This window comes from Monodelphis domestica, chromosome 7 (genome assembly GCF_027887165.1).
Source record: "Monodelphis domestica isolate mMonDom1 chromosome 7, mMonDom1.pri, whole genome shotgun sequence".
In the NCBI taxonomy this organism is placed as follows: domain Eukaryota; kingdom Metazoa; phylum Chordata; class Mammalia; order Didelphimorphia; family Didelphidae; genus Monodelphis; species Monodelphis domestica.
The window spans coordinates 191,692,262-191,753,209 of NC_077233.1; the positions used below are offsets into that span (position 1 = coordinate 191,692,262).

Genomic DNA, 60,948 nt, shown 5'->3' on the forward strand with positions numbered 1-60,948 from the left:
CTGTCAGTTGAGGCCCAATAGGTCTTACTCTAACCTTTGATTCTGACCTTGTGAGTATCTACCCGCCTCATGTGTATTTCTTACCCACCTCATATGTGTTTCTTGAAGACAACATATGGTAGGGTTTTGGATTCTAATCCATTCTGCTATTCGTCTACGTTTTATGGGTGAGTTCATCCCATTCATGTTCAATGTTATGATTGTCACTTGTGGATTCCCTGGAATTTTGATATCTTCCCCAAATTCTGACCTTTCTTCTTTTGCTCTTACCTTTTAAACCAGTGGTTTAAAATATCTTTATATATTATTAATCTAGGAGATACAGTTTTTAGATTCAATCCCAATTCCTGATTATTATTCCTTAATGGGGAAGGAGTGTATTAAGCAATTTGTACTGTACTAAAACTTGACTCCTTTTCCATCAGATGACAGTTCCATAAGTAGCAAATATCCACTAAACCACTGTCCAAGTCCTTCTCTTAATTCCTATAAATCAGATAAATGAAGTTCTATTGAAGTTTGCAGTTGGTTTATAAACAGGATGGGAAAAGGCACGTTTGGATAGCTTTCTTCTTATAAGGATGTTTTCTTTAACACAGTAGATACTTAACAAACATTTTTTTCAAATTTGGTTATATTTTATTTAAATTCAGATTAATTATCTTCTTTTTTTATTATTGTATCTTACTATCTTATTTTCCTATTCATTATCATACTAGCCAGGAATTTGTCTTTATCACTGGAGCAGTTTGAACTTCTAATATGTGAAGGAAACACTCCAGAATAGAGATGAAAAAGTTAGAAATACAGGCTATACAGTGTATTTTGGAAGATTCAAGTTCAAATGTATAAAGTGATTTCAGCATGTAGCAAACCACTAATTGTCCATTGTGTATCTGTTTGACCTGCTAATTATACTGGAGGCACTGGGTGGGTGGACATTCTTCAATTTGGGAATAATACTTAATTTTAACTAAAACAGAAATTGGTGCTGTTAAACATTCACTTTCTGAACAGTTCTTAAGACAGGGTTAAAAAGAATTGCAAAAATAACCTGTATCAATGTTGTTCTTGCTTAATTGTTTCTAAACATTGCTTGGGATTTGAACCATATAATACAAAAGAATAAGCTGTATTGAATGGTCATTATTTTGAGAATGAGTAGGGATTTTTAGTGGAAAAAAGGAGGCAAAGAGCAGATTGTTCAGCCATCAGAACTTCAGAGAGTATCAGAAAAAGCGCACATTCTTTGTTCATTTGTTTGATTCTAGTTTGTTAAAATGTACAGCATGATGTTTAGGGTTTGGGGTATGATTTCATTCTTTCACATTCTTATTAATTTATTTCTACTAATGTTTTGCTTATAATTTAAATATTTAAAACATAGCTTTAGGGTTTAATATATTTGTGTATGTAGACATATAGTTGTATGCATAGAGATATGACTGTTTCTGGTTGTTTACATATAACACCATTTGAGTATGTTAGTATCAAGAATCTGAAGACTTGGGCTGCTTGTAAATCAGGGTTCTCTTAGTCTTTATTCAGTGAACTTCTGTTGTCCTAGACAGATTGCCTTTCATGCAAACACTATGAGAAGGAATGCTGGACTTCCCTCATATTCACTTCTGTCTTGTAATGTTTGTTTTTCATTATGTTGTTTACTAAACCTAACCTCACAAGGACAAGCCACATCTTTGTTTCTGGCACTCGGGCTAGTGGCCCTTTCAAGCATTAATGATCTCTACAAGTCTACTAGAAATTAGAAAACGAACAAAGCCTCTCTCCTCCCCTTTTGGACCCACTCACCCCTCCTTCACCACTGTTTGTCCTTTTAAAGGATTTTGGTGAAGGCAATAGTTGTGGTAGACAGCACTGCACCAAAAATTAGGAAGACAAGTTCAAATGCTGCCTCTGACATTCACTAGCTGGGTCTCTGGGCAAGGCATTTTCTCTGGGCCTCAGTTTATTCATCCCCAAAAGAAGATGATAATCTATAGTAATTACCTCACAGGATTCTTGTGGGGTTAAAATGACATAATGTGTGTAAAATGCTTTGAAAATGCCAAATAAATGTCAGTTATTTTTACTCTTTACTGTACTGTTTTCCAAACTTAAATAGCTTTTGTCAAGTTATCTGGCACAGTGAGTGGATAGACTGCCAGGTCTGGAGTCAGGAAGACCTGAGTTCAAATATGACCTCACTTACTAGCTATGTCACCCAGGGCAAGTCACAACCCTATTTGCCTCAGTTTCCTCATCTGTACTTGAGCTAGAGAAGAAAATGACAAATCACTCCAGTATCTTTGCCAAGAAAAGCCCAAATGAGGAAATAAAGAGTTGGATATGAATTCACAATAACAACAAATCTATCAGTGTATCTCCTTTAGCACATTTTTGCATCTATTCATTGTCCCTTTTTGGCCAGTGTGCTTTATTTTCTCTAACAGAAGAATTAATAAAAGAGTTAATTTTCATTTTCTTTTAGAATCAAAGTTTTCCTTGGAGAAGGGTTGGGGGAATTCCTCCCTCAACTAGATATGTCTATTCTTACCTCCCTTTAATATTTTAAAAACCATTTAAATAGCCAGAATTTCTTAAAATTTATACATGTTTTATATACTTTCCTCAGTCACTTGATTGAGAAGTTTATCATTTTAAATTAGGCTAAACAATTGATTCATCAGGATTATCAATTAATATTCTGTTATTATAAATAGAATATAAATTATGTATAGAATAAAGAATTAGAATATTTTAGATATGTGTATATGTATACACATGCACATATATTATATATATAACAATATATAAAAATTGGGGAAATCCAAATAACTTATGGTTTTGTCAATTTTCCCGTCACTTATAAAACCATAAGTAAAACAGAAGTTGGTCCAATTATAAATCTATATATAGCAAACACATTCTGCTAGGGTCAATTAAGAATTATATGCATACTAAACTTATATGAGGCAAACATGGTCCTGATACATAAACCAGGAAAAGATAAATCAGAGAAAGAAGATATAGACAAAATTGACTAGTGAATATTGATGGTACCAAATAAAATATCAGCAAAAAGACTAACAATATATTTAAATTATTCACTTTGACAAGGTTAGATTTCTATGAGAAATAGAAGAATTTTTCAACCTTAGAAAAATAATGAATTATATTAGTAATAAAAGTTACATATATAAAGTGATATAGAAAAAACCTTGACAAAATTTAGCTGTTAGCAAACTAAAATGTATTGGTATAAAAAGGCTTTTTTTCATATTATCAGAAGTATCTATTTAAAAACAAAAGCAACAACAACAACAACAAAAGCTAGCATTATTTGCCATGAGAAAACTTTAAAGATTTTCCTAGGAAGATTAGGAGTAAAGCAAGGTTGCTCATCGTCTCGTCTGTTATTTAGTATAGTACTAGAAATAATAGCCATAGTAATAAGACAATTAAAATTGAGAATTAACAAAGACTAAGAGAAGCCAAATTAAAGAAAATCCTGGAGGTTAAATGAGAAAAAATAAACAATATAATTAGTAGTGTCAATTGTGGGAAGGGAACTTCTCTCCCCATTATGTGCTTTGTTTTTATGTAATCAATCAGTGACCTGGAGGTCCTTTACCATTGAGATGTGCAGGGATAGACAGGCCCTCCGAGAAAGGAAGTTGAAACCAATGAAATGGGAAACTGATCCCACAGGCAGAATCCCTACCCTGGGTGGTGACAGGCAAATTAAGGAACTATGATTGGTTCCTAAGATGTGATGTGGGAGAACTAGAGGGTGGAGAAAACTGCTTATTAGGCGAGACCAAGTCTCTCTCTGGGTCACTCTTGCTCTCTTTTGGCTGGAGATTGGAACCTGAAGGAGCACATGTAGGTAGTGAGCTTCATTCCATTAGAACGGCACATAGGGTAGTAGGCTAGGCAACTCTACTTCTTTCCTACATTTCCCTCTCTTTGCTATCACTACTTTGATTAAATTAAATGGTTAAAGATACTAATAGTCTCATAATTTAATTTTAATTATTATACAATAAGTTGGAATGGGGATATAAAGTAAATACACAAAAATCATCAGTATTAAATATCTTGGACTTACTATACACAGATCTTATGTATATAAGATATATATCTTATATATATATATATATATAAATATAACCATAAAACAGTATTTAGTACAATGGACAATATTAGCATTTACTACCAGACTTAGAAGAACAAATCCCTCATTATTCTTAGTGAACAATCTATTTTTTTATTACCCTCTTCTAGAGAATGTACTCAAATTTAGAGAGAAATAACAGAATTTTGAAATTTTGTTGAATTTTTATTTCCTTAAAACATAAGAAATAAAACTTGAAAATTGAACTAAAAAAGAAAATTATAAATAAAACTCGTTGGGAGTTTTTTAACCTTATTAGTTACTAGTTAAAATAGTGAGTAGAGAAGAGTGTATTTGTCCTATAATAGTTATCTCTAGGGACCTCAGGAAGTTTAAGTATAACCTTATGGTGATAGTCTTTATCTGAGAAGTTAGACAATCTAGTGTGAGAATGAATAAACCAGTCCAGAGAATCAGTAAATGTCCACATTTCCATGTGAGAGGTATGGGACACTGCAGCAGGAGTGGCATCTTTGTCAAATATGATATTTGCACACAGGGCTGCAAATCTTTATGTTAAATAATTAATGTTACTCCTAAAGGACTCTTTGACTTAATACTGTACATTAATCCCAAACCAAAGAGAGGCAACTGAATCTTTTGAAAGCTGTGCACAGACACACACACACACACACACACACACACACACACACACACATACTCACATGCACACCTCTTATATTTTAGAGTTCCAAAAGATAGGGACTGCATTGAACTTGCATGTATAATGTGGTCTAATGGTCACTTTGAAAGATTCCTTCTCAGGGGCAGCCTTAATTAATGCCCAGCTTTCTTAGATCTCACCCTCATCTCCTTTTCTTATTGATCTTCCCCTCTAGCAATATTACTTGCCTGTCTAATCTCTAGGGATCATCTTTATGCAGTAAGCCATCCTAAGATCATCTTGGCTTCCTGACCACATTTTCCTTTAGCTATCATATTGACTTAAATCCAATTCATCAAACATTATTAAGCACTTTGGGCAACTGAATACTGGGCACACTAAAACAAAAGGGAAACAGTCCCTGTCCTTATGGGCCATTCTATTCAGGAACCATGACTCAGTTTCAGTTCTTTGGTTTTCCTGCTTATAAGTATAACTGCATTTTCTACTTCCTGAGTTCCATGATTAACAATTTACCAGTTTTATCATACCTTATAACTAATTTCTCCCCCACCCTTCCTGAGCAATCTAAACATAGGCTACATTCCATGGCTATTACATATTTCAAAAATATGCAGGCTTATCCTGTTGTTTTGTCCATTTGAAAATAATGCCTGGTGGAACATTTTTGGGACCAACAGCTTTGTAAGATGGTAAGTGAGACTGATAGTTCATCTGGGTTGCTTATTTTCTGATTTTGGAGTCAGTTGGTTAGGAGGTGGAAAGTGGAATTAGGATTGAGGTTTCATTAAAGCTCCTAGAGATTTAAATTCTCTCTCTATAGATCATCTAGCAGCTCTTTTGTAACTTATAGTCTCAAAGAGTTGCCTGGGGATAATTAGAAGTTATTTAGGTGACTTGTCCATGACCATACTGCTCATATGTGTCATTATCATGATTTAAACCACAATCAGTGGATAAAGTGCCAGGCCTGGAGGTGGGAGGACCTGGGTTCAAATCTAGCCATAAACACTTCCTAACTGTGTGACCTGGGTGCATCACCTCTTTTCTGACTTGGAACTGATACTTGTATCAATTCTAAGATAGAAGGTAAGAGTTAAAAAAACAACAGTGGGTTTATGGGGAAAAATGAGCAATTTGATACCGTGTTTCTTAAGTTGAACAAATTCAGAAAACTCATTTGCCATATCATGTTGATTTGGTATTATTTAACCTCTTCCCACAGGGAAATAAACCCACGATGACTAGGTTATAGGATGTCATGACTCCTGGATCTGTTCCCCAAAGGCAGCCCAAACTACAGAAACCATAGATCACAGCCGTCTTGTAGTAGTCATTGTTCTGTATCTTTATGTCCATTGTTGTCTAATGTTTTGGCCTCCTTACTTGCTTTCATGTATACATTTTTTAACTTTATTTATTCATTTGTTGTTCATTCATTTGTTCTTTCATTCATTCATTTACTCCCTCACAAAATATACTTACTTTGTACATAACACCAAACAGGGCACAATGGGGTATAAGACACATAGAAGACAGAGTCTGTCTTTGAGTTGAAAATCCATAAGATATGAAATGACTAGCAAGAGATTATAAAGTAATAATGGCTTTAAAATGCTTTATTGATATATTATTTTATACCACAATTACTTTTCTATACTGTCAATACTACAAAAATTATTTTAAAAAATCCACCACCAACAGGTAAGCAAAACAGTCCAAATGCAATAACCTCAGCTATAAATTTATGTAAGATCTCATACCTGTAGTCCACCACCACCTGTATAGCAGCAGGACAGATATATAGTGAGGCCTCCAGAACCAATATTGATTACTTAAGACAAAATATATTGGGACAAATTATGTGTATAAGAGCTCAAGGTATAAAGCATATGGAAGGAAATAACTTCTCACAATGCTTTTGCTTGAATGCATTTGAAAGGCTCAGAGATTGATAGAGAATTTAAAACTTAAGCCTGGGATGCTAATTCATTTGCATTTCATTTTAGTTAACTTTAATGAATGATGATCTCTTAATTAAGTGAATTGTCAGAATATCTAACTATCTTAAAAGTCCAATGGCTTCTTCATTCTGTAAGAATGGGTACCATTGTTGCTTGACCTAAAAAAGGTTATTTGACATTTTCTTTGCTTATATTTCTCTCCCTCTTTGGCCTTCTTTGAAACTGGGGTCCACAAATGTCAAAGAAGGCAAAAGCTTGACTGCAAAGCTTTTCTTTTCACACTGGAAAGAAAACAACTTTAGACCCAGCAAATAAATAGATAAGCTTATAGCTTTGGGGTAAAGTAATAATGAATAATGAGATGGAATCACTTTTCTTATAGCTATACTATTCCTATTCCAATCTAGGGGCTTAGGTGAAGGCAAAGTATGAAGCCACTCATTTGGAGTCTTAGGGGAACTTTATACACACACATATATACATATTTGTAAAAGTTTCTATTTATAAAATTAATTATTTCTGAAATATAAATTATTTCCTTTCTGAATTCCAAAAGTTTCATGGGCAACAATGAATTTTCTTAGCTCTAGGGAGTACATTTGTTTCAGTAGTTGTTTATTCAGGTCAGCCTCTGTTTGGTGTGATGCAATAGAAAAGATAAAACAATAATGGGTTTGGAGTAAAAGAATTCAGTTTGAATGTTGGTTCTGTGATGCTACCTGTGCAACCTCAGATAAGTCACAACTTCTCTGGTTCTGTTTTCTCCTCTGTAAAATAAGGGAGTTGGACTAGATGATCTTTTAGGTCCCTTCCAGCTCTAAATCAATGATCCCAATATGAAAATACACAGGTCTCTTAGAAAAACATTTTAATTGGAAAGAATGTATACTTATGGAGAAAATTAAAGATCATTAGAACAGCAATTAAGCAGCATGATATAGTGGTTGGAGAGTCAACCTCAGAGCCAGGTAAACCTGGGTTTGAATTCCACCTTTGATGAATATTGGTTGTATGACTCTGGGCAAGTAACTTCACGGAATTGCTCTGGAATTCTCTAGAAATATAAATTACAGAGAAGGTACTGACTTGCAATGGCAGAGGAAGTTTCCTCCCCTGGAAGTTCTCAGTCACAATAAAATCACAGAGTTTCAGCCTCTTCCTATAAGACAATAATTAAGGGATCATAGGATTTAGGGTTGGGATAGACCTTAGAAAATATCTCAACCTCATTTTACAGATGAGGAAATTTAAACTCAATATCTTACAAATTATTAGTTTCAGTCAAGATTCAAACCCAGGTGCTCAGATTCTAATCTCATTGTTTCCCCATTGTGCTTACAAGACAATCTATATGGAAGGCCCAGCAAATCGTCACACTTTGAACATTATGAAGGTTTAAGAAATGTTTATTGATAAGAATTTTTATTGAATATCTAAGTGCCAATGAGTAGAAACTACATGGATGTTCAGAGTTTCTGAAGAGAGAGAATACTGGATTAGAGCAGTCAGACTTGAATTCTAAGTCTAGACAGGATTTTAATAGGTGGAGAAGAAGAATAGGCAGATGTTCTGGGTGGGAGAAATATAAGCAAATTCACTTCAACTTTTACTAAGCATTTACTACATGCCAGGACAGTAGAGGCACAAAGAGAAAAATGGAAGAGTTCCTCCCTTTAAGGAGCTTATATTCTAATAATTCTAGAGCTCTTAGCACAGTGCCTATTGCATAGTAAGGCTAAACCAGTGTTAACTATTATTATTATAACTAGCAAGGGAAAGCAACACATACACAGATAAGTGTGTGCATACAAAGTTACAATGAAGGTGAAAATGGGATTCATTTGAAAAGAACAATGGATACACAGATACGTCACCATCCAACATAAATTTCATAAAAGGAATGTTACAGAAGATGAAAGCAAAGCTAAGAATAAATGCATAATCCTGGAAAGGTTGTGTCAGTAATGCTAAAGCTTGGACTGAGCTGAGACTGGTGATCTCGAGGAAACAAAGGGTTCTTGCTTTAGCCATGTTAAGAGAAAAAGAGACAAAATGAAGAGATAGTACTTTTGCTGGGAGTGGATGAAAGAGCATTATCTGAAAAAAGAGAGAAAGCAGAATGGCTAAATTGCTTATTTTGCTTCTTATTTCTCTGCTTTACTGCAGAGAGCACAACTCCAATAGGCTGCCTCATTTCCTAAAAAAACTATTTTATGGAGAACCCAAATAAGGCAAGGGGGACACAGGCGACAGAAGAAACAGTACAAGGACATTCTCAAGGTGTCTCTGAAGAACTTTAGTATCAGTTGTGAGACATGTGAGACGCTGGCATAGGACTGCCCAGCATGGCATGCTTGCATCAAAGAAGCTATGAGCAATGACATGCCTGCATCATCAGATGATATGTGCAGACACAAATGGGCCATTTGAAATAAAAAACGACACACTGCTCTATGTGATGACATACACAAAACATGCAACACCACACATGTCATGTGTGTCAACACACAACAACCCAAGTAATGCTACAACACAAACTTTCCATGGACAACCAGCAACACCCTAGTGCCATATGATAACATGTAAATATGATCATGTGTCATATACCAACATACCCATGTCATGTATTGACAACTCTGTGACAGCAATGCCACACTCACAACACATGACAAAAGTGTCATGAAATAGCATGTGTGTCATACAATAACACACAACACATTTGTATCACACAACAACACACTACACCTATGGATGGGGTGGAGCCTACAGCATACCTGTATCAGGTGATAACATGCTTGCACCATGCAATGACACAACAGCATCACCCAAGAATATTCTGTGACAGGTCTGTGAAATGACATATTGTGATGAGGCCTATCATACACTTGTTTCATACATCACCTGCCTGCATCATGTGAGGACACAATGACAAGTATGTGAATTTAATATAAAATGTAGCCCCTTATTCTGTTCCCAAACCCTTTTACCTGGCATGCCTATTAAATCAGGACACCAGCGAGTCATGTGACTAAAGTACCACGTGGTACTGTCCTGACTGTAGGGGCTGGTGCAAGTATTGGTGTAGGGGGTGACCTGTTTAAACTCAGGACACTTAAGCCTGGCCAATCAGAGATGCAGGAGGAGTGAAGGCATTGGCTTTTTAAGAAAAAGGGAAGACCATTAGCTCCGCCCATTTTTACTCAGGACTTCTTTTTGACTGGACAGGGACTTGCTTCCTTAGTCGGGCTGGGACAGGTTAGACCTATTCTCTAGAAAAATCACCTTGGCAGTTAATTAGTGAGTGGCTAAGAAGAGCCTGGAGTTTGTATTTTCCCTTGGAGGCAATGGGGAACGACTTAAGCTCTTTGAATAAGGGAGGTACATAGACAGATCTATGCTTTCAAAGTGTCAATTTAGCAGCTGTGTAGAGAGTGGGTTGGGGAGAGGAGAAACTTCTGGCTGGGGGACCAATTAGGAATTAACAGCAATAATTTAGGAGAGAGGTGATGAGGTTTTTTTTTTTTTTGTTAAAATGGTGGCCAATTAAGTGGAGAAAAAGGGTTGAGTCTGAGAAATGGTTCTCAGGTGACAAACAGCCTAGCTGAAAAGGAGGATTTACATCCCAAAGAAGGGATGACTCGATTTATAGATGTGCCCAAGACCCATTTATAAATGTTGGTTGTCATTCTGGCAGAACTACCTTAAACTTATTAATACATCCAAAGCATTCATTTGCATTTAGCATACATAATGCCCAGGGACAATTATATTAGGAATAACCCCCATTTCTACAGTTCTTTAAGATTCACAAAGCACTTTCCATTCAACAGTCCTGTAAAGTCAGGAAGGGTGCGAAATCACCTAGAGAAATCCAGACTCTCCTTTTCATTCTAGCCTTCTGCCACTCAGGGAAGGGATCACTCAGGACAGGCGTTCTCCCATCTGTGAGTCCACAAAATTGTTTGTTAAACAAATATGAAATAGAATTGCAAGAGATTCCTTTTTCTTTTTTTAACCTTTATCTTCTGTCTTAGAAACAATATTAAGGACTGCTTCTAAGACTGAAGAGAATTAAGGGCTAGGCAATTAAGGTTAAGTGGCTTGCACAACCAGGAAGTGTCTGAGACCATATTTGAACCCAGGACCTCCAAGCCTAGAGATTCTTTATCCACTGAGTCACCTAGCTGCCCTAAGAACTGTAGGACTTTATGTAAAATTTCTGTTTACTCTAAAATAATGAAAATGAGAATAGAGAAGTCAATTAAATAAGCCTTCATCAAGACAAGCTGATGCTATTAGGGCAATGGGATTAAAAGCCTCAACTGATCTCCATTGAGCAGCAGCTGCTAATACAGAGCTAGTCATCACAAGCTATTTCTAGACTTTTAAATATAAAACAACTTCTTAGCTGCCATTTCAAGTTCTTTTCTCTCAAGTCAAAATGGAAGTTTAAAATAGGATTTTTGAAAAGAGACATTTAACTTCTCTATTCTAGACTTAAAAAAAAAAAATATCCCAAATCCTACTACTTTAGTTTTTCCCTCAGAAGTAATCATATGATTTACATGTGAACAACCCTAATTGGAAATAGACCAGTGAACACAACACTATAGCATGCTGTTAGGGCTACCCAAGTGACCTTATTTTATTTTATTTTATTTATTTATTTATTTATTTGTATCTGAATGGCTATGATATCTACATTCTAAATGTATAAAGGGAGGAATTCCTGATCATGCACACATACATATGTGTGCCTGCAGAAAATTGAATTCTTAGTCAATTAATTCATTGCCTTGGAAAATTTTGCTTACTGCATGCATCTGCTCTTTCACTCTCTACCTCTCCCATTGCTTTAGCTGAGTAGGTCTCAACACATTCTTTCATCAAAGTCATAATTTCTTATCTGATTATTTCTTGTCCCTGGATGGATGCCCTTTGCTGAATGCAAGTGAGGAACAAATCTGATAATGACAAACGTGGGAATGACTTTTGGAAACTGAGCTCTAGGGGCTGGCTTCTGCTCATGAGCGGTGAATTCTTGAGCTCTTAGAGAGCTAATTACATCTTGAAAAAATGTACAGCTACTTCTAGTGCCCAGGAATCGGGAAAGGTTATGAGAAAGGAAAGACTTCACACTCTTGATGACTACAAATTAAGCATAATGGGATAGTCTAAATGATTTCCAGGTGTTTGAGTCTCTCTTCAGATGGAAATCCTCCTTGAGATTTAACTCTTGCCTCTGCAAGCTGTTCTACTTGCCTAATATTACTATTAATTCAGTGCTATTCATGCCATCTAACATCCTAAGTGCTATTTAGGCCAGTAGAATGTCAGCTCCTTGAGGGTAGGACAGCTTATTGTTTTCTCTTTATATTCCCCCAGGGACTAACACAGTGTTTGGCACATAATAAATGCTTGTTTCACCAAATGGAAATAAAAAGGAAATAAGAATATTGAGAATTTTAGAAAATTATTACATGCCCAAATAATTTCTTTTTTCAAGAAACAGCAAGATTCAGGTTTTTTTGCTTTAAAAAGTCTTCAGCTCAGTTTATAAGAAAGAACATGTGAGAAGGAATTAAGAGGTCAGAACTCTCTCATTCATGTGTTATGGATTTGAATACAAATCACTAAAGTCTTAAGTTGTTTTTTATAGAAATAGAATAAAAATGATGAATGTTCTCAAGTTTAGTCTTATTTATAGACTAGCTGCTTCCCTACATAGGATATTTTGAGGGAACCACCCAAGTTACCCAACCAAAAAATGTCTCTCCCCAACCAGCCAGTCCTATTACCGATTTGCCTTTTGTTTATGGGGAAGAAATTTGGATGAATTATATTTGGAAGCTTGTACAGTGTTTTTAATGATTCCATACTGCTTGCTGCTTAAAAAGTCCTTCTCTTTAAAACCAATTTCCTCTCACTGATAGGGTAGTCAAAAGGGTGTTGGAACTGGGTTCAAGAGACCTTAGTTGGAAGCCCACTTCAGGTACCTACCTATAGCTGTATGAATACAGTCAAATCACAGCCAGTGAGAGGCCCATTTTCCTCAGTTGAAAAATGAAGATAATATCTTTATTATTTATTTTGTAAGATTGCTGTGAGGACAGTTTTCTTTTAATGGTAGGTAAATGTAAGTTATTAATACTGTGTGAAAAGGAAAACTCTTTGGCCCTTTGCTCTGAGTAGACCAAATCCAAGGTGAAGAATTAAAAGAAGTATGGTAAAAGTGTGTCAAGGTAGCAGTATGTTGATAACCTGATCACTGGAGATCAGCAAGAGCTTCAAGATGGAGCCAGCTTTTGTCAATAATTTTTGTAATGAGATAAAGACAAATTGGATAGGTCTACATCAGTAGAAGGTGATGGGTCACTGAATCTCTGGACCTCTCCAACTGCCAGTACTATGTGAGAGCACGTGACGTGACAAATAACATATAATACAAAAAAGCTGCAGACTGGGTGATAGTTTCCTCAGTATTGTAATGTGGTTGTGAATCTTGGAAGAATCCAAATTGGAAGACAAAAGAAAGCCACATGGTAGACTGAAGATTGTAGCAAATTAATAATGTTGGCTGGATTGAAAAGGGCTAAAAGATATCATCATCAAGGTGGTATGTGATTAAGAAATATGTGATTAAGAAAAGGGATTTACTATGGTCAGAGTGAGAATGAAAGACAGTATGATGGACATCCCAAGTGATACGTTAGTATTCCTGACATAACAAGAGAACCACAGAGAGGCATCCCTCTCATGTGTTGAATAGAGACTGTCAGGATTTATGGTTTCATGGAGACATTACAATATGCAATTACTCCAATTTTGAGAATGGTTCTTATTTTAAACAGGTTTGAGAAGTTGTGAAAAAGTGTCTAGTTTGCTCTCTTGTTGGTCACATGACTCAGAAGTCCTCTGTAAGGATTTCGGCATGAAAAGAATGATAGAGATCCTATGCCAATGAAATAGTAGATTTATCATGGTAGCCTTAGGGTTAAATCATGGTGGCCATACAGGGTTCCTTTTAAAGGGATAACATTGTGTATGTGTACCACTATCTGCATATTACTATACATGAAGCTGTTTGGACCATTAACTTTTCTGCATGAAATAACCTATCAAGAATGTCCTCAGAGTCAGTGTGGTGTACTGGATAGTGCACTGTATTGTGAGCCATTAAGACTTGTGTTCAATTCCTACTTCAGATATTTACTAGCTGTGTGATCCTAGGTACATCTCAAAGAGACTTAGTTTTCTCATCTCTAAAATGGAAGAGCTCATAACCTCAGCAGCCTCTTTCAACTTTGTGATGCTATGAGCAGAGATAGCTAGAGAGAGGAAGGCAACTGGTATCAGTGGAATTATGATGGGAAGGAAGAGAGGAATAGAGAGGGCAGCATTTGCCCTTCTCTAGTCCTACAGTAATGATAACTGCCTTTGACAAGGCACTTTAAAGATTGCAAAGCTTTCTCTCATCTGAGATAAACCACTCTATGAGGTAGTTACTACAGAAACCCCACTTTACAGATGAGGAAACTGAAATTCAAAAAAAAAATAAAGTAACTAACTTCCCTATGATCACATACTATTTATTGGGAAAGGGCAACACTCTATTGACTTGGCTGTGTTGCACTCCAGGGAGAAACAAATTCATTGGATAATCTACAAACTGTAGGTTTAATCTATCCTACCATTCCCACCACCCCAAAGAAATGGTGACCTGATACTTATATGGAGCTCAGGTCACTTGAACTACTTATAACCACTACAGGCAAAAGAACAGTCAATAAGGCAATGAGGTAATGAGATTGTAATCCTGGCATAGTTTATATATGTGAAGGCAAATAGACTTAAAATATTAAGACTTGGAGATTCTCTAGCCCAGCTTCGTATTTGCTTTTTAAATTATTTAATTTGTTTGTTACATTAAAATTCCTTCCTTCCCTCCCTCCTTCCCTCCCCCCCTTCTTGCACTAGAGAAGGCATCATTTGACAAAAAGATATCTGTATACATTAAACTATGTCTTGATTGTTTTTATCAGTTCTTCTCCAAAAGTGGACAAATCGTTCCTTAAACAATGTTTCTTTTGCTGCATATATGTTCTCTGGGTTCTGCTCATTTTGTTTTTCATAATTTCATGAAGGGCTTTCTATCTTCTTAAAATTTAACCTGCTCTTATTTCTTATGGTGAAGTAGTATTCCAGTACAGCCATAAACTGCAATTTATTGAGTCATTCCCCAAATGATGGGTGTCCCCTCCATTTCCAGTTCTTTGCTGCCACAGAGAGCTGCTAAAAAGATTTTAGAACATATAGATTCTTTTCCTTTTTCTCTGATCACTTCAGGAAACAAAGCTAATAGTGGCATTGCTAGGTCAAAAGGTATATACAGTTTTATAACTCTTTGGGCATAATTGCTGTTTATAAGCTCACATTTCTGTAGTGCTTTAAGATTCACACAGCACTTTATTCATGATGAATTTGAGTTTATTATTATCCCCATTATACAGATGAGGAAAGCAAGGCTCAAAGAGAGAAACTGACTTGCTCACAGTCAGAGGAAGTTCTCTTTATTGCATATCTAGATCTTCCCATTATGCCATACTTACTTCTGCAAATCAGGAAGCTGAGACTCAGGGGGGTTAAATAACTTATTCAGGTCCCCACAACTAGTTAGTAGCAGAACAAAGACTAAAAACCCTTCTGCCAGTCTGCTGCTTGTCCACTGACTGCCCAGTCTTGTGAGGTCCACCTAAGCTTATGATTGACAGTGCCTGCTTAAAGGTTAATCCCCATTAGACTTAATTGTAAGCAACATAAAATGTCGGTACTTGTAAACACACATTCCCTCCCAGCTTCCTTACAGAAAGATTGTCGTGGCTCGTCAGTTTCTCTAACAAGGTTTTCCTTGGTGACAGTGAAACAGATCATTTTAATTAGCATTAGATAATGAATTTAAACTGCATTGAAGTGTTTCCAAAATCTTGCTCAACTGCTCTAAATAACACCATACTGGGGCTGGTCTAGCGGGGATTGATCTCTGAGTTTAGGCTGTGGAAGGACCAAGTTAAAGAAGGGGCCCCTTTCATAGGCTGATTTTCCCTACTTGATTTTGTTTGGGATGAATACTTCTGCTGTTTGACCTCCGAAAGAGGGTACCGAGATAATGATGCTTTGTGCTGGTAGGACTTCGCCCTCCCCCTATTTAGGAGTTGAAAGAACATTTTACAAGTAGCATATCCACATAAATATTTCTGTGAAAGAGTTCACAAGCATTTTTATCTTCATTTCCCCGGAGGAGATGGGAGTAGAGAGGAGAAGAAGGAGGCACAGAAAACTCTACCCTCTTTCTATTCTCTCCAAATGAGCTGGGTATAGAAATCCAAAAGGTTATATCTTTTTTTCCTTCTGCCTCTGGGGCTTTTCACATGATAGCTCTTCCAACATTTGAACCCCAGTCTTCCCCTGCTCTCCCCTAGACATCCACTTCCTCTGCTAAATACTCCTAGGTCCTTCTTTTTTTTTAATTTTTGAAATTTATTTGCTAGTTTGTTACATCAAAGTTCCCAAATATCTCCCTCCCTCCTTCCCCCTCCCTGAACTAGAGAAGGCATCATTTGACCAAAAAAAATGTATATATAAAACTACATTTTGCTTGTTTTTTATTCATCAGTTCTTTCTCTGGAGGTGGAAATATACAAATTAGTCTTCTAATAATATTTCTGTTGCTTTATAGAATGTTCTCTTGGTTCTGCTCATTTCATTCTTCATAATTTCATGTAGATCTTTCCATGTTTTTAAAAAATTAATTGGCTCATCAGTTCTTATAGTACAGTGGTATTACATCACAATCATATGCCACAACTCATCCAGCCCCAAATGATGGGCATCTCCTCATTTTCCAATTCTTTGCCACAACAAAGAGAGCAGCTATAAATATTTTATTTTCCTTTTTCCCTAATAGTGGCATTGTTAGGCCAAAGGGTAAAAATAATTTTATAACTCTTTGGAAATAATTCCAAATTGCTCTCCAAAATGGTTGTACCTTTAAAAAAATTTTTCATTACCAACTTAGGCCATCAGAAAATGGAAATACCTGCATTGGAGCTGCTGTTGAAAAATCAAGATAAAATTAGAGACATATTTGTTCATTTTCAAACATAACATGTATTTGGCAATTGAATGGAGAATATTTACCTCGGAAATAAAGAGAACTGGCTTCTTTTCCAAATTCTGATATAACTGAACTTTGGACACTCTATTGAAGCTTCATTTTCTATATTGATTAAAGGTAGAAAGTTCTTGCTAATCCACTACAAAAATAATAGACCAAAGAGCTTTGAATGACTATGAGACAAATAGGGCCTGGAGTCAGGAAGGCTCATTTTCTTGAGTTCAAATCTGGCCTCACCTACTTACTAGTTATGTGACCCTGGACAATCACTTAGCCTCGTTTGCCTCATTTTCCTCATCTGTAAAATGAGTTAGAAAAGGAAATGGCAAACTATTTTAGGATTTTTGCCAAGAAAATTCCAAAAAAGGTCACGAAGAATTGGACATGACTGAAAAATGACTGAATAACAAAAAAAAAATGAAACAAACACATGATGCTATTATCCTCAATATGGAATAGGTTGCTGGAAGATTAATATAGATTTTGAAGAATATTCTGTATTAAAATGTCAATGAATTTACTGATCTCTTTATCTAGTCTGATTTCTTTGAGGACAGAAATCATGCCTCCTGTTTCCTTTGCCAGTCTTCAGAGAATGGATATATTATAAGCATCAAATGCAAGCAAGCAACATTTTAACCAGATGTAGTAAGGATTCCTAAAGTCACATTTATCCAAGACTAATAAATGTCTTGAAAGGAAAGCGTTTTGTGTTGAAATAGTACAGAATAGTTATATTCCTTGCCTTTTAAGACTCAATGAAAATGTTGATGTCACTTGGAGTATTGCTATAAAATTGTAGAATCTTAGAATTGATAGGGTTCTGAAACCAGATCATAGAACACAACAGCCTACTCTGCAGAAATGTCCTCACTAACATATAATAACAACATATATGTATATATCGTTTTGTTGTTGTTCACTTGTTTCAGTGATGTCCAACTCTCCGTGAATCTCTGTGGGAGGTTTTCTTTGCAAAGTATTGAAGTGGTTTGCTATTTCCTTCTCCAGCTCATTTTACAGATGAGGAAACTGAGGAAAACAGGATTAAGTGACTTGCCCAAGATCACAGCTTTTAAGTGTCTGAGGTAGATGAGTCTTTCTGACAGCAGGGTCATTGTCCCATCCACTGTGCCACCTAGCTGCCTGTGTAATGCTTTATGACTTACAAAATTCTTGAATGAACTAATCTGATCCCTAGAAAAGCCCTGCAAGCTAAGTAGTAGTGAAATAGAGTAAAACAAAGTCCCTGTTTAATTGGTAATCAATAAAGTATACTTTCCCTTATAGAAAGCAGGCTTAAGGAATGTACTTTCCCAGGCTGAAACAACAGATCATCAAGGGAACTAGAGGATGCTCCCTCAAGGACGGGATAAACCAGGTGCTGGCCAGGATATACAAAGGAAGGTCCATCCTCCCAGTATATGGTACATCTGGCCTGTGTCCACTAAGACTTGATTGCCCTGGTCAGTTTGCCCCAGTCATTTAGGCCACATTTCACTTATTTTAAATTTAAAGCCATATATCCTTCATTAGCTTTGTATGAACTCATTTTACCTTTTCACCTTTCTCACATATGTAAACCTATAAGAACTGTCTTTACTTGCCTCAGGGCAGCTTTCACTAGGAAGGAAGCCCTGGCCGGCCAGTCAGGTGTGTATTATTAATCAATAGATTAATAAACAAATATTGGTTCCATTAATTGAACTTCTGGGTGTCTGGATGCACTTTATGAAGTACACCACTTCAGTAGAACTATTATAGTTTCTATTTTACAGACGAGGAAACTGAGACTCAGGGAAGTGAAGTAATGTAGAAACAGTTACATATGTATCGTAGGATATAATTCATCTGGTCTCTGCTTGAGTGTCCAGGGGCGGGGGGAGGGGGGGTTCCATTAGTACAAGTGATGGTACTCACTACTTTCAAAGAAAGCTCATTCAGTTGTTCGCTGTGCTTGTTAGAATGTTCTTTCTAAAACTGAACAAAAATTTGCCTCCCTATTACTTCCACATACTGGTCCTAATCCTTCCCTTTTGAGAAGCACAAAATAAATCTAAGACATCTCAAGGACATTGTTTCCAGATTCCTTCTTTGTAAGGGACATGCTGCCACTTGTCAGGAGCCCATTTTTCTGATCCCTTAAGGCCCAGCTCAGAAACAAAAATCCTATTATTCGACACCATGGATACAGGCAACTGCACATTCCCTTCAGCCTCCTCTTTCTTTCCAATTCTCAATCTTCAACTACATGTAAAGATGAAAAGATGACCTCAGCCTCCAATCCCTAAAGTTTTCTACCCTAGATTTTAAGTCATTTCACATATTTTCTAGTTTTTTTTCTCACATGGGGAATGTAAATGTGAAATGCATGGTGTAATTTTATATACAGCACTTATTCCCAAGTAAGATATTCCTTATAGGATTAGCTTTAATTAAAGAAGTGAAAACAAGAGTCTAATGAATTTGATGAGGATGGTCATTTTCATTTCTTTCTTTCTAAAATGTATGCACATCTGTTTAACAACCAACTTGAGAGAAAAACAGACTTTGGGGCTTGAAGCTTTAAAGGTTTTTACTTTTAAACAAATAGAAATAAAAAGAGATCCACTGATGAGAGCAACAACTAACAATCTTCATTTCAGTTTAAATTTAGACACATTCTAGTCACTGCCCCTACCTGGCTTGGGAGGGAAAAAGAAAAACAAAACAAAACAAAAAACAGTAACACTCTGCCAAAGTGCTGTAAGAATGTTTGTTTGAATTCTGTACTTGAATGGTGGTAATTTACATCCTATAAAGGTAATTGCTGCTCTTATCAATGGGTAGTGAAATAGGTCTGGTTAGAATACAGTGGCACCAACTGTAAAGTATCTACCTTCCAAGTCCTTAAAGTGGAGGAAAATTCTAATCATGAGAAAAAACTAGATTTAGATTTGCTTTCTGGTTTCTAATAAACATATAGTCAAACCTCACCCATTTAAAACAAAGGAGAGGAAATGGGATTCTGTGTAAATTAGTGAACTGTCTGAACTTCTTTATTATTTTCCAGTATTGAATAAATCAGAGATGAAGATATATGAATCCTAGATAAGAAAATGAGATCTTGTTGGAAAAGTACAATTCAAATGTGCAATTTAGCAGTACGGACCCACGTCAGTGACAAAGCGGGTCTTGTAGAAATTGCAGGCCACTGGACCCCCTAGATCACTCTCAGGTACGCAGCTGAAAAGAAGCAGTAGGGTCCTATGAGGCTAGGACCTTTAAGGGAGCGCTTCTTTGCTTTTCTCTTCCCCTCTGCTTAGAGTACCCCAGACACAGCTTCACTCTCACACTCTGCCCTGAAGTGAACTTGAGTATTTCAACTTGTAACTGACCTCCCTTCTCTGGTTTCCTAGAGTGCTGGTGTTGGAGCCACTCCTTTCACATTTGTAGTCTGCTTTGTAGCATCTTTTGCCATGCTGTCTTTTATTGTGATGTTGTGACCTCACTCTTGATATTTACTCTTCTTCTACTAAATTCCTCCCCTGATGTTAGCTTTTATTAGTATCTTAATGGCATGGAGATGAGCTCATTGTTTGTATTATTAATAACAATAGTGGGAATTTAAAATCTGTTTCAGATTGCTTGCTGTCTCAAAGAAGGCAGAGGGATGGGAAGAGGAGAATTTGACTCAAATTCTTTAAAAAAATCCCGTTTATAATTGCTTTTATATGTAATTGAAGAAAAAAATATTATTTAAAAAATAATAGTAGAGATTGAAACAGCATATGAAACCTTTCCTGACTGACTCTTCCCAGCCTCTTCCTCCCAGAATGACTTGCATTCAATAAAATATATTTATTATATATATAATTTTATACATTTACATTTTTTTCTCCCATTAGAATATAAGCTTTTTGAGATTAGGAACTATTTCATATCTCTTATTGTATCCCCAGTCCTTAGTACAGTGTTTGGTAAACAACAAGTGTTTCATTAGTGCTGATTTTTTAATTTAAGATTTGCTATGAATTTGCATGTATTATCTCACTTGAGTCTTATTTACTTAAAATCATCATATACCTCTCCATTGCTTTTGGACGAACTGCTATTTTAGTTATAGGGTGACTATTGTTTATGAGTCATTGCCATATAATATCACTAGAAGAATATTGATGTTAAAAAGAAAGGTTTCGTGTCAAGGAGATCAGGCCTGTTAAAAATATTATGCTATTTTCCCAAAGTAAAGCCAAAATGCTCTTCTTCTATTTGAGACTTTGGGTCCAGTTCATATATATATTTATATTCTTCCCACTTTGTAATATATGTGTGTCCTTGTTTTATAAATGTATGTTTAAACACATGTATATATACATATATACATACATACATAATGACAGAATAACTTTATTGATTCTCTCACTGCAAATCCTAGATTGAGTAATAGGCATTATTCATCCATTTGGTGTTTGCTATGTGAATAGGTTAAACTCTTTTGAATGATTATAAATTTCTCTTAGGAATTTCTGTAATTTTCTCTTAGGAATTTCTGTAATAAATACATCAACACTCATTTTTTTCTTTTTTTTTAGTTTCCTTATTGCCCAGAATAGTACCTGCAACATAATGTTTTTAATAAATGATTGTTGATTGATGAAGATGAATGATTAATTGATTTGCTCATTACCACACAGTAAATATTAGAAGCAGTATTTGAACCCACATCTTCTTGATTCCAAGATCAGCTCTTGATTCTAAGACTAACCTCATATCTACTATGCTGAGGCAGCTAAAAGTATTTGCTTGTAATAATTGTTAATAAAGTTACTCACAGTTTAAAAAAAAGGAAGACTTATTTGTACAAAAATATTTATTGCAGCTCTTTCTGTGGTAGCAAAGAATTTGGAAATTGAAAGGTTGTTCATCAATTGGGGAATGGCTGAAGAAGTTGTGGCATATGATGGTGATGGAACTGTGCTATAAGAAATGACAAGTTGTATGATTTTGGAAAAACCTATAAAGACTTACATGAACTGACAGGAAGCGAAGGGAGCAGAACCAGAAGAATATTTTACATGGTGACAACAATGTTTAATTTTTTTTACATTTTTTCAGTTACATATAAAAACAATTTTAGACAATTGTTTTCTGACATTTCATGATTCAGATTCAGTATATTTCAAATTAGAACATTTACCCATAGTGATATAAAACAAAGCATTGGGGCAACTAGGGGCAACTAGGTGACTCAATGGATAGAGCACTACGCCTGGAGTTGGGAGGACCTGGTTTCAAATCTGGCCCCAGACACTTCCAAGTTGTGTGACTCTGGGCGAATCACAAGCCCAGTTAACTCCCAAGATGGCAGGACCACTTCCAGTAATGGTAGCCAGGCCCATCTCCAAATGGAACCAAGATGCCATGTACATGGGAGGCCTGGGCAAGAAGGTCAATGAGCTACTGCTCAGGGAACTCTTTCTTCAGGCTCTTTCCTTTGGTCATCACTCACATGGCCAAGGATAGGGTCACAGGTCAGGACCAGTGATATGGATTTGTGGAATTCCTGAGGGAGGAGGATGCTAACTATGCCATTAAGATCATGAGTAGGATCAAACTATATGGGAAGCCAATATGATGAACAAAGAATCAGCTCACAACAAGAACCTAAACTTGGGAGCTGACATTTTCATAGGGAACCTTGATTCTAAGACCGATGAGAAGCTGCTCTATGATACCTTCAGCACCTTTTGGGGTTATCTTGCAGATTCTCCAGATCATGCAGGATCCTGATAGGCAACTTCAAGGGCTGTGCCTTTACTAATATTTTTTCATCATTCAATGCCTCCAATGCAGTAATTGAGGCCATGAATGGGCAATACCTATGTAACTGACTTATCATAGTATCTTGTGCTTTCAAGAAGGACTCTAAGGGTGAATGGCATGGCTCTGCAACAGAGTGACTTCTGGCAGCACAGAACCCATTGTCTCAGACAGATCAGTTATTTGCTGATGTACCACCTCTATCCTCTGCCCCTAATTTTGTTGTGTCTTCCTTGGATTCGGGGCTTCCTCCATCAGGTATGCCCCTATCAGGCTCATTCCCACCTCTAGTATCACTTCCTGGAATTGCTCCTCCAGGAATAATTCCAGCAATGCCTCCCTTATCTATGCCTCCTGGGCAGGAGCCCATGGCCCTATATCAGCAGGAACCCCTGGGGCTGGACATCCTGGACATAGATACACATCCCCATCCATTTCCACCAGATGGGAGGCTTCATCCCAGTATGTATCAGATGTAGCTCCCCTGCCACTATCTTGGGATACCCCCATGCAGGGCTCCCAGACTCAAGGAGACAGCCTCCTCTTTGACCACTACCATGAATGTCTCATCCTGGTCCTCCTCCTATGGGAATCCCCCCTCAAATACCCTTTCAGATCTCACATGGGTCACCCAGGCCCCATCCACCTTCCATTATGTGGAATGTGAGGATCTCTTCCATTAGTTAATGCCCCTCCCATGGACAAAGCAGTCCTCCTCGACTTCCACCCTGTGGCTACAAAAGAGGACCTCTTCCTCCATCTCAACTTTCTCCCTGTCACCCAACACCTCCTTGTGGTCCACTTCAGCGTCCTCTTCCTCAGCAGAGCCAAATTTCTTTATAATCTACTATACTCCTCTGAGATTCTCCCTGTCTTCTGGACCAATCAGAGGAATTGTTGTCCCTTGTACCTGAGCCACCCCTTTGTTCCTCAAATTTGTCCTTTTTTCCAGTGTAATTTTTTCCTCCCCACTAGACTTTTTTTCTATGTTGGGCTTCACTTCTTTCCCAAATTCTGAGAGTGAACAAAGCTGGATCCCTTGTTAAAAAAAAAAAAAGGACTCCCACCTTTGATGTTCTCTCTTAGAACTGATACTAAGAAAGAAAGGTTTTTGTGTTTGTTTATTTTTTAATTTCTATCTGGCTAAGTATAACACAAGAAAATATATGCTAACCAACTGTTCACCACTTTGGTGGGGATGGGCTAAGAGTGGAGGTTTAAGAGAGATTCCCTGCGGCTGATAATGTTCTCCAGCTGTTCCTGCTCATGAATGACATTACACTGATTATATCTAGAAAGTGGCAGAGTTTCCTAGAAGGAATCTGTAATCATTCAAAAGGTTTGACTTGTCTGTCCGTATAGGAATGAGCAGGTGGATGAAGGATTACCCAGATTTCACCATGTATTTGTACAGATACCTGATAGCGCTTGTCCAATAGTATATGTATCTGAGTAGTACAGATGGACATGAGTTGGGCCCAGAATTGAAAAGGAGGAGGAGGAACAGTAGGACTATATTACTTTCTGGAGATGGATAGACCTTTGGGAGGCTGTAGACAAGAGTCACACAGGATTAGCAATCAGAGATGGAAGCAAATTGCCTCCCTGGAGAGACACCAAGATCAATGAGATCTTTGCTGTATTTGAGTATTATGGATAAAGTTTCTTGACTGTTTTTAGAAAACCAATATTTATCTAGAAATAGTATATCCTAGGTTCAAATTTGGCCTCAAACACTTCCTAACTGTGTGATCCTGGGCAAGTCACAACCTCAGTTGCCTAGTCCTTACTACTTTGTCTTAGAACAATACTTAAAATCAATTCTAATTTAAAAAAAAAAGCAAGAAAAAAAGCATAAATTTCTAGGAAAATATATAACATTGACTATATTATATTATAACCTGATTTTAAAACAGTAAATAACAATTATATAGAATTTTTAGATTCAAAATTACATATATTATCTCATTTTATCTCCCAACAATCGTGGGAATTGGGTCCTCCAATTATTCCCAATCTATAATTGAGGAAACAGCAGATTAGAGAGAATAAATGGCTTGCCAAGGTCACATAGCTAATGAGTGTCTAAGGCAGGATTTGAACTCAGATCTTACTGATTCCAAATCTAGTGCACCATCTTTTGGGATGACTTTTTAGGTCTTATATTATGTTGGTATAGGAGTCATCTAAACAACCTTTCCAACCTGGCTTTCAGTAACATTTCCTTCTATCATGAAAGCAACTGAGAATGGACCAGTAATCAGCCTTGAGGGGAGTGGGATGTTCTGGAGTAGAAACTAGAGTTGATTTTACCATTGGGCAGTTGCCATGTTGCTGAGGGTACCTTAGGTCTAGGGGATGACTATATGATGATGTGGCTCAAAGCCTGAATTTTCTACATAGAAAAATTCCAGTCAAACTATATGCCAGTTAATGTATACACTATTTCAAGGGAGTGTACCCCTCTTCCCTTTCTCCACAGCTTTATTACTAAAACTGCATAGGGCTAGAATCTTTGGCTTTCCAGTTTCTGAATTGGAATCAGATTGATGAGGGTCCCAGGAATCACAGTGATTTACAAAAGATCAAGTGTTTCTACCTCTGATGTAATGAATAGAGTATGTGATCTTGGGTGAGGAATACCTAGGTACCAATCCTACCTCTGATATTTATTTAGCTGGATGGCCAGGGGCAAATCTTTTAACCTTTCTAAGCTTCAATTTCCTTATCTTGCAAATGCAGATAAAATGCCTGGAATATTTACAAACTTTAAAATTCTTTATGACTTATTGCTAATGGTTTTGGAAGGATGGAGAACGAATTGAGTTGATATCAGGTCAGAGAGAAAGGTGTTATCCTGTATCCATTTTCAGTGGTTTTAGGATTACTATGAAAATTGATTTTTACATGTTAGGAATATGAAGTCCCTGCTTTGCCTCACTGGTTGGGTTCCTGTTCATATTTTTATTGCTGATTATAGTAATCAGAAAGGATTATTGGATTATTTTCTCATGCCTAGTGTTACTTCTATTTTATTTAATAGATCTGGGCAAAGAGAGTTAGTTGAAGGGCATATGTGCAATGTTTATCTGCTCTCAGTTAATCCTTTTCACAACTGCTATGTACTGGGGTACATGCTATTATTTCACATTCTGTAATATCTCCTGAGGATGAGTGGCAACTTGTACCTGTGTCTGGAGGACCCCTAAATGTCTAGACAATGAGGTCATCTAATTCAGGTCCTTGCTACCAGACAAGACTGCATAAGAACCAAGGAGGCTTCTAGCTTCTAGCCTAATATCTTACACATAGCAGTAAATGATTAATACATGTTTGCTCAAATCAACAGACATTTAAGGGACTCTGATTGGTGGAAACAGTACTAATTGTTGGGCAAAATAAAGATAAAAGGCAGCACAGTCCTTGCCCTCAATGTGTATACGTCCAGCATGAAAGACAGCACAGGTCCACTTAACTACAATAATTAGAAATACAGTCAAAGATATTGGAGGTATGAAATTCAGAATCGCCCAACAATGATGGCGAACCTTTTAGAGACTGAGTACCCAAATAGCAACCCTTACATTGCAGGTGAACCTCTAATCCTCCACCTTACCCCAGACAGGGGAGGGAGGAAGCACTCCCATTGGGCTGCTGGGCAGAATGGAGGGTCATGTGAGAAATGTCCTCAGGCACATGTGGAGAGGGGGAGGGAAGCAACCCCATCAGGCAAACGTGCCATAGGTTCACCAACACAGTCCTAAGACAATCAAGAAGGGAAGGAATTGGGACTGCTAGGTAGCTCAGTGGAGGCCTGGGGACTCTGAGCTACATGAATGTATTTTCATATGTTCATTGTATGTTCATTTTTCCTCTCCCAGAACTTGGCTAATGATATCTACCCTTTGAGGGGTTCTAAGTAGTAATCTAAAGGGTTGGGAAGAGAGGAAGGAAAATATAAGCATTTATATAACACCTGTTATGTGCCAGGTAGGGTGTTAAGTGCTCTACAGATATTTATCTGATTTAATCCTCACTACAACCCTGGGAGGTAGGACCTGTTATTAACCCATTTTTCAGTTGAAGAAACTGAGGCAAACTGAGACATTAAGTGACTGGCCCAAGGACACACAGCTTGTATGTGACTAGAGCCAGATTTGAACTTAAAGCCTTCCTAATTCCAGGCTCAGCACTCTACCTCACTGCCTTAGCTCTCTTTTTTCTACTACCATAGGCTGAGTTAGGGACAGGTGACTAATACTAGAGTTCCTTAACTGGGAGTAACTCTTATAAAGGGATATTTACTATAAAGATATAGCAAGAACAATACCTTGGGTGGAATACTTTCTCCACACCATCTCTGTCTTGTGGGTGGAGTAGATTCTAATAGATTTAGGTTCAACATTTAGCTCAGCTTCCACACTGGTTCCAACAAATTGTCTCAGCCCCTTCTGGGTTGGGGTTCTGAAGGTCAGTCTTTGTTCCTCAGGACATCAATGCTGGGCTCTCTATAAAACCAAACTCTGACATGCCAAGATGCTTACATGCTCTCCAGATCTACTTACCTCACAGAGTTGTAGTTTCTCTCCTCCTGACATAAGCAAAGAAGTAACTGAGCTCCTTCAGTGTTTGCTGGGGCAAAGAGGATGTAGTGGGAGCTGAACAGAATGCCTCTACAAGGAATCAAAGAGCCTCCTCTTGACCATGTCCTTGACCATGTCATTAGTCATCTGGAACCAGGCAAGGAATGTTCATGCGTGTTCCACCATCTTCCTGAGCTATTTCCCTTTCATGTGAGGATAGCTCTCCTGGAAGCAGGAAGCAGGATCCTCAGACAGTGGGGAGACACCATAAGAGGCACTCTGTACATGTTCTAGTTCATTACACCCATCTTTGAAAAGTTTTCTTTGTCAACTTAGCTAGAACATGGTGCTAATAAGCCCAAGGAAATAGATTTGATCTCACATGGGCCAAGTAGTTTTTTTTTTTAAATGAAAAAAAAGTTTCATGTTTGTTCTTTCTTTAACATTGCTCTCAGGGGGCAGCTTGTCTCAATGAAGATAGAGCCATACCTAGAGATGGAAGGTCCTGGGTTCAAATTTGGCCTCAGACATTTCCTAGCTGTGTGACCCTGGGCAAGTCACTTAACCCTTATTGCCTAGCCCTTACCACTCTTCTGCCTTGGAACCAATACTTAGTATTGATTCTAAGATGGAAGGTAAGGGTTTAAAAAACAAAAACAAAACATTGCTGTCACTTTCCGGAGACAGCTAAGTATTACAATGGATAGAGAACTGAGCCTGAAGTCAGGAAGGCCTAAATTCAACCCAACATGAGATGCTTAGCTATGTGACCCTAAGCAAGTAACTTCACCTCTATCTCCCTCGGTTTCTTTAACTGTAAAATGGGCATCTACCTCACATTTCGTCTACCTCTCAGGGTTGTTGTGAGGACCAAATGTGATAATATTTGTAAAGTGCTTAGCACAGTTCCAAGCAAATAGTTAGAGCTTAATAAATATGTATCTTCTTTCTTTCCAGTGATTCTCCCTGTCCCAAGAACCTTTACTTTAACAAAGTAGAAAACAAGTCAATGCCCTGGCCATATCTGCAACATAGGTTTCAGTATGTTTTCAGGATCCACCTCTTCACAAATAGTCTTTGAATTTATCTCTGAGCATTGATTACATTGATCAGAATTCTGATATCATTCAGAACTATTTCCTATAAATTATAGGGACCTCTAGAAAGGCTGTTCTAGTTTTGATTATGTAGATGTGCCTCAGTTCATATAAGTCTTTCCAAGCTTCCCAGAATTCTTTTTAATTGTAATTTTTACAGAACAAAAAAGTGAAATTCCACTACATTAATACACCACATCTTCCTTCCTTCCTTCCTTCCTTCCTTCCTTCCTTCCTTCCTTCCTTCCTTCCTTCCTTCCTTCCTTCCTTCCTTCCTTCCTTCCTTCCTTCCTTCCTTCCTTCCTTCCTTCCTTCCTTCCTTCCTTCCTTCCTTCCTTCCTTCCTTCCTTCCTTCTTTTTTCCTTTCTATTCTAGCTATACTGATTTCATTTTTAATTTTTTTGAACTTGAAGTTGTTTATTTTATCTTTTTATAATTTTGTCTGTCTTATTTGGAACATTTTCCTTTGATCCATAGCTATATGAGATCCTTTCTTCTGTTCATTCCTATTTTTTTAAGATATTACCTTTTATATTTAGTCAAGTATCTATTTGAAGTTTACTCTGGTATATGGTGTATGATGTTGTTTTAAATCCAATTTCTGCTATCCAGCTTTCCAAGCTTCGTAGGAATCATTTTTGATTAGTGAATCCTTATCCTAGTAAATTGTGATCTTCAGTTTATTGAAGGCTACTACTATATTTATTACTTCTTGGCTACTATATTTATTAGTTCTTTGATTTGGCCAGAGAGGTTTTCATTTTATATAGAGTGGATACTCCTAGGTTTGGCTAATTTTTTTTTGTAAACAATTAGTTGAGCCATCTTCATTAGAAAAAGTCAAAGCATATTCAAATCATCAGTATTTCTTATGCATGAAAGAAAGGAAGGAAGGAAGCTTGAATTTGTTATTTACCTACTATGTCATGGGCATTCTATAAACTTCATAAATAAATCATTTGATCTTCATAACAACCCTGGGTGGGAGGTACTATTAGTGCCCCCATTTTATAGTTGAGTAAACTGAGGAAGACAGACATCACATAATTAGACAACAGGAACTCTTCCTAGTTCCAATGTGGTTTTTCCCTCTTCAGAAAGTTGTATCTTTCTAATGTGGTTATTAACTTGTCATAGTCTTTTGCATTAGTTTTGGGGCACTTAGGAATCTGGCAAAAGGCTCAGACTGACCAGTGATGCTAAAAGTGATAGACCTTTATTACAGACATTTTAATTCACACAAAGGAAGACCTGAAGTTTGAGGAAGTAACTCAGAATGGAAGCATAGGTATGATCTCAAGCAAAACAGTCCTTTTTCTTTTAAAAACCCTTGTAGGGGCAGCTGGGTGGCTCAGTGAATTGAGAGCCAGGCCCCTAGATGGGAGGTCCTGGGTTCAAATGTGACCTTAGACACTTCCTAGCTTCAGACAATGGGCAAGTCACATAACCCCCATTGCTTAGCCCTAACTGCTCTTCTGCCTTGGAGCCAATACATAGTATCAATTCTAAGACAGAAGATAAGGGCTTAAAAAATAATAAAATAAAAACCCTTTGATACTAAGTATAGATTCTAAGGCAGAAGAGCAATAAGGGCTAGGTAATTGGGGTTAAGTGACTTGCCCTCTGTCTGAACTAGGAAGTGTCTGAGGTCAGATTTGAACTCAGGTCCTCCTGATTCCAGTTTGACTCTCTATCCATTGTGCTACCTAGCTGACCCACAAGCATGAAGGTCTTAAGGACCCAGAAGAGGGTGCTGTCTTTTGTGGTTTTGTTAAGAAGTGATTGTTTTCTAGTCACTATTATTTGATGTGGAAGACAGCTGGGTATCATTTCTTCCCTCTCAATGCATTTTGCCCACCCTAAAACCAGGGCCAAGAGCCAATGGCTCATAAAGCAGGGCTGTGGGCCAATACAATACCTAAACAGCTAAGGCAGACTGAGGTCATGGGTTTTATAAGAGGGGGGCAAGGTCTCACTCAGGAGCATCTGGTTAGTTTCCCATCTCTAATGTCACCGGCAGGTAGGTATCAAGGATTGGCCAATGAGGTTGCTCAGCTCTATAGCATGGATCATGGAAGTTTTGAACACGAAAGATTCTAGGCATAGAAAATTCCACAAGGAAGCCATAAGGGTGCCAAGAAGGGAGCATGTCCAGAGCAACCTATTGTAATCAAGACTCATAAATCTCAAAAAGTCCTAAAAACTAGAATTGAATGGTTTTGTTTAGACCATTCCCCATATTTATTTGTACTAGAATTATTTATATATAAGTTGTATCTTAGGGGACCTATCTTACCTGCTGATCATGCATTTAGTACAGTGCCTTGCCTAGATGAATATTTATTGAACAATATTAGCAATACTTTTCATTTTTATGGGGCTTTTTTCTTTTTAAGGCATTTCCACATATATTAACTCATTAGATCATTACATAACTCTATGAAATAGGTTGAAAAGATATTTTAATTCCTTTTTGCTGGAAAACCCAGGGATGAAAAATAGAAAGGCTAAACAATTTGCTCAGGGTCATATGTTGGGTTAGTGATATTTTGTATTATGGATTTATGTTCAGGTTACTTATAGCTTACTTACTAGACTGTAAGCTCCTTGAGGGCAGTTGTTATGGCTTTTTCTTATCTTTGCATCTTCCTCAGCACTTAATACAGTGCCTTGCTGAGAGGAAACACTTGTTTTTTTAGAAAGGACAAAAATAATTCAGGTTTCATAAATAGTTTTATAAATTTCAAAGTACTGTCATGTATATTCTAGTATTTGAAGTATAATAACACTGAGACAGATAGAACAAGAATTTTGCTTATTTTTTTTCTGGCTTCCTTTTATCATCAGTTCAAATTCCACTTTCAGGAAGCCTTTCCTATCTCTTTTCCCCTCGTGTTCCCATCACTGCTAATTCCCTTCCTCTAATTCAGACTGCCTTCCATCTACACTGAGCATATCTTATATTTCCATAGTAATTTTCCTGTTGTCTCCACCACTGGAATGTATGATCCTTGAAGACAGCAACTATGTGTTTGCCTTTCTTTCTATTCTCAGAGCTTGGTACAGTGCCTGGCACAAAGTAAATATTCTTAAAAATGCTTTCTGATTGGCTTATTGATAGCATCCTGAATTCTTTAAAAAAAATTATAATTCATCCTCAACCAGGTTCCCTTCTTGACTTTCCTGCTTCTTTCCATTTCCCAATTTTCATTTTCTCTTAATAAAAACAGAGTCAATCATGATTTCTGTAAAATTCTTTTTCAATGACTCTAAAATTTGTCTCATTTGTCTCCAACTAGAAAATCTATTTGAATAAAAAGATTTTTGTAAACTGTTTTGCAACCTCAAGCCCTGCTTTCCACCTCTTACCTCCACCCCATCCTTAGAACAAAGCAAAACATCTTAGAGGACCTGTGTGAGTTGCTGATCATGATTGGAATTTTAGCTATGCTGTAGATATTAAGGATCACTGAGCTTAACCCCTTTTGTCACTTTGGGCAATTTTTCTATCCTACAATTGGGCAATGTTTGAACAAGTTGTAGCATATGATTGTGATAGAATATTATGCCAAAAGAAATGATGAGGTTAATTTAAAACAAACATTCCCCCCAAACATGGAAAGACCCACAGGAAATTGTGAAAAGCAAAACAAGTATAGCCAAGAAAACATTATGTACAGGCCTAGAATTAATGTTTGAAGGATAATTGGTGAATTTCTGCCTCCAGAGAAAGAATTGATAAATTAAAACATGATATATATATATATATATATATATATATATATATATTTTTTTTTTACCAAGTGATGCCTTCTCTCCTTTTGGGGAGGGGAAGGGGGGAAGGGAGATACTTGGGAATTTAAATTAAAAAAGCAATTTTTAAAAAATTTCTTAGCCAAAAAATCAGTGTTGTAGAATGGTTAGAGCATGGAGGTCTGGACAGAGGACCAGGTTCAAATCCCACCTTTAACAATTTACCTATGTGATTCCGGATATGCCACTTTAATCTGCTTGGGTATCAGTTCTCCTATCTGTAAAATAAGGACACAGAATAATCTGTCCTCTGACAAGCCCTCATTTTATCTGAGAAAAACTGAAGACCAGAGATGTGTAATGATTTGACTAGTGTTATAGAGGGAACCTTAGGTTCGGGGACTCTAGGCAGGTTTAGAACCCAGGTCTCTTGACTCCTGTACTAGTGTGCCCTTTCTACCCTGCCTCTCTTGCCATCTGTTGTGAGTTTTTAGGTTTGACAGTGATTAATTGGTTCAGTCCAAGTCTCTGTCCTGATGTCCTCCTCCTGACTCTCATTATCTATAAGGAGAGACTCTCCACCCCTTTGAGGATATATACTGCTTATCTCAGAGATTAAAGAGAAAGAGAGATTTAGTTCACAGGTTTAGCCTCTTCCTGGCTACAGAGGGATAAATGGGGTGTTTGTTTTTCTTATCTTTTTTTTTTAAACTTCTTTTTTCTTATCTCTCTGTCAACTTCTCAAGCTGAGCCAGGTTTCTAAGAACACAGTGGTTGGAAGTTGTTAAAATCTGTCCTGACCTTTTGGCCTCCTGGGTTGTGAACTGGATTCTGCCAGGTGTACACTTTCCACCAGGTTAGTCCTTTTTGGAGATGCTGGAGTGTCAATGAGAGGAAAATGCCATCTGGGGAAATGTCAGGGTGTCAGAGAAACGAATCATTGCAATTCAAGTATATAAGATCTCAGATTTAGAGGCAAAAGGGATCCTGGAGGCCATTAAGTCCAATTTCCTCATATTACAGATGAGGAAACTGAGGTTGAAAGAGGCATGTACAGTGAATGTATCTCTCTCTCTCTCTCTCTCTCTCTCTCCATATATATATATATATATATACATATATATATATAGTGCTTTGCATGTTGTCTCCACCACTGGAATGTATGATCCTTGAGTTTGTTTTCCTTTGTATCCTCAGAGCTTATCCTCGGTGTCTGGCACATAGTAAATATTCTTTTTTATTTTTTTTAATCCTTACCTCCTGTCTTAGAATTGAATTAAGTATCAGTTCCAAAGCAGAAGAACAGTAAGAGGTAGGCATTTGGGGTTAAGTGACTTGCCCAGGGTCACAAAGCTAAAAAGTATCCAAGGCCAGATTTGAATCCAGGACCTCCCGTCTCTAAATTTGATGCTCTATCCACTGAGCCACCTAGCTGCCCCATAAATAGTCTTTAAAATGCTTTCTGATCAACTTATAGAGTCCTGAAGATTCTGATCTTTCTTATTTCTATGTCATTCTACTGAAGGCAAATCTCAGGCAAAATTAGGAAGAAGGATCTCAATAGGTTCAACTCCCCACTCCTACCTCCCAACTCTCTTTACTTTTATGGACTTTAGTGTTCTCATCTATAAAATGACTTCTGGAGTTTCTTCCCATCTCTGTGTGTATTTTTGTGCTCCTCTCTTTTCTTTAAAAAAAAAAAAAAACCTCTTACCTTCTGCCTAGAATTGATGCTAAGTATTGATTCTAAGGCAGAAGAATGGTAAAGACTAAGCAATTGGGGTTAAGTGACTTGGCCAGGGTCATATAGCTAGGAAGTGTCTGAATCTAGATTTGAATACAGAACCTCCTGTCTTTTGTCTTGATTCTCTCTCTACTATGAGCCACCTACCTACTCAGCTCTTCTCTTTTCAAAATGACCTCATAGCTGACCAGCACCTCCCCTATCACCAACCTGGTTGCTCTGTTGTTTAGTGAAATTTATAGCAGCTTTCCTTGTTGTGGCATAGAACTGGAAATTTGGGGGATACCCATCCATTGGGGAATGGCTAAAGAAGTGTGGCATATAATTGTGATGGAATACTGTTGCACCAGGAGAAATGGTGAGCAGGGTAATTTTGGAAAAACCTACATGAAGTTATGAAGAAGGGAATGAGCAGAACCAAGAATATTATGTGCAGCAACAGAAATAAGGTTTGAAGAATGACTTGTGGATGTCCACCTCCAAAGAAAGAAGTGATAAATAGAAAGAAAAAAGAGTTTTATCTCTACAGATATCTCTTTGTCAAATGATGTTCTCTGTAGTGAGGGGAGGGAGAGAAAGAAAAGAGATTCCTGGAAACTTTAATGTAACAAACAAACAAATTCATTCATTAATTTGAAATTTTTAATTTCAGATTTTATAAGCCTTAACTAAGAATCCATTCTATACAGGGTACTGGATTGTATGCCAGGAGGGCAAAGATGAAAAATGACCCAATTCCTGCCCTGGAGCTTCGAAGAGGTAGAGTATAACATAAACAACTGTGAGAGGGGCAAAGGAGAGCTATCAGAAATTTGGGGCAAAAAGCAGAGAAACCTTGTAGCCAGCAGGAGTGGGGGAGGCATCATGGAGGAGATGACCCCTGAGCTGGGTCTTAAAGGGAAAAGAGGATTTTAACAAGCAAAGGCATGGTAAGAATGCATTGAAGACATGCCCTGAGGCCTGGATGCCATGGGTTTTTCAGTTGCCTCCAACTTTTCTTGACCCCAGTGAGGACTTCCTTGGCAAAGATATTAGAGTGGTTTGCCATTTTCTTCTCCAACTCATTTTACAGATGAGGAAACTGAGGCAAACAGGGCTAAGGGGCTTGCCCAGAGTCACAAGTGTCTGAACCTGGAGTTGAACGCAGACTTTCCAAAGGTAAGAGAAGGTAAAAGAAGATGAGGAAACAGCTAGTCATTGTTTGCCTGGAGGGTAAAGTGCAAAGAAGGCATTCCTTTGGTTCTATCCTCCCTGGGCTTTCCAAGGGGACAGCTCCTGGGAACAATTAATTTCAAATGAAATTTTATTTAGAGAGGCTAGTTCAGACACTCAAGTATACACCTTCCAGGTACCTGGCAATATTACATATAAAGCATTTCACAAAACTTAAAGGGCTTGATATATGTGGTCATTATACATTAAATTTCTGGAGAGACCCTCTTTTGCTTTTTAGCTGAGGGTTTTTGATGGGAATTTCAGGGCAGGTCAGAAAGGATGCAGAATCACATATTTATAGCTAGAAGGACCTTTAGCAATCACTTAGTTTAACCCCATCATTTTGGGGTTCTGAATGATGAAGTAGGATTTCAGAGAAGTTCAGGGACTTGTTAAAAGCCACAGAGGTGAGAAGTGGCAGAGTTAAATTTGAACCCAGGTACTTGGACTCCTAACCAGTGCTTCCCGCACCCACATTACCAGCATGTTGAGTTGGGGAACCACCAGAGTCTAATATAAAGAGCATCGCCTTTGAAATTGGAGACCCAGGGGCAGCTGAGTGGCACAGCGCAGAGAGCCCCAGGCCTGGAGTCAGGAAGACCTGGCTTCAAATCTGGCCTCAGATACTTCCTAGCTGTGTGACCTGAGCAAGTCATTTGACCCTATTTGCCTTTGTGTCTTAGATTTGTTAACAGAAATAGAAAGTAAGGGTTAAAAAAAAGGTTCAAATTCTGGTTCTATTGTGTATACCTGTGTGATTGAGTGAACTATTTAATCTTTTAGATGTCACATTAAAGTGTGACATTAATAAAGACATATTAAAGTCACATTTTAGATGTTTATTAAATGAGGATGTTGGACTAGATAATCTCTTAAGTTTAGGAGACTTTCCAAGTCTTATGAGGTGGGCAGACCTATACGGTAGGCCTGTCCTGAGTGTCAGAGAACATTTGGAGGAAAAACTATTCTAAAGACAAGGTTTCTCTCTCTCTTGAAATTCAGAAATGTGAAAGACTGGACAATTCTCAGAGCATGAGGACAGCCCCAACCTGTCTGTCCAGGCCTTTGACATCCAGAGAGTGGTGGCAATTTGAGATGGGAAGGGTTGTTTTAAGAACTCTCTGTGAATATGCCCAGAGATTGCTGTATTATAATTTTATTAATAATAATTTCTACATTAATACCATATTTAAGTAGGGCTGGTACCAAAATATGAAAAGAATAATCATATAGAAATTATTATTTATATATTCTCAATCCCTATATAAATTAATATAATTGCATGATGATAATTATTGCTATTAATAAGATTTTTGTTGTGAATAATAATGATGCTGATGATCATTTTTATTCTGATGTATGCACATGTTTTACCTCAGGATACCCCAACACTGATGAGACAGATAGACAGCGTCATGGAAACAAGGAACGTGAATTCAGCCAGACTTTGAGAGATGGTGGAGGATGGTGGTGGAGGACCATTGCTATGGTCCATGGGATCATGAAGAGCTGGACGTGGCTGAACAACAGAACCACAACACTCCAACACAAGTCTAAAGTGCTCATAAAAATATATTGTTGAACTATTTTTTTTTTTTGCTCGTCACTTTCCTAGATGAGTTTGAAGGAGAAAAAAAATAAACAGATAGCTATCTTCAGAAGAAATCAAACCTTTTTCCTCAGGAAAGTGAATCCATCTGTAACCTCCAGTTTCTGTCAAGACGAGATAAAGCTCTCTATTGTGACATTTCTATACTGCAGAGTAGAGAAAGTCAATAAAGTTTATGTAAACACCTGATGAAATTACTCCATGAGGTGTTGCAGGGAGCTTATGGAAAAGCTGGGAATCACAGAAAGAGATGCTTTTTCAGAAAACAAACAAACAAACAAACAAACAAGTCCTTGAAAGCAAATAAGAAAATAAGTTTTCCTTCCTTCCTTCCTTCCTTCCTTCCTTCCTCCCTTCCTTCCTTCCTTCCTTCCTTCCTTCCTTCCTTCCTTCCTTCCTTCCTTCCTTCCTTCCTTCCTTCCTTCCTTCCTTCCTTCCTTCCTTCCTTCCTTCCTTCCTTCTTTCCTTCCTTCCTTCCTTCTTCCCTCCCTCTCTTTCTTTTTCATATTTTGTTCTTTGCCCTCCAACCCATTTATGGCAGCTGTTTTCTGATGCCTTAAAAGCATCATCTACAACAACAGCAACAGCAACAATAATTCTTCCACCCCACCGCCCAAAACAAACCACTTATGATTTTATCCAAGCTACATACAGCTACATAAAGCTATTCTGCAAAGTATAGCCCTAGTTACCGGGGCTGGGCGTCGTGTCATTGACCCAGAGGTTCTAAGAAATCAGAGGCAAGACTTAGGCCAATCTGTGTCAGGGCTGGGACTTTTAACCCATGCCCAAGGCTAACTCTCTCTGTGTGACGCCATGATGCCTTTTATCAGTCTCATACAACAGTATTCTCATGGCTGAGGCAGCATGCCCATTGGAGTTCCATTGAGTGCATGTGAGCTCTGTTATTCATCCCCATGTTTCTATATTAAAAGAGCCAATTGAGTTGCCTGTCTTGGTTTGATGGTCTTTTTCTTAATAAGGGGGAACGGAATAAGCATTTATTAAGTACTTACTATATGCCAGACACTGTGTTAAGCAACTAACAAATATTTAATCCTCACAACCACGCTGGGAGGTAGGAGATGTTATTATCTCTTTTTATACAGAGGAGGAAACTGAGGCAGACAGAGGTTAAGTGACTGACCTAGTGTCACATAGCTAGCAAGTGTCTGAGGTTGGCTGTGAATGTAGATATTTCTGGTTTTTGTTTTTGTTTTCATTTTTTTTCCCATTAGGGACTTGTTTTTTTCTTCCAACTGATCTTTTAAGTGCTTGTGGGGAGATTTGCTACCTCTTTTAGTTTCAAATTTATTCAATTTGAATTCAATATTCAATTTAAAATATTCAAGTTTATTTGTTAAGGCAGAGGTTAAGTGACTTGTCCAGGGTCATAAAGCTAGCAATTGTCTGAGCTTGGATTTGAACTCAAGTCTTCTTTCTTCATCAGGCACCTGAGTATTTTCTCCTAGATGCCACATCTTTTAGTTCAAATCCAACACGTATTTTATTAAGTGCTATGCTGGTAACTGTAACTGTAACTATAGAGACACAGGGTGAACAAAGTGTGTTCACAAGTAGCTTCTAATTGGTTGGGTCTGTGTGTGGAGGAAAGAATGGGATATGTATGTACCTAAAGAAAATACCTAGGATAAAAGGGAAGGCATCACCAAGAACAAAGGAGAGGTTCAGGTAAAGTGATAGGAGCAATCTGAAGGGAAAGAGATGACTCAGTTGGAAGAGCTTGTGAGAGCTTGGGAAGACTTCATGGAGAAGGTGGCCCTTGAGTTGAACCTGGGAAAAAGTTGGACCTGGAACTTCACCAGCCATAGAGTAAGACAGGTAATATGGCATAGTGGATAAAGTATGGACCATAGAGTTTAGAAGTCCTGAGTTCAAATTCTGCCTCAGATACTCATTAGCTAGGTGACCTAGGTAAGTTACTAAATCTTCTTTTCTCAGATTCTTTGTTAATGAAATGAGAATAATAATAGAATCTAAGGATAAAGGGAGATAATACGCAGAAAGTACTTTTGGAAACCTTAAAATGCCCTATTAAAATTAGCTATTAATTGTAAAGGATAATCTGCTCTGAAAATAGAATTGAGTGGTGTCAACACAAGTATAAAGATAAGAATGGGAAAGAGGAAGACAAGTATGTTTTGTGAGGAATTCAGAGTAAGTGAAAGAGAGACAGATGAGACTGGTTGCAAAGGCAAATGGCTGCTACATGGTGGAGAACTTGGAGTGGTCAGATGAGGAGTTTATACTTTTTTCAAAAACTGAATAGAGAATGAGGTGTGGATAGAATCCTGGTTCTGGACTCAGGAACTCTCATCTTCCGGAGTTCAAATCCGGCTTTAGACACTTACTAGCTATGCGGATCTGGGCAAGTCACTTTTTAACCCTGTTTGCCTCAGTATCCTCCTATGTAAAATGAACAGGAAATGTCAAACTGATACACTATCTTTGCCAAGAAAATCCTCAGTGAAGTCATGAAGAGTCGGAAATGACTGAAAAATGCTGAAATAACAAGAGGTTTCTAAATAGGGGACTCATGGCGCTGCACAATGAAGACGATGAGAAACAGTGTAAAGAATGAATCAGAGATAGAGAGAGACCAAAGGAAAACCAGCTAGAAGGACATCCTAGTCATCTAGGCAAGAAAAGATAAAGCCATGGGCTAGAATATAGCCCAATAATGGAAATACTTCTAACACCCTCAAGTATGGTGATGAGACCATGGAAGGCACTCAAGAATTGAGATTAATGACACTATAATTGCAACTAATGTTTATATGGCATATCAACATTTGCAAAGTTTTATTTATGTAAAATCTCATCCTTGGAGGTAAATATTATAAGGGTGATCATTATGATGATGGCTTATATTTTTACATTTTTTCCTTTTTAAAGCTTTTCATATATTATTTCATGTTACATAACTTTTTCCTTTTTTTTAAGTCACGAGAGACAATTGGTACAACAGAACAAGAATTCTTTCTGGAATCGGGGAACCTGGAAACAGAGGACACCTCTGATGCTTGTTACCTATATGACCTTCATCAAGCCACTTAACATACCTCAATATCAGCTAAGTTTCCACTCCTGGGAATGGAGGCTTTATAACTTCTGAGATCCCTTCCAGCTCTTGTTTCTTCAATTTAAGGATAGAAACCCTGTTTTAAATTTCTTTGTAACCTCTCTGAGGATGAGAATAGAAACAAATATAGGGGATTTCTTCTTCACAGGAATCTTTTGAGGTCATTATAATCATCTTCATTTGATGAGTGAAGCAACTAAAACAGAAAAGTCTAGAGATTGGTCCAGGTCATACAACCAGTTGGTGCTAGAGCAGAGGTTAGAGAAATGTCCCATGAGAATATCAGGATAGGATAATTTCCACTCCTCCATTCTGTGAATTTGCTGATTTTAATGTGTATGTATGTCTTTTAGAATTATAATGGGAGGTAGTAATCTTGGCAGGCTAAAATTGGAAATATGGGGGCAAGATAAGGTAGCTGAAGGACAGAACATGGTGGGCGGGGGTTGGGGGGAAGCATAGCAGGAGTCACCATGTCCATAAACACTTTCCAACTATTTTGATCCCCACAGTTCAGATTCACCATTTTCCTTTAAGTTAGAGAGGCCCAACCCTGTGCATTGACGCAGTGAGAGACCTTGATTCCCAGGTGATCTGATTTCATTCTAAACAGGTGGCAAGATTCTTTCATGTTCAAGATTAAATAAGAAAAGCAAATTCATTGCTTTATTTCATTGGTTCATCTCAGAAAGTAAATATGGCATTTCTTTTGGAGTGTAAACTGAATGGAAAATAACTTTAATTTTCTCAGTCTCTTGTCATCTCCCCCATTTACCCCTCTCCCAATAATATTATTATAGATTGAGGCATAATAATCTAGTAGAGAGGACAGTGAACGTAGAGTCCTGAAGACCTGGGTTAGGCCTTAGTCTCAGATACTTACTAGCTATGTGACTCTGGGCAAGTAATTAAACTCTATTTGCCTCAGTTTCCTCATATATAAAGGGAGGGAGTTGGAATCTGTGGCCTTTCCACCTCAAAATTTGTGATCCTATGATTCTGTGACCTGGTTATGATAATATGAAGGCCTCAAGAAGTCTAATTGGGAATGATACAAAAGTAGTATAAAGGATGTTTTTAGAGAAATGTAGGACCAGGGCAAAGGATGGCCCATGCATATATGAAGAGGGAGGGATTATTGACTGACAGCACATTTGTTTTACTGGTAACCCAGCAATATAAGAAGAATTTGGGGAAGGCTCCTAGCATATTGGCTTGACCTCCTGCAGTAAATTTATGGGAAGACATAGACAAGAGTCTCACAAGTTGGGCATACATGGATGGTTTGTGACTTGAATCACTGTAGGGAATACCTACATCAATGAAGTCAATGAAAATTCCATTAGATTATTGGAATATTTGAGACATGAAAGATGGTGCTGGGATTTCCCAAAGTAATATGGAGTCTTTCTTTAGCATATTGATATAAGAGCTTTGATTTTTTGAAAGACATGCTTAGATTTTAATTTTAGACATTAATGGGAAATAGAGAATGAATATGAAAATGGCATGATACTGAACAGTAATGTCATCAGCAATGAAGTGATGAACAAACTGAAGATGTTGAGAAAAGCTGGGAACACTGAAAAAAAGATTCTTAAATATCTGGGGGCAAAAATAAGAGGCTCAAAGAAGCCACAGGACCACAGCTCAGGGTGAATGGGACAATAATATTTAGTTATATATCCTACACATCCACTTATCCACATCATTTCATCATTGGTTTCCTGCTGCTGACCTGTGCCTCCCCACCCGAACCAGAACTCTCCAAACCAGAATATAATTTCAACCTCCAAACTAGGTCTTCCAGAATCTGAGGGAGTCAAAATTCATTAAAGTGATAAAGAAGTAGCCAATCTTTTCTTCTAAGTGTAGAGCAAAGAAAGAGAAGATGAGTGAATTAAGGAAGAGATTGTAGTTATGAAGAATGGAAGATGAGAGACTTCACAAAAGATTAATCTTTTCAATAGAGTGGAATGGGGTCATTTGCGGAGAGAGGATTTGGGGGTAGAGTTTGAGATCTTGAGAAGAGAGAAGATTTAGAATGGGCATAGAGAAGAAGAAAAAGATTGTTTCATAGCAATTATGGTCTAGTTGAGTTTAGATAGCTTGACTGTCAGCATAGTTCATTGACTTCCCAGGCAGCTTGGAGGTAGGAGTGGATAAGGCAGATTGTGGTTATGCTGTCATTTGGTTATTAGCTTGAGGAAGAGAGTAAAGACAAGAAGAAAAGCTAATCAAAGAGCAAGTACAGCCCCTTGTTTAAATATCTAACTTCATCCATGGCCAAGACCATGAAAATAGGAAAGAGAAAGCAGGACACAGATGATGATGGACAGATTGAACATGGAGAGTTCAAAAGATAGGACATTGAGAAGACAAAAACCCAAATCAAGAGGACAGAGGCAATATGGACAGATGGGCTATTCTGATCATAGAAGGAGAATTTCAGAATTCAGGATCTTAGAGTTGGAACAATTTCAAATAATAGTGAGCCCTAAAGTATAACCATCCTTGCTTACTGCTGAGGTAATGTGTCAATGGAGTTCTTTAGAGGCGTGGGGAGAGTGAGGCCATTGGTGAACCTGGAGGCTACAATGCCTGTAAGAAATCATATTGAAGTCACCAAAGATGAAACATGAAAAGGCAGATGATGAGCCAGTTTCTAAAGTTTATGAGAAAGGTGGGAGAATGACTTGAAGGCTGGCAGATGACAATGTCCAGGACCCATATAGGATAATGATAATGTAAGCAGATGGTGTTACATTCCAAAGAAAAGAAGCTATGGACTGATAGGGTGCATTGTAGAACAAGAAATAAAAGCTGACTCTCCCTTCTGACCCAATAAGTGGAGACTGAGAAAGAGTATGTTGGAGAGAGTGGCAAGAGCTAGAATTGGATCCCATGTTTTCTGACTCCAGATTCTGAATCCTTTCCATTAAACTTCTTCATAATCCTAGCCTAGAAGCTTTTTACACTCTTTCCTGTCCAGAAACTTCACTATCCACTTCTTGCATATCCTTCTGAAAGGTCAGTCCAAAATCAAGGCTTTGGCAATAGAACTATTTGTTAAAAATCTGCTTTGCCCTTGACTGACCACTTTTGTTGCTTTGTCCTCCTGCCCTCCCTCTTCTCCTGCTCCCCCACTGGCTTTCTCCTTCACTTTTCCTCCCTCTACCCTCAACCAGAGTCCTGAATTTTTAGTCAGAAGACTTGGGTTTAGGGGGCAGCTGGGTAGTTCAGTGGATTGAAAGCCAGGCCTAGAGATGGGAGGTCCTAGGTTCAAATCTGGATTCAGACACTTCCCAGCTGTGTGACCCTGGGCAAGTCACTTAACCCCCATTGCCTAGCCCTTACCACTCTTCTGCCTTGGAACCAATACACAATATTGACAACAGGTTCAAATCTCAGCTCTGCCACTTACCACATCTATGAGACCTTGGACAAATTATTTAACCCCCTCAGTATCCTTATCTGTAAAATGAAGGGATTGGACTAGATATTATCTAAGGTGCCTATCATTCTAAATTAATATGGACAAAATGTCTAAGTAGGAAATGTCAATAACACAATGATAAAGCCAAATGCCTTTTCACACTTTCACTTTTTCCTATTTTTTATTTCGCTTCCTCCATTTTTGTCTTTCCCTCTCTTTGTCTCTCTCTCCCTAATTCGTATTTCAATCTCTGCTCTGTATTTCCTCCATGTTTTCCCTGCCTCCCTGCCTCTGCCTCTTTTACTCCTCCATGAATAACTCCCTTCTTTCCATAACTGCTTCAAAGAGCAAAGCAATTTATTTTCAGAAAAGACTTTTAATTTCCAAAGGGTGTGAAAAATGAGATTGGTCCCCCTTCCTAATGATCCCATGAGCACCCTTATGCTTTAATGAGATAAATGGCCTGAAGGAAGAGGTAGTAAGAAAGGGGTCAGGTTATGGGGCTTTAAATGTTTGGGTTTTCCCACCCCCCTTCCCTTGTAGGTCTGAGCAGCTCCCTGGGAGACAGATTCTGCAGACCCTAGTCCTGGTTCCACACTCTCACTCTATGCTAGTTATGAAAACAGAAAGAAGTGACAGATGGGCTCAAAGCTTTTGGAGGAGATGGGGGAGAACTGCTCTCCCCTCTGTGTTCTGTGGCATCCCCCCTCTCATATATTCACCAGGTTGTGACCGGATTCATCTCTCAAAAGACAGAAAAACATAATCCTCTTCCTCCAACAGCAAGTTTTAATTTCTCTAGGTAAGGTGTCCTCAAAACGTTTAGCTCTCCTCGTTGAATGAAAGCAATAGCCAAATAATGATGGCCTTGAAATAATGTAATCTTTTTGGTGACATCAGAAGGATATCTGACTTCTAGAGAGTTAAAAGTGCCCTGTACTAATGGATGAATGAATCAATGAGACCATGAAAAAGTATTTCTTATGTTTACTATGTGCCAAGTACAGTGCTAAGAGCTGGGGATACACATGAGTCAGAGTCCCTGCCCTCAAAGGGCTTTCATTAAAGTGGTGGGAGAAAACATATGAGGTGGCTAGGGAAGGGTGTTTTGGTCTGGGAAGCCACAGAGATGGTAACTGGAGCCATGGAGTAGTCAGATTACATGCTCTTTCCAGAAGCAATGGTTGTGTTAATTTACTAACAGTTCCCAAAGCAAGTGGTAGAAAGGGGAAAAGGTTGAAGAATGGATGGCGGAGGTATGGAATAGAGTGTTATAGCAGGCTCTCATCAATCAGTGCAGCTCAGGCTTAGGAGAAGAGTTTCAAAAGGGGCTCAATTTGCCCCTCTAAAACATGGTCTCTGGAATCTGGTTTGGAGGGTCTGGCAAGTAATATCATCAGAGTAGGATGGTCAGAAGTTAAGGGGGAAACCCTGGCTTCTAATCCCTAAGCCATAACTCACTCTAAGCTATGTGCCCTTGAATACATCCTTCTGGGCTCCAGTTGCCTGTGGGAAAAGAAGTTAATAACTTACCTGTTTGAGGAACTGGTGTGGGACCAGGTAATCTGTTAAAGTCCCTTCCAGAGATAGGATCAATAATCCCATTGCTATGTGCCACAGTGGAAACTCATCCCAGTTTCTGGATCAGGGCCAGGATCACAGGGTAGTCACTATCTCTCTCTCCTCAGTGAGAGCGGAAGAGGAGAGTGCTTTGAGTAAATTCATGGGCAGTGATGGGGATAGCAGCAAAGTGGGCTCTCACCAACTTCTCTATGGAATTTGATAAGGCTGTTGTAGAAACCTAGCAAGGGGTTACAAGCTAGGTCTGTCTGGTGTCATTTTATTGACAACAGGGCAGAACAGAGATTAACTTGAGAAATAAACTCGTCTAACGTCCTTAGTTTACAGATGAGTAAGCTGAGGCCCAAAGATATGAAGGGATCACACAGCTTAGTAAGTAGCAGAGCCCAGAGCAATTTACTCTAAATCAAAGACTTTTCCCACTATACCACACTTCTTTGGGAGATTTTTGGATTTTGGGGGGAGGTGATCATAGAGTGCACAGGACTAACTGTTTGTTAGATGGCTTCTCCAGCAGTAGGGGTCCCCATTCAATTTAATCCCAGAGAAGAAACTGGTTGATAATATCTTTATCTCCCCAAGAAAGAGGGTGGTGGTGACTGATAATGAGCCAAAGCCTGGGAATCTGGTCCTGAACATTCTCCATCCGTTGTTTCACTTAACAATCCCAGCTAGCACTTAATAAAAAATGTTCATCCTCCCCAGAGAATTCATTAAGGGAAGGCTAGTAGCCTAAAGGATGGATGGGGGTGTATGTGAAGGAAGACTGCTTGTACCCACACACAGAAACAGATATATCTCCTGCATATTTGGGGAAGGACTGGATGCTCTGCCAGTGATTCTGTGAGCTTTGCTGCAGCCCTGTACAATAATGACTGCCATTTTTTATGATCACATCTGGCATGGGGTCAAATTTAAATTCATAAGACGATTACTTGGTGATAGTAGCGATAAATCCCCATAGACCACGCATTCCTGTGGCTTTATTTGGGTTTTAGAACACTGTAGGGTTTTTAGAACTCTGCTCATGAGTGAAGCCTTTGAAGAAATGGCTGCAGGACTTGAGTGCTCTAGCAATTAGCTCGCTATAGAAAGGAACCAAGTTCATTTGGTTCAAATCAAGATTTTAATAGAAAAGAAAGGCAAGTGCAGTTATCTGGCAAATTACCCCTTCAGATCATACTGATCAATACTGACCAGTTATGCTTACTGAATGGTAAATAAATTCCTTTATTTAGCATATATTTATTACATGCTTACCTGAGTCGTGCCAGTTAGGTGATGCAATGGATAGAATATTGGGCCTGGAAATAGGAAGACCCGAGCTAAAATCCAGCCTCAGCTATTTACTAGTTGCGTGACCCTGGACAAGTTACTAAACCCTACTTGCCTCAGTGTCTTCATCTGTAAAAATGATCTGGAGAAGGAAATGGCAAACCACTATAGTATCATAGCCAAGAAAATCCTCACCTGGGTCATGAATATTTGGAAATGACTGTACAACAACAACAATCAGGTATTGTGTTAGGTGCTAGGAATATAAAACAAAAAAATTCCTTCCCTTATGAAGCTTCTATTCTTTTGGATTCTTTAACTTCTATATGACTGGGACTCAGGTAAGCAAGATTAGGGCCATGTGGGGCTCCTTTTTAATGTTACTTTTTATTAAGGCATATTTTTTAATTGAGATGCAGAATTATATAATAGTAGGGAGAGTGCTGGATGAATATTCTGGGTTCAAACCTAGGTTTTGATTATTTACTAGTTGTGTGACCCTGGGCAAGTCATTTCTTTTCAGCTAGCTCTCTAAACTTCTAAATCAGGGGATCATTGACAGAGTTGAGGTGAATTTGAATGGGGAAAAATAGATCTTTATTTTCACTAACCTATAATTAAAATTTGACATTTTCTTCAATCGTGATTTAAAAAACAAACAAAATTATTCAGAGGAGTCCATCATCTTTACCAGACTGCCAAAGGGATATATGACACGCTTAGTGTTGTTCAAGTCATTTTCAATTGTATCTGACTCTTTTTGACTCCATTTTGGGGTTTTCTTGGCAAAGATACTGGAGCGATTTGCCATTTGCCTCTTTAGCTCATTTTATAGATGAGGACACTGAGGCAGACAGGGTGAAGTGACTTGCCCAAGGTTACATAGCTAGTATATGTCTGAGGCCAGATTTGAGCTCAGGAAGAGCAGCCTTCCTGACTTCAGGGTTGGTACTCTATCCACTATGTCACCTCACAGCCCAAGCCACCACATCACACGCTCTGTCTCACACACACACACACACACACACACACACACACACACACACACACACACACACACACAATATTAAGAATCACTGCTCCAAGTTAAAGATGGATTTCCGTTTGCTCTCTGATCCATGTAGGTTTTTTGGTGCAGACTTGTGATTTCATTGGTTCCTGGGAAAGAAAGCCTTTCAACCCCTGCAGGTCAGCTACTGCTCTGGAACCTAATCTCCTAAAGTAGCCCAGGGCCAGGGGATAAGTGACATGACCAGGGATACATAGTCGGAGATATGTCAGAGGCAGGACTTGAAATCAGATCTTCCTGAATCCAAGACCAGTTTGCTATAAACTATGGAACAATACTTCTGAGACATATAATTGGGTTGTCAAAATTCAGATTAGATGGTTACACCAAAGATTCAAAGATCTCCTATGGAGAGTCACACACAAGGATCACAACATAGAAATGCAGGGGAGAACAATTTTCAGAGCTTGATGTTGGCTATCTTAATTATTAGTAAAGCAAGCACTGTATCCAAATAAATGTTCTCCCTACTTGATCCAAGTAAATTAAACTTTGATTTCTGGGGAATGGGCTTAGGAGCAAGGGGAATAGTTGAGAGGGATCCATCTTCCCATAGCAATATGTTTTTGGAGAAAGGTAGAAAGGAATCAAATTAGAAAGAGAAAGCCTCTCTATCATACTAACTCCTCCATTTTCCTCCATTTCCATCCTTGGTGAGAAGACAGGATTTATGTGAAAAAAAAAAGTTATCTGAGACTTGGTCTAGGCTTTGACTTTGTCAAAGTTTACCAGGATGATCCTATAGTTTAGTCTGAATCTAAAGAGGAAGAGGAGGGTGCCTGTAGTCTCTTTAGATAGATAGATAGATTTTAAGATAGATTTTAAAATAGATAGATTTTAAGGGAAAGAATCTTTGAAAGAATGACCTCAGAGTCCTTTTCAGTCCTGTACACTTAAGCCTTACTTTGAGAGACCCAGCTGATACAAAGCCTGTTCAAAAAGTGAGTTCTAGGGTAGTGAGGTAGCTTAGTGGATGAGAGCCAAGGTTGGGCACAGGAGATCCTGGGTTCAAATTTGACCTCAGACACCTCCTAGCTTATGAGACCCTTAAACCCAGTTAACTAGCCCTTACCACTCTTCTGTCTTAGAACCCATTCTTAACATTGATTCTAAGATAGAAGATAAGAGGTTGTTTTTTTTTTAAATAATGAGTCCTAAAGATTAGAAATAAATTTTTCTTAGAATAAAATTAACCAGGGGCAGCTGGGTGGCTCAGTGGATTGTGAGTCAGATCCTGACAGGAGGTCCTGGGTTTCAAATGTGACTTCAGACACTTCCTAGCTATATGATCTTGGGCAAGTCACTTAACCCCCATTGCCTAGCCCTTATTGCTCTTCTGCCTTAGAACCAATACATGGTATCTAAAATAGAAAATAAAGGTATCTCCCCCCCCCACAAGGATAAATTTAACCTCTTCAATTCCACTCCATTGCATCCTATAAGTATTTATTGATCATCTACTGTGTATGTAAGTATTGTGCTAGGTACTATAGAGGACAAGATACAATATATAATAGAGTTTGGCTCTAAAGGGGCTCCCAGAGATGATTCAGTGCCATTGATTGCTAAAGCTGGAAGCGACTTTATGATGAGTATGCATCTAGTCCAAGCTCCGCGCCTTACAGAGGAAGAAAATGAGGCCAAAATGAGTTCAGAATGTACAGGTCATTGCATCTTCTGAAATCGCTTTCCTACTTTTTTGAAGTTTGTCTCTTTGGGGCTTTTCAAGATGGTAACTTGAAAGAAAGTCCATTGTGGCAGAAATTTCCCTAGGGGAATTTTAATTCCCTTCCCTTGGAATCTGATGGGTGAGGTTTCTCGTTAGACATTCAGACATTTTCTTCACAGCTCTTTTAGTAAAGTGGACCTTTCCTCTTTCCTTCCTTATAGCAGTGTACTCATAAGCCTTCAGTTTGCTGTAGTAATCAGAGAACTTGTTGTAGAGAATAGAGATGGGCATCCCATTTAGGATGATTCCAAAGGCTATGCAGAGGAAAGCAAAAAACCTGCCTAGGTGAGTTTCTGGACATATGTCTCCATAGCCTACTGTGGATATGCTCACCTAGAGGAAAAAAGAAACAGAAGTGAAGTTATTAACTAAGAAGATTTGGGTATGGAGTACAGATTTATAGGGAACCACAGTAGTCATCTAGTCTAAGTCTCCTGTTTTACAAATGAAAAAACTGAAACCCAGAGAGATGAAATAGTTGGCCCAAGGTTATACAATTAGTAAGAGAAAGAGGCACCAACCTAGCACTCATTGTACCACAATATGCCTTGAAAACAGCAAAACCCCATATATGCCTGATTCTGTAATTGCTACATATTATTCAGAAGCATGAGATATGAAAGAAAAAGAGATATGTAATTAATCTGTCTGGATCTGGTATGCAATAGATAGTGTTGTTTTTGTTCAATTGTGACCAACACTTTGTGACCTCATGGACAATATCATGTTAATACTGTCCATGAGGTTTTCTTGGCAAAGACAATGCACTGGCTTGCTATTTCCTTCTCCAATGGAGTAAGGCAAATTGGGTCATACAACTAGTACGTGTCTGAGGCTAGATTTGAACTCAGGTCCTCCCAACTCCAGGGCAGTCAGGTGGTGAAGTGAAGAGAAAGATGGGTTTAGAATCAAGAAGACTCATCTTCATGAGTTCAAATCTGACTTCAGACACTTCCTAGCTATGCGACTCTGGGCATGTCATTTAACTTTGCTTCAGTTCCTCATCTGTAAAATGAATTGGAGGAGTAAATGGCAAACTACTCTTCTATCTTTGCCAAGAAAAGCCCAAATGGAGTAATGAAGATTTGGAGGCAACTGTAATGAATTTATAACTTCCTGACTAGTCCCAATGCTCTATCCACTGATCCACCTAGCTGCCCTCCATCAAAGATGTACAACTTCCATTAGCTCCATCTTTCCTCAAAAGCTGATTTATCTACTTGCCAAATTAATATTTACTATGTCTATAGTGAGAGCAAAATACTTCTTTGCTTCTAGAGCCCTTTCCAGCTTCACTTGTGGCCTCATTTTACAGAGGACTAGAGTAGGTAATGCATGAGAGCTCTTTAATAATTAATTTGTAATCCTTCACTTTACTTGTGTATAGTCTGCATTTTCCAGATAGTTAGATGCCATTTTATGGTTATGATTTTATCAGCTCCTTCACTTTGACTTAGGCTCAGATATATTAGGCTATGCATAATTTCTTTTTTCTACTTTACATAGAACAAATCCTTCCTCTTGTGAGCCATCCAATAGGATTCTCACTGAGGTTGAGATTTAGAAACGAAGGCTCAGAGCTGGCTCCAAATGATTCCACAGGGTGAATTCTTGGGTAAGCAGGAGCTGGGCCTGGGATTTGTGCCAACATTTCTGAGATCCATTCTGAGACCCTGAGAAAACTGGCTGCCTGCTCCTGATAGCAGCTAAATCACCCCATCAAATGGGAACTCATGATTTTGTTTAAAATTCACATATTTTCCCTAACTTATTTGTCCCCTAAGTAGGAATGTGGCCTTCTTCTGGCAGTTTACCAGATGTGCATCAGAAAGTAAATCCTGGCCAATTGAGAACTATACACAGGACAAAAATCCAATTTTGTTCCATAGCATTAAGGGGGCAAAATTCCGAGTTCTTGTACACTAAAAGTAAAACAATTTTTGTTTTCCTATATAGAGGGAAGTCAAAGATAAACTACTTTCCAAAGGCTGATGGCTCATTCCTTTGATGAGCATGCTTGCTTCTCTGTCACCTGAGGGCCATTTATAAATACAAATAGTGACAATATTGGTATTTGAATTTTTAGAACAAATATACCAGGCTTTAAACATGCAAATAGGTGTTATCTCCTTCAAAGTAGTCACCTTGAAAGGCTATAAACTTACTTTCATGATGTTGTCATTCACTGCTAAGGACAGTTTTGGAACAAGCTTGGAGGAGAGTTTATGAGCTCACCCACCCATAGATCCATATAATTATTTTATAGTTACACATCTCTTTTTCTTTAACCCCCAAGTGGCATTGCCTAGCTTTATTACCCACTTAATTAATTTTTTAAAACTTGATTTATTTTCATGATAAATTTTAGAGATGCCTTTCTTGCCTGGGCCACCCAAATTGATTCTTGCTGAGGTTAAGATTTAGAAATGAAGCTCCAGGATATTATATCCACATTATTGAATACAAATTTCTCTTAGTCACTTTTGGTAATTTCAAGCAAATCTACTCTCCAACCACAATGGTGTACCCTCACTGAGAATATTCAATGGGTGTGCCAGGATATGGTCAATCTCCTAAAAGACATGCCTTAATAGAATAAATATATGGCTTCTGGTGTGATTATTCTGAAGAAAATGATACTCACTCCCATGTGATAAATTCTAATATGTTTGTTAAAAAAACAAATTTCATTTCCTTATAGCATGGATTCTTAGCCAAGGAGTCCTTAGATAAATTTTAGAGCATCTGTGAACTTGGATGCCAAAAAAAATTATATCTTTATTTTTACCATCATCTAACTGAAATGTAGCATTTTTTTTCACTTACAAATGTTGGCAAGAAAATATTGTTCTAAGAAAGGGTCCATTGGCTTCACCAGATTATTTAAAGGGTCCATGATAGACAAAAAGTCCTTTAGAACTTCTGTCTTATAGTCATATCATATGTATCCTGGAAGAGATAGCCTAGTGTTCCCCTTTGGGGAATAAGTAATTTCCTGATACGAGGAAAGATGTTCAAGGACAGATGTTATATACAGAGTAGTGTAGGGGGCACTGGTTTTGAGGTCAGAGGAACTGGGTCCAAGTCAGGTCTCAATTTCCTTCTTTGTCAAACAAGGGAGTTGAGAACAATAACCTTTATAGTTCCCTTCATCTTTAATTCTATGATCCAATGATCATGGTGCCACCTCAGGGATCTTTGGACCCATTAATGAATAAGGCATTTTAAAATGATGCATTCATTATCCTCCCAACTCTCTCCATTATTGTGACCCTGGCTGTCTTGAGGAGCAAATGTCTTTTTTTTTTCAAAGTTTATTTATTTAATTAATTTGGAATATTTTTCTATAGTTACATGAATCATGTTCTTTCTCTCCTCTCTTCCCACCCCCCTCCCAAAGCCAAAAAGAAATTCCACTGGGTTTTACATGTATCATTGATCAAGACCTATTTCCATATTATAAATATTTGCATTCGGGTGATTGTTTAGAATCTACATCCCTAATCATATTCCCATTGACCCATGTGATCAAGCAGTTGCTTTTCTTCTGTGTTTCTACTCCTACAATTCTTTCTCTGGATGTGGATAAGGTTCTTTCTCACAAGTCCCTCAGAGTTGTCCTACATCATTGCATTGCTACTAGTGTATCAGTCTCTGTGTACACGTTCTCTTGGTTCTGCTCCTTTCACTTTGCATCAATTCCTGGAGGTCATTCTAGTTCACATGGAATTTTGAGGAGCCAATTTCAAAGAAATAATGGGACCTTCCCAAGGAACCAGAGCACATAGAATGATTGAGACAAATACTTTCCATTTGAGGATTTTGTTGTTATTGGTTCCAGTCTCTGCCCTTCCACCCTTGCCAGGTTGTGAGGGGGCAGTGTTGAGATGAGGGTAGAGGTGACAAATTCCAGGGAGGAAGAGATTTTAAAACTTTCCAAAGAGTTCTTCTCAATAAAAGAATACTAAGAACAATAAATATGTCAATGAGCAAATTACCATTATTTCTTCTTCAGGATACCAGAATATACTTTAAAAAACATTCATAAAGAGAACATTATAGTCTTTGGGAACATGTTGCCACTTCTGTGCACTGCTCATATATGAGGATTTTGGCAAGGGGGGAGGAAGGGATCATTAATATAACATGTTCATATTCAGTTTCTATGATGTATTTACTCTGCTAGGCCCTAAAAATAGTTTCATTGTGTGGCCCTTTTGTCTTTTAAAAATGTTATAGATGCTCAAAGTACCATAAAGCTATGGATACCATTTGACCCAGAAATATCACTGCTAGGTCTGTATCCCAAAGACATGAGTGATAAGGGAAAAGGACCTACTTGTACAAAAATATTTTAGCAGTGCTTTTTGTAGTGGCAAAGAATTGGAAACTGAGAGGATGTCCATACATTGAGCGAAGAATAGCTAAACAAGCTATGGTTATAATGGAAAATTATTGTACCATAAGAAATGATGAACAGGAACAGTTCAGAAAAACCTGGGAAGACTTATATCAACTGATATAAAGTAAAGTGAGCAGAATGAGAACAGAATTTTCAGTAACAGAAATGTTGCATGATGATCAACTGTGAAGGACTAAACCAGTATTGGCAAAGCAAGGTTCCAAGATAACCCCAAGGACTCATGATGAAAAAACATAAAACACTATCTACAGCCAAAGAAGGAACTGTTGGAATCTGATTGCAGATCAAAGCATACCATCCTTCACTTTATTTCTTTTATGAGTTTTTTATTGTATATGTGATATGTCTTCAGTCTCTACATGGGCAATATGGAAATATGTATTGCATGGAAGTACTGGCATATCCTATATCAGACTATTTATTGCCTTGAGAAGGAGGAAGAATGGGGGGGGGGAGTTGGTGGCATAGAGGAGAGATAATCTGAATCACAAAATATCAGAAAACAATTGTAAAAAATTATTTCTACATGTAATTTTAAAATCATTAGAATGAAGAAAAATAATGTTATGGACTGGAAAAATCACTGTTACTTCTCACTCTCTCTCCCCCATAGAGTTCCCTCTTATAATAAAGAACAATTGAGAAAAATCAAATACCTTGATCAAATCTCACAGTTTAACACCCCACAAACACAATTCATTGTCTCTCCACTCAAGGAAGTATTTCCTCTATGAATTTTTCTATTAAAAAAAGAGAGACTGACCAAACAAAAATGCCTCCTAAGATAAAACCATATACATGAAGGAAACTTAGATTTAAAGCTTTACTGTATATATTGCATTCCTCTTAAAAACAAATAGAAACAACAAAAAACAATGTCATGTATCTATGTCACCCAAAGATCACAATTATTTCTGGAGTAGCTCCAAACCACAATTTATTTTTCTGGCTACTTAGAAAGTTCAATGAGGAGGATGGAAAGAGGAGGTAAGAAAAGGGACACTTGTGTTCTCTTCCTTCTTGGTGAGCCTCAATTCCTTCCATTTTAGTTTTTTGGCTGGTAATTATTATTTAATTTATATAAGTAAAATAGGGATACAGATTGGGCCTGTGGTTTCATTGAAAAAAGGGAACTCCTAAATGAGAAAACACCCTCCGTCAATGGAGGTAGGGGGCTTTTTCTTCAACTTCTAAGCTTAGAAAGTTGCCAAGAGCTCTGAGAATTCAAATAAATTGGCCAGGATCATATAGCTGGTATGTATGAGAGGCACAAATTGAAACCCAGTCTTTTCTTCTTCTAAGTCAGCTCTCTATTCACTACATCTAAGGGCCTCTAAGTCCAATAAAGTAAAATAAACAAGTCGATTAATTCCTCTCCCCTACAGGTGAATATATTTAAACAACTGCAACCCTGGGGAAATATTCCACAAGGTAAGGAGGTAGGAGAAAGGAACATTATTATCATTGGTAGCTTTTCTAATGCCTGAGGCCAGCACCCCAACATTGCTCTCTTTACAAATTCAGTAGCTGACAGAAGAGGGATGAGGACAGGAGGTGACTTCAAAGGTATCCAACAGGAAAATGATCTCGTTAAAAAATAGGATGGTGGGTCTCCATTTCCTCATCTTTAAAATAAAGACTAGCAGATATTTAAGGCTTCTTCCAAGTATAATGTTCTAAGATTCCAAGATTTCATTAAAGGATCCATTTAACCTATAAAAATATCTTCTCCAGCATATACTGGTAGAAATGCTTACTTGTTTAAGGCAACAATTTGGTCAGAGTTTCGGTGTTTATAATGTTTCAGCTGGGAGAGGGAGGAATTTCCTTAGTCTTTTCCTGAAAATTAGAGTCTTGTCCTGATCAGGCAGATTTCATCTGGAATGTCTATATGTTAGTGACCCATTGAGTCCACCTGTGCAAACAGAATGACTAAGAGTACTGTCAGATCCTGACTCCTATAATAGACCTAAACTAGGGATATTTGAGATAGTGATTAATACAAATGACTCATCCAGTTTAATTGACATGTCAATTCTAATGAAGGGGGAAAGAATAGTACCTTTGAATGTACAGCATTTCAAGGTTACATTTGGTACATCCTGCTGAGAAGAGGGGAATGAAGTCATCCAGACTGGATGTTAACAACTTATTGACTCTCATAGAAGGGAATGAAGACTCAATCTTTAATGGTCAGCTTGAGATGAATTTTCTTTACTTCATGGGAGAAGATTCTGTCTTCTATTCTATTGTATCAGTATATATGCAGACATCCACACGTGTAGGGTTTAGATAATTGGTGTGTGGGAATCTCCTGGAAATAAAGGAGAATTGTCCTCATCCATCTGAAATGAGTTACTAAGGAATGATATGACATCTTTGGGAAGGGGAAATGATCTTTAAGAAAAATACCTATCTGGGATTAGCCTATCTATTTAAGTGAGGTTCTTAGCAAATAAATACCTGTGGATGGATAAATTGTTCTGTCATCATAAGGATGAATTGTATGACCTTATAAGATTCCTCTCCCCTATCTCTTTATGTGTACCTATATCTATCAAGTAAAAGGACTAACCTTGGTGTAGAATCAGAAGATCAAGTGGGGAATGAATGGACAAACTTCTATAGAAAAATAATGGATTATTATACAGTAATAATTGATCAACATGAGAAAATTTGTATGAATAGATGCAGAGGGAAGTTAGCAGAACCAAGAAGTGCATATACACAATGCCTACAATAATGTAAATGGCAAGAGAACTAAAAAGAAAAACTCAGTAATTTTTAATGACCAATCTTGGACCTGGATAACAATGAAACTTACCTCCTTCCTCTTAGAAGAGAGATTCAAAGTAAAGAATATTTCAGACACTGTCAGATGCATTTATGGTGTTTCTTGGTTTTGCTTAACCATTTTTTTTTGTTACAATGGAGGATTCAATACCAGAATTTGGGTTAATACATCTAGAAATGATTGTGTCATAAAAGTAGAGGCTATCAAAATTTTAAAAAGTAACAGCAGTGATTTTCATATGTTGCTTGTGAGATCCAATACAATGGGTGAATTTTCTATGAAGGTTATGGAAAGTCAGGACAAGAATCAAGTAGAATTAGAAGGTGGGGGTTGAATTGTATAGGCAGAGAGAATATACCTCTGCATATTTATCTGTGCCAATGGGATCAGTCTCAAGATTTTATATTTTTCATGCATGCATCTTGCCTCCAAATTCAATTTTATCTTATAGGTGGCATTTTATTTCTTTTGATGAATGGAATCTTTGCCCTTTACTGCTCTGAATTATATAACTGAATGAGACTGTTTTCTCTTCCTTCCCATATCCTGTAAAGTAAATGATATTTGGGAAGGGTCAAGTCATACTTCATGGATTTAAATTATATAGTTTATCTTCTATAGTGAAGACTTTAGATTATTTGGCATGAAAGAACTTTAGCCCTAGAGAAACGTGTGACTATGTGTGGATCAGTGAAACCACATTTGTTCAGAATAGATAGCTTAGCAACATCATACCCCTGATGGGGATGGTGTGGTGTGGGTGGATTGTGGCAAAAAACCCAAAAAAACCAAAACCCAGCCTCCCAGCAAAGGTGCTTGGCAAGCCATTTTTTCTGTGTTTATAGTTACTGCTGTTAAGGAAAATGATAGGCAACATGGCATAACGGATAGAAAGCTGAGCTTGGAGTAAGGAAACCCTGGGATTGAGACTTCTTTCTGACACATTCTGGCTGTGGGACTATGGGTAAGTTACTATAGGCAGCCTCTTAGTGCCTTGAGCTCTTAAGAAAGGAGTTGCTAGAGTGAAGCAGTGAAAAAGTATTGCTAGGAGCTAGCTCACTATATTCAAAGGAAACCAAAGGTATAGACCAAAAATAAGTTAAAGAATTATGTGTTAAGATATCAAAGAATAAATTTAGATTTGAGAACAAAGACAGGATAGGAGAAGCAGTTCAATACAATGGGGAAAGTGTTGGATTTGGATAGAGTTGGAGGACCTGCGTGTGAATCCCAGCTCTGTCATTTACTACCTGGCTTTTGGGTTTAGTTTTCTCATTTATAAACTGAGGCCTCTAAAGACCCTTCCAGATCTAAATCTATGATTCTATCATCATAAAACCCAATTTATAGGCAATGAGTGGGACCCTACACTTAGCATCTCAGATTTGAAAGGAATTTCAGAAGTCAGATGTCAAGCTTATACTTGAACAGGTCTCCAATCTACCACATTCTTGGTAAATAATTCAGTCTCTGCTTGAAGCCCTCTAGTGATGGGGTCCCACTTGTCTTCTACAAAAGTTAACTGTTCTACATTTGGACCAATCTAAATATATATTTTCCCTTTAGAGGCAACTAGATGGCACAGAGGATAAAGTGCTAGAGGACTTGAATTCAAGTCTAACCTCAGATACTCACTTTACTTGTGTGGTACTAGTCACTTAACCTCTGCTTACTTAGGTTTCCTCACCTCTAAAATGGGGATAATAGCACCTACCTTACACAGGTTGTTATGAGAATTGTGCTTAACAGAAGCAGGTAGGGGGCTCAATAGATTGAGAGCTGGGCCTAGAGTCAGGAGGTCCTGGGTCAAATGTGGCTTCAGATACTTCCTAGAGGTGTGACCCTGGACAAGTCACTAAAGCCCCATTCCCTAGCCCTTATCACTCTTCTGCCTTGGAATCAATATACAGTATTGATTCTAAGATGAAAGGCAAGGGTTAAAAAAAGGGCATAACAGTGCCTAGCACACAATAGGCATTTAATAAATGCTTATTTCCTTCCTTCTGTATTCCCTTCCTTCACCTTGAGCTGAAATCTTCCTCTGCAACTTTATTCTTCAACTCTTCATTTTATTCTCCAAGATCAATTAATTTAATCCCTCATTCCTATGATAGCCCCTCAAATACTCAACGAATATCATATGCTGCCCCCCTTCTCCTTTTCAAACTAAATGTCTTCAACTCCTTCAAATAATTTTTATATGGCATGATTTTGAGGACATATCACCTTGGTGACCCCTCTCTGTATATTCACCAATTTATCAATCCTCCCCCCCACCCCCAAATCAGCCTCCAGAATGGAAATGAATATCCTGGATGTGGTCCAGTCTGCTTAATTAGCAAAAACCCTGAAAGCTACTGCTAGAATACCAGGGTAGAGAAAGCAGGAGAGCTTCAGAAAGAGAAGGGGTAGGCTAGTGCTCGAAAGAAAAGCACTACAGAGGTTGATGACAGAAGCACAGGGTGTGAAGGGTGAAAAGGAGGGTGACATGGTGGACAGAATGCTGGGGGATTCATGCTCTGCCTCTGTACTTACTAGTTTTGTGACTCAGGCAAGTCTTTTAACTTCTGAGGCTCCTGTTCTCCATTTGTAAAGTTGGGTCAGGGGAAGGGTGGACTAAAGTCCCTTTTATGGTTCATGATGCAATGAATCAGGGAGAGAAGGGCAAAGAAGAAATAAACCCCACAGAAAAGAACAAAGGCATCTACTTACAGCAGCCCACCACCAGGCATGAGGGATGCTGGTGAAGTTGGTGCCCACCACGTCGTGCTCCACAGAGTAGACAGCGGCTGAGAAGGTAAAGATGCCCATGGCGATGAAGAGAAAGAGGCAGCCCACCTGTTGGTAGCACTGGAGCAGCGTGAAGCCGAAGGCCCGCAGCCCCGTGGAGTGACGAGCCAACTTGAGGATACGGAAAATCCGCATGAGGCGCATGATGCGCAGCACCTGTCCCACCTTGCCCACACAGCCCACGGTCTGGATGTCGTGCTCCCGGGGCGAGCCCTTGCCACCGACCTCGTCCTCATCCATGAAGCTCTCCAATAGCAGCTGCAAGTAGAGGGGCAGGATGGCAATGAGGTCCACGAGGTTGAGTGCACTGCTGGCGAAGCGCCGCAGGTCAGGTGTGGACGCTAGGCGCAGCAGGAACTCCAGGGTGAAGAAGGCGATGCAGACCATCTCCACGTGTTCCAAGATGGTGTGTGGGTTCCCATCTCTCGTGCCCTTCTCTGACTGGTGCTGCATCTCCTCTACACTGTTGAGGGCCAGCGCCACGACAGAGATGAGTACGAAGAAGCTGGAGGCGACAGATATTATCTTGGCGGCCACTGAGGAGAAAGGCTTCTCCATGAGGTTCCAGAGGCGGCGGCGTAGCGGCCCATAGTAGCGCATGTCTCGGAAGAGTTCCTCGGCCTCCTCCACCTGGGCCTGGGCGCGCAGCTCCCGCTGGATCTTGAGCTGCTCACTCAGCTCATCCCGCCGCTCCTCGAAGCAAATGCGGCAGCAGCGCGGGGTGTACTTGAGCCGGACTCCCCAGTAGCCCAGTTCCTCCAGGAAGCTGCGGGGGCACAGCTCATCCCGCACCAGCAGCACTCCGGAGGCATAGAAGTTGAAGACCAGCTGGAAGACGGCCGGGTCGCGGTCGAAGAAGTATTCGTCTGCCTGGGCCACGTAGTCGTCACAGAGGCCCAACTGGCGGCTGCGGTTGGTGGAAGTAACCAGGCGGCCTAGGCGCGTCCTGGGGTAGCAGAGCAGTTCGCGATAGTCTAGGCGGTAGCTCTGACCACCCACGTTGACATTCAGCGTGGAGGACGTGCCCAGAGTGCTGGGAGCGCTTGTGGGTACTTCAGTTTCCTCAGGTAGATTCTCTTCTGGAAGTTCCTTCTCCCACTCCTCCAATTCCTCTCCCTCCTCATCCTCAATGTAGTAGTTATAGTTGCTCTCAATCCATGGGGGAAGGCTTATCTGAGAGGCTGCCCCGACGGAGCAGATACTCTTCCGGTGTTGTCCTCCCTCTCCTTTGAGAGATTCTTGGGGATTGATCTCTGCCGCGTCCCAGGACTTGATGCTCCACGACGCTCTCCTTTGGTTTTGTTTCAACATGATTCTGGGGTTTTCCCCTTCACCTCCTTTTTTCTGCTTTCCGTTGAGCCTCGATGGGCCCAATGCCAAAATAAGGAGGTACTTATGTCACCTCTCCTCTAGATCCAACCCCATATTCCCAGAAGCCAAGGTGGCCCCAATTATCTCATTCTTCCATTAGAGATCTCTGAGGAAAGACGGTGGAGCAGCTCCCCAGGGGGCCTGGACACACGTTAAGTGAGGTTGACTGCTCTAATCTTGCTGACAAGTGCTGGGAGTGGATAGAGGAAGGGATTTACAGGCTATTATCCTGTTTCCACTAGTCCCCCTCTTGTGACGTGAATGATTATTCTTCTTAAATCTGTTTCAGATAATCAGGAGAAAAAGGCAGAGCTTATTGCTAATAAAAACAGAAGCTATCCCTCAGTCTTCTGAAGAGATTCAATTTGCTAAGGAATAGGTGGTTGGTAATGTATTGGGCTGCCTGGGTGGAAAGCTTTACATAAAGTGTTTGATCGAACCTTAAAGTACTGGACAGCTATCAGCTATAATTATTATTATTGCTATGTTAAGTAGCATTAGCTATTCCCATACTAGTAATAACATATTTATAAAACTGATTTCATTTTCATTGCCATTTCAGGCAAAGAGCCTTATGCCTGGGAAGTTTATAAAGAAGATTTCACTCTATTTGCTGCAGGACTTTTTTTTTTAATCA

At 38.5% G+C, this 60,948-nt stretch overlaps 1 protein-coding gene, 1 long non-coding RNA gene and 1 pseudogene across 2 annotated transcripts; 2 read left to right on the forward strand and 1 right to left on the reverse strand.

Annotated features, from left to right (window-relative positions):
• The first annotated feature begins 22,130 nt into the window (after window positions 1-22,130).
• On the forward strand, window positions 22,131-23,643 carry LOC100022749 (splicing factor 3B subunit 4-like; annotated as a pseudogene).
• Window positions 23,644-34,578: 10,935 nt separating this feature from the next.
• On the forward strand, window positions 34,579-38,634 carry LOC130455443 (uncharacterized). Its single transcript, XR_008913412.1, has 3 exons — window positions 34,579-34,675; window positions 34,989-35,074; window positions 36,511-38,634. It is a non-coding gene; the product is annotated as an uncharacterized LOC130455443 (long non-coding RNA).
• Window positions 38,635-48,631: 9,997 nt separating this feature from the next.
• On the reverse strand, window positions 48,632-60,290 carry KCNV2 (potassium voltage-gated channel modifier subfamily V member 2). The gene is made up of 2 exons (XM_001374442.4): window positions 58,863-60,290; window positions 48,632-49,266 (listed from the first exon to the last, which is right to left on the reverse strand). Exons 1-2 carry the CDS (start codon window positions 60,249-60,251, stop codon window positions 48,985-48,987), a joined length of 1,671 nt encoding a protein of 556 aa, XP_001374479.2. The 5' UTR covers window positions 60,252-60,290; the 3' UTR covers window positions 48,632-48,984.
• Window positions 60,291-60,948: the final 658 nt, after the last annotated feature.

Excerpts from the sequence above, each read along its gene's own strand:
- KCNV2 (XM_001374442.4), bottom strand. The coding sequence starts at position 60,251 with ATGTTGAAACAAAACCAAAGGAGAGCGTCGTGGAGCATCAAGTCCTGG. Across the intron at positions 49,267-58,862 it reads ATGCCTGGTGGTGGGCTGCT|GTGAGCATATCCACAGTAGG; the intron begins GTAAGTAGATGC and ends TTTTTCCTCTAG.